Source organism: Trichosurus vulpecula, chromosome 9 (genome assembly GCF_011100635.1).
Source record: "Trichosurus vulpecula isolate mTriVul1 chromosome 9, mTriVul1.pri, whole genome shotgun sequence".
Lineage (NCBI taxonomy): Eukaryota > Metazoa > Chordata > Mammalia > Diprotodontia > Phalangeridae > Trichosurus > Trichosurus vulpecula.
In genome coordinates this window covers 115,855,147-115,922,639 of record NC_050581.1, presented here as the reverse complement: position 1 = coordinate 115,922,639, position 67,493 = coordinate 115,855,147, and the positions used below count along the sequence as shown (strand labels likewise).

At 41.1% G+C, this 67,493-nt stretch overlaps 1 protein-coding gene across 1 annotated transcript; it reads right to left on the bottom strand.

Moving 5' to 3' along the window:
* Positions 1-17,015: 17,015 nt before the first annotated feature.
* On the bottom strand, positions 17,016-57,748 carry LOC118832219 (zinc finger protein 420-like). The gene is made up of 9 exons (XM_036739620.1): positions 57,663-57,748; positions 49,872-50,381; positions 44,103-44,226; positions 43,416-43,526; positions 39,116-39,982; positions 23,733-24,050; positions 23,326-23,455; positions 19,168-19,262; positions 17,016-17,848 (listed from the first exon to the last, which is right to left on the bottom strand). The coding sequence occupies exons 2-9, from the start codon at positions 50,265-50,267 to the stop codon at positions 17,016-17,018; spliced, it is 2,874 nt and encodes a 957-aa protein (XP_036595515.1). The 5' UTR covers positions 50,268-50,381; positions 57,663-57,748.
* Positions 57,749-67,493: the final 9,745 nt, after the last annotated feature.

Sequence of the window (67,493 nt, the reverse complement as noted above, 5' to 3'; positions counted from 1 at the left end):
GAATTGAAGGTGTAACTTTCCCCCTCCCCCACCCCAGCTTTAGCAGAAACCAGGCCTCAGGTTGTCAGGTGAAGGGTCAGAAGCTTGTAGGCATGATCAAATGAGCCATTTGAGGAGGGCATGATGTAGGCAGTCAGGGGGTTGTATCTGGCCAATGAAGAGCCTGGTGGGAGATTTGAGGTGAGGGTCTATTAAAGGACTGGCGTCCATCTGAGTCCTTTGTACTTTCTCCTGTACTCCTGTTCAGGGGAGGTACCCATTTATTCAGGGGCAATAAATGTAAATTATAATTAAAACGTTCCTGGCTTAGCAACAAGTCTTGTTTATTCCTACACAATGTGAGTATGTTTCTAACAGTTGGGGGCTTGTTGTGGGATCAATATAGCATCAGAAGAAAGAGGTATTTCATGCAGAGAATGGGTGGTGCCCCCACTCTTTTGCAGTGGGCCCTAGTATCTGCAGGTGAATATTTCCTTCTTCAGACTGCTAATTTTCTGGGAGTATTTTGCTGGAATCCTTGGGAACCTAGGAACATGAGTGAAGGGGGAAAATGGAAAGGAAAATGGCCATAGACAGTGAAAGTCAGGTGCCTGAGCAAAGTGGGGGGGTCCTGCTTTGTCATGTCTGGATTCGCTCCAAGTTGAGAAATAAGATTTGCTTGGAATGGGAAAAGAGCTCTTAAAATAGTTGATCTATGTCTGGAGAATGGACTTCTCCTAGTGCCTTTGTAGAAGGAGAAATGAACCCAGGGATGCTGAAATCCCAAACCAAAGGAGAAATGAACCCAGGGATGCAGAAATCCCAAACCAAAATTCCCAAGGCAAGGCCACCTGGAATGAATTCGTGGACCCAAGCATTCTCTAAGTCAAGGAGGCAAAGATTTATTACGCTTTAAGTAAATAAAGGGGGCAAGAGTTCTTAGGGAACCTGCAACCATACAGGGCTACAGGGAAAGTTGAAGTACAAGATTTAGGGATGAAACCTGTCAATTAGGTTTGTTGGGGTGGGATCAGGGAGCGGTCAGGGTGTGATTAAGGGTTGGTCAATTCTTAAAGGAACATGCACTTTTTTTTATCTATTGTGCAAGTATCTTATCCAGTGTTCACTGGGAAATAGCCCAAAGTGGGGCTACCTGGGGGTGTGGTTTTGCCTGTGAAACGTGGCTAAGTCACCAAAAGTTCACGGCTGACTGGGAATATCCAGGTGGATTCCATCACATGTCTTGTTAGACAAGATTAATGTAAGGGAGTATACATTTGACTATGTCTAGGATACATGTTAGACTTATATATAGTCAGTTATCAACATCCTGAATCAATCTACAGTTGGGCATAGTTGCTTACTGAGGAAGAAGCAGAGATAATTTGGGGGCACACTGCCCTTTAACTAGAGAGGCTGCCTGGGAAAGAATATGTTTGAGAACTAGATGTGTTCTGAAATTGGAATTCTGCCACAGGCACAGACACCCAGGCAGAGGCTAAGGGGAAATGTGATGTTAGAATTGGGGTCCAAGCACAAGCACCCCACTATTTTGAAGAAAAGCACTGGTGGCTTGACCCAGGGAAAAGGGTTTGGGAAGTTTGGTGGATGGTAAAAATTCTTTCTCTCGGGGTGGGGTCAGTTGAGTCTGGCTAGATATTGGGTGGACCGGGAGGCTTGAGTTTTGGGGGGACCCTGACAGGGGGTCTTGAATAAGACTTCTCAGACTCTAAGCCTTGGCACCCCGATTTCTGGACCAAGAGACCGGCACAGTTTGGCCAGACCTTAATCTGCGGGGAGGAAGGCAGGCAGAGGAGCCTCCTTCCCAGTCTCCAATATAAGGGAAATTCTGCTCTACACCCTGGAGCAAGCTCTCAAGAAATCCCAAACAAGAAACAGGGAGTCCTTGTGAGGATTGGTTCTGTTGAGTTTGTGGAGTTGAGGGAGGACAAGAAAACATGAAGGAAGAGAGCTCTTGGAAATTGTGACTGAATTCGAATCAGGTTTTGGAACTGATAGGGAATCAGAACCAAGGCCACCAGCACAGGGGAGTAGAGGAAAGCTGGGAGCTCTGAATTGGGGTTTGATTGGATCCTAATGGTTTAAAATCTACATATTTTAATTGAGCTCAGTGTATCTAACATCAAGCAAGGTGTTTTGAAGCTGTGGAGGTGGAGGGGTCTTCTGTATGATAATTGGGTGATCACTTTAAAAGGTTTAGTGGTCTGTTTAGAATTTGATTAAATTGTTAGTCACTTAACTCTTGAGTTTTAAGGTAAAAAAGCAGCTGGAGAAGAAGCCTGGTGACTATAATTTTTATTTATTTGAAATGTTTGAGGCAGTTTGGTTCAAGATTAGGAGAGAAAGGTTGAGGTTGGAGATAGGGAGAGTAGGGTGTTTTGGTAAAGTTGGGAAAGAGAGATAGAAGCTGGAGATGGCGGATTTGGGTGGGGGTAGAACAGCAGCTAAGTCCAGCGGCTCTGGGTCCATGTGCTATTAGCCAGCACCTCCCCTCCTCCCACTCCACCTTAGAAGACTGTGTGTCAATCAGGAGCTGAAGCTAAAAGAAACTTGTAGCCTGATAGGAAAATAAGGCTGATTAGTAAAACCTTAGTAATCCAAGGTTTTATATAAAATTATACCAGTAGCTAGGGATAGGAAATTAAGTTATCCCCCTGAAAATTATCATATCTAAAAGGCAGGCTCCTTTGTTCTCAAAAGGGCTGCCAGGCCCAAATGTAATCCGCCTAGGGGTGAGATCTGTACTGTTGATAATCCTGTGCTCCTCTTCAACTCACCATTGTCAGTTGTCTTTAGCAGCTGAAAGGGATTTTCCCCTCCATGTTATCTGAGGCAGCAGGATGAAGGGGAAACTAGAGATATTTTAGCTTGGTATAGAAAATTGGTGTGTATGAAGATGAGTGGGGGAGCAGCAAACCCAAGTGCTGTTAAGAACCACTCCCTCCTCATCTTTCTTTAGAGGACTAGAGGACTTAGAGTCCAAAGGTCTTTATGCTTGAAAGGGAAGTGGCCCACCTCCTTCAAATTCTTTAGGCCTTTTGTTAATTCAAACCTTTTTGGAAAAACTCTGAAGAATTGGAGTCAGGGATTGGAATGCATAAGATGAGGCTTGGAGAAGGCAGGGTGCCAAATTCAAATCTGGATGGTTTATAAAAGCAAGTAATAATATGAAATAAAAATTTTTTTTTCTCTAAGTTCATTCACGGCCAGGCAAATATTCCTAATATCTGGGCCAGAGGCAACAGTTGGCTAGGAGGAGCTATACAGTGCTAAATAAATAAATAATATGTATTTAAGGTGTTGGTGTATTAATATATATTATATATTTATGTATATTAATGTATTACTATATAAATACCAGAAGTAATAGGATCAATTATTTCTATATGTGATAATCTGAAAATGTAATTGAAGTCATCTTATTTCTAAATTGTATTTTTAGAGTACTCTTAGGCTATAAAATTTGAGAGACCCTTGTGAGGTCTGAATTTTGTTATATGTGAATTGATCTTTTAAAAAGGGTGTGATAAAAATGTGATAGTTTGAAACCATTATATTTTGTTATGAACAAGTAATATTACTTTTAAAATTGTTTTTGCTATAAATCAAGTATTTATACAAAGGCCTTGTTGGGTCCTTTTGTAATTTCTATCAATTCAGGGTATATAGTAAATTGTTAAAAATGTGATTTTGTAAATAATCTTTTCTTTTACAGTGCTAAGAGTATTGGGCCTTAGAAATTAAAATGTTACCACTAATGATTATGAATCCAGATTTGATTTGCTCATCCACCTAAATTATGGTCACCTGATTGGTAATTAATTAGTTCTGTGTCAAGTTTTAAATACATGATAATTGCTTGTGATGTGCTTATATTTCTAAATTTTCTTGTATTGTGCAACTTGGTTAACATTTCATTACCTATGTCAGAAGAACCATTCCTCTTATAATCTAGATGTTGTTAGATTAAGAATTGTACTTAATCAAGAAATTGAGGCTGTTAACTAAAACAAGGATTTTGGACTTAAATTCTTGAATTTTATGAGTCCCTAGATGGGACCAGGGATAGAAGATAAGGCAGAGACAGGAAATTCTAAAAGAGTTAAAATTTAAAAAGTGGGGACTGTGTTGAAAAGCCAGTTTCTTCCCCCACTTCCTCTCTTCTCCTTTGGTCTAGATGAGAAGGAGAGCTTGATCTATCCCCACCTATAGAAGGGAAGGAAGGGGGAGGGGCAGCAGTTACTAGGATTTAAATTGTACTGAAAGAGGGACAACAGCAGGAGTTAGAAGCCAGCCCCTGCCCCCCTTCCAAACCTGGCTTTTTAAAGTCAGCAGAATTGATTTAGGATAATATTAGGTTTTGAGATGTGGGTCTTAAGGGTAAAATTTTTATTAGTGAAACTTGCCATCTGATGTAAAAGAACCAACCCTCTGGGGGAGATGATATGACGCTGCCCTTTTTTATGGCAGGTCTCTGTAATCAGAAATAAGTAGTTAGTGATGAAAGGAAAGGTGTCTGCCAGAATCTGTTACTATTATGAAGTTGTGATACCTACAGACCTAGGAGGTTTTATGGGGAGAAATGGAAAATTTGAGTAATGTGAATATGTGAAATCTTGCTGCTTTTAGTCAAATGATTGGGTTAATTGGTACTCTTGTATAGTCATATGAAGGATAATATTCCTTCTAAATATTACTGGGAATAATTTGGACAAAGGGAAAAAGAAGTTTGTGAAATAAAGATAAAAATGTAAGGTTGAATCATTATCTCAAAGATTAAGGCTGGGATTTAAGGTTCCTTTGTATCTATGTAGAATAAGGTGCTTAAATGTCTCAAAGTAATATAAGAGCAATTGGGTATTAATACAAATGGTGTAATTAATTGCTGGGATTAAATCAGAGACATTTTCAGTTTCGGGAAGATAATTTCAGTGTTCCTTAGAGAAAGTTGTAGAATATCCTGGCATTAATGGAAAAAGTTAAGTGTGGATTTGAATTCATTCCATTGTCTAAAACATAAAGATAAAGTTGTATGGTTCAGTTCTTTCAGATCAGGCATAATTAGAGAAGAATAGAAAATAGAGGAGAAACTGATGCAAATGTGTTAGAGCAATAACTTATGATCCTAATGGGAAGATTTATGAATAAGGGAGGAAATGCATGCAAGCTATGTAGAGCTAACTTTAAGGATGTTCCTTAAGCAATGCGAGATTGTAGTCATATCTTAAACTGATTATTGGGACTTGCTATTCAAAGACTTAATGGGACTGTTAATTGGCTGTTTTTCTGAGTCTAACTCCAGGTGTGAATATCAAGGAAGGCTGACCCATGATTCCAGCAGCCCTGTGGGGGGGGGTCAGGCGTGAAGAGCAGGTATGATTTCTTGGCCAAGTTGAGAGACCAACTTCTGCATATGCTGAGGTGGGACTCTCTTGACTTCTTTAATCATAGGATTTAGACTCAGGGAACTTTAAGATGATCTAGCACAACACCCATTTTACAAATGAAACTTGGCAGACTAAGTCTGGCTCAATGCAGCTTGCGCTTTGACATAACTTCTGCCTGGAGTTGACAGGAAGCTGGGGAAAATATGATCCCCTTACTCTAAGTTCTTAATCTCTTAATGGCAAATTTCTATAATCAGAATGTTTTATAAGTACAGTAACAAATTTATTAAAATAATTGATTATGGAACATCTTGGGTTTCTGTAGGACTGGAACTAGTGTTCCTGTATAAGTCAGAGTAGTTTATAATCTTCATAATGGTATGGAGACAATTAGGTCAAGGGCTTGTGAGAATGTTATTTGGTTAATATCAAGCTTGTCTAAGGTTTTGTTACAATTAGTAAAGTAAAAGAAGAATGGCCTGTGGTTTATTTTGTAAATGCCATCAAAGAAACATGGCATGACTAAAAGTTTATGATGTTATATGTGCTCTGTCAAAAATTGATTATTTAATGTATTTATGTAGGTACTGGAGCCTGTTGTTAATTCCTTAGTGAAATATCATCCTCCTGGTGAGGAAATTAATAATGAGTTAATATGAAGTATGAGAAACTGGGTTCTGATGTGAATTTCTTAAACAGGACACTTGGCCAAGGTTCCAATTTTGAATCTGTAAAAATGATCAGGGTTATAAGGATTAGAAATGGCAACTTAAAATTGTGCTAAGGTCACTTTTGTAGGAGAATGGAAAGAAAACTGATTCCTACAAGAAGACTAGAAGAAGAAGATGCTGAGATGCTGTGCTGTGGAGATGGCTGGAACAAATACCAAGGACCAGAATACTTCACTGATGTTGTTCTCTGCCAGACAGCCTTATGGGAAGGGACTTTTGAATCTTAAAGGGACAATTGCATTATTGTTTTCTTTTGGGTCTCTGTATCTGTATTTACAAAGGGGACTGTCCCCTTTGATTTTTCAATGCAGAGATCAACCTTTACCCCTTCCCATATTTACTTAAAGGGGTGATGGTTCAGGGGAAAAAAATTCAGATGAGAAAGAGAGTAAGGGAGTATTAAAGATATGGAAACAAAAAATTTGAATAAAAGAAGGGGGGGAAATTTAAAAAGGGGGGGCAAGAGTTTTGTTTCCACATAATTGAAAGTGTAACTTTCCCCTCCCCCATCCCAGCTTTAGCAGAAACCAGGTCTCAGGTCGTCAGGTGAAAGGTCAGAAGCTTGTACACATGATTAAATGAGCCATTTGAGGAGGGCATGATGTAGGCAGTCAGGGGGTTGTATCTGGCCAGTGAAGAGCCTGGTGGGAGATTTGAGGTGAGGGTCTATTAAAGGACTGGCATCCATCTGAGTCCTTTGTACTTTCTCCTGTACTCTGTTCAGGGGAGGTACCCATTTATTCAGGGGAATAAATGTAAATTATAATTAAAACGTTCCTAGCTTCACAACAAGTCTTGTTTATTTCTAGACAATGTGAGTATGTTTCTACAGTAACTATTGACAAAAAACAAACATATGTACAAGCAAGAATTAAAATTGTACATGGACTCATTAATTTCCTGTAAGTAAGGTGGATTTCAGTGTGTGTAAAGTGGATTTTTGTTATTATTTCTTAGAGTTTAGTTTCCCAGGATCTGTGGCCATAACAACCTCAGTTTCCCAGGATCTGTGGCCATAACTATCTGTTTCCCAGGTATTATATATGAGTTCGCAGGCTTATGGTTCAAAACATCTCCACCACACTTGCGCAGCATTATGTAAGGATAAATAACATAAATATATGTGCTGAAATTGTAAACATCCACTGTGACTGCGCAGTGAGATATAGGGTTGAAGTGATGTAAACTTGTGAGGCTATTGCTGGCAACATGCCTTCTTTGTCTGATGCCCTATAAAACAAGTGGTCAGTCGTCAGTGAGTTGGCGAACCTTTGTGGTTGAATGCGCAAGCTCGAATGCTGTGTGCCTTGATTGGCCCCCATCAAGGTTTGGGACTGGGGAATCTGTGTTTGCCTCAACCAGCCCCCATTGAAGCTTGAGGGGATTTAGGGGAACCCTTTAGGGTTGAATGCACAAGTTGTGTCCGTCTCAACTAGCCCCATCGAGAGGTAGGGGTAGTTGCCCCCCTTCTCACTGGCCCCTGCGAGAAGGGTGATTAGGGAATGCTGTAGGAGTTTGTGGTGCTTCCGTTATCAGCAATACTGTGTTAGAGAAGACTAGACTAGAATAAAGTTTATTATTAACCCCTTTGAAGCTCTCTTTCCTGTCTGACCTAATCAAGAGTGAACCTGTTAGAGATTGGAGTCTGAAGCCTCCAGTGCCTCCTGTGTATTATCTAACACTTCCACTATTTTTAGTTTGTTTTAAAAAGTGTGTATATAATTTTCAAGTGTAATTGAGGAAAACAAAATACTAAATATTAAAAAATACTTGAACATTTCTATAGCCCTTTGGGCATAGTTCCACACCGCCGTCCAAAATGGCTGGATCAGCTCACAACTCCACCAGCAATGCAACAATGTTCCAATTTCCCCACATCCTTTCCAGCATTTATCATTCTCCTGATTTGTTATTTTAGCCAATCTGACAGGAGAGATGTGGTATCTAAGAGTTGTTTTGATTTGCATTTCTCTAATCAGCAGCGATCCAGAGCATTTTTTCATATGCCTGTAGATAGCTTTAATTTCTTCCTCTGAAAACTGCCTGTTCATACCCTTTGACCCAGTAATACCACTTCTAGGGTTGTATCCCAAAGAAATCATGCAAGCGGGAAAAGGACCCATATGTACAAGAATATTTATAGCAGCTCTCTTTGTGGTAGCCAAGAACTGGAAAGCAAAGGGATGCCCATCAATTGGGGAATGGCTGAACAAGCTGTGGTATATGAAGGTGATGGAATACTATTGTGCCATAAGAAATGGGGATGATGCAGACTTCATAACAACCTGGAAAAACCTACACGACATAATGCTGAGTGAGCGGAGCAGAGCCAGGAGAACGTTGTGCACAGCCACAGATATGTGGATTCCGTGAGGACGAACCCTGACATACTGCGCTTCTTTCAGCAACCTAAAGGGGCAAGGACAATTCCAGGGGACTCACGATGGAGAATGCTATCTTCATTCAGAGAAAGAACTGCGAAGTTTGAATACAGACTGAGGCACACTACATGCTCGCCTTTTCTGCTTCTCTTTTGTTTTTGTTTTTGGGGTTTTTTTTTTTCTTGTTTGTTTTGTTTTGTTTTTTTTTGGTTCTGTTTCTTCTTTCTCATGATTCATTCCATTGGTCAAAATTCTTCTCCACGACTTGACTAGAGCATAAATTAATTCAATGCGAAGTTATACATGACAGTTATATGAGACTTCATGCCGTCTTGGGGAGGGAGGGGGGAGGGAGGGGAGAAAAACTGGAACTCAAAACTATGTAGAACCGTGTGTGGTAAACTAAAAATAAATAAAACACCTTTAAAAAAAATACTTGAGAAAAAATGTGTCTATAGTGAGGGATCAGGGTGTAGGGTCTAGATTGCTAAACTGGAAGTGGGAAAGACCTAGTTTTAAATCCTGCCTGGGACATTTACCAGCTGTGTGACCCTAGGCAAGTCCTTTAATCTTCCAGAGACTTGGGCAACTCTCTGAGATTTATCTTTAAGCTTAGATTGGTGGAACAGTTCCCAAATCAAAATCTCCCAGCTCTGAGGAATCATAGATTCTCTGAAAATTCACCTATTAATTTAGTAAGCTAACAGATGCAGCCTGTTAACTTCACTGCCCAGACTTTCCTTTTTCTACATTTTATTTCAAGTATTATGACTATTCAGTCAATTGTAGTCTTTATGCATACTGTCATTTTCCTTGACATCTCACTTCTTCTATGAGATTTGAATTTTTTCTGCAGACAATGGAGGGTCAGCAAAGATTCTTAATATAGCCCCACTTTGGGGACATTCAGATTCCCAGAATACATGGTGCCAGATGTTTTGGGGAAAACTCCAGAGGCTGAGCATGTGTACAAGATTGTGATTAGCAATGCAGGCACTGGGGAGGCATGTGGTGGGTTTTGACATGACCCGTATGTCTCTTTCTTAAGATGAAAGTCCATTCGCCACAAGTTTTACATTAAGGAAATCAGGTGATGCTGATGGAAGGGTAGGAGGAAAAGTCCTCTTCAGACTTTGCCCTTTTGAGACCTTGAATAGCCCCCATTGCACCTTCTAAGGTGAGAAATTTTGAGTGGCTACATTTATATTTGAAAAAGTCAGGAGTTGGATTGAACTACTAGTAGTAGCAGATTCAATGAATTTGCCCCTGAGCATAAATTGCCTCTGTACCTTTTCTCTACCAACTCATTTACATGGATAAATGGGAAAAATTGGAGTTTGAAAAACTGGGGAACCCTAACCCCAAGAGCTGTTGGTGACTACTGGGCAAATTGCCTACTTTATGGTCTACCCTACCAACATGCAAATTTAGGAAGCCTGTAAGGCAGTCATGGTAAGTTAGGGCAAGGTCTCTCACTGAGCTGACCTAACCCTTTACCAGAAAGAGTTATGGGAAAGAAAAGGCAAAGCCTAAAGCCATTAGTTTGCTGTGATCCTGATCATTGTTTCAGGGAGTTTGGCACCTGTAACAGCAACCACACTGGTACACCCAGGATGGCTGCTAGCACAGAGAAATAAAGACCAACAGACAGGGCTCTCTACTGACTGAATCAAAACACTACTGCTATGTGTACTTTACGTTCACCACTGGATCGAGAGAGCCTTTACCTCTGAGCAGTTGGGGAGCTCTGAACACACAACTACTCAGAGTCTCGACCAGGGAATCAGAAGATCCTTCTTGTAAGCGAGCCCCCAAAGCAAAAACCTCGCCTCTCAGAATATATACCCTTTCAGCTAATAAGTTCAGAGCCAGAACCCTCCTGACTCAGTGCCTCAGTAGAAATTAACAAAAAGTGTGTAAGCCTTCCTACAAGCAAGAAAGCTTCCCTTAATGGACTCCACATGAGGCCTGTTGATGGGTGAGGGAGATCTTATTCCCCATTGCCTTTACAGCACCTCATTTTTAGAATCTGTTTAGGAGGCAACAGGCATAGAACCCAAACTGAGGGAATAGAACTAGGAGGTTTCTATTGATTCTAAAATAAAGGTTTTTGCTTTTTGTGAAAAAGCAGATTTGTACCCTAGTTAATGATTTCAGTTGGGCCAGAGCTGGAGGTAGTGCAAGCTATGAGAACAAGGTTAGTAGGAGAAGCAGGAAGCATCTACAGCCCTGGCAGCATGAGATACCCTTCTCTGAACATGCCTTAACCGAGTGTTCCCTACACATGGGCCTCTCTACTTGTGACCTGTGTATCCTCTTCCCCCACTGATGGCAGATGTTCTTGTGGGTGGGGGCACCCCATGTTTATAGGGTTGTTGCAACTTTTCTTACTATGGCATTTCATTAAATGACATATCCTGTACCTCGGACTACTGAAATAGAAATGTTGGTGGAGGTTTGCAAGCTAGTTTTAGCAATGCAAACCCAAAGAATACCCAGAATCTAAGGTAGTTATCCTTCAGGGGATCTGATCTACATGACTTTAGAGCGAATCCCCCACAAGGGTGCTATATGGACCAAGGAGCATTTTGTGAAGATTAATTTGGCAACATAAGCAGAATTGAAGCCAGAACAATTATGGAAAGGAGACAAGTTAAAAGGCAGTTGTAACTCTAAGCATGAGGTATGAAGCTTCATAGGATTTAGACTCAGGGAACCTTAAGATGATCTAGCACAACACCCATTTTACAAATGAAGAAACTAACTCCCTGGAAGAAGAAACTGAATTGTTCTAGGACACAGTGGTCATAAATAATAGAGCTGGGATTTTTACTCAGGTCCTCTTACTCCAAATCCATTGTTTATTTTATTATAACATGGGCTGCTCTATGGCCTGTAGGCGATAGAAATAGAAAAAAGGAAGTATAGAGGTGAGGAAGACTGCAAACAAAAAAAATCCATAGACCATAATGACAATTTGGGATAGAGGAGGCCAAGGAAGAGTTAAGATTACTAAAGTTTTGAGGCTGGGTGACCTAAGAGAATAACTGCATCATTAATAGAGGCAGGGAGGTATTTGAAGGAGTTGTAAGACATCATAGTAGAAAAGTTCCAAAGGCCACAGAAGTTGTAGAGCTGATTGACGCTTGTGAAAATGTCACAGAAATGTGGCCCTGTAATGAGGACATATAATCCCTTTGGTAAGGTAATATTTACATGTAGCACAATACTTAACGCACAGTTGGACATGGCCATGGAAAAAAAATCTATAGGACTTCATTTACCATGATGGCCAGAGGACGTTGATGAGAGACATTCCCTGCATTCTATAAGGTTAGGATTCCAAGTGCTGGAGAGTTGACAGGAATGTGAAAGGTTTTTAAAAGGTCAGAGGTAGTCATAAGCAGGATAAAGCAAGACAAGAAACTGACCGCAGTTGAAAGTGCACATGGAATAGTACTGCCATGGGATCCCTGAAGAATCCTAATGACCCTGAAAGCCAAGGCAAAAGAGTTACCAATTCTCTGTCTTTCCCCAAAAAAGCCTTCTGCAAAATTCCATGAAGCTTACTGTATTGAACCCTATTTTTTTTTACTGGGTTGAGATTTCAGAAGTAACTATTTCCCTCTTTCGTATGCTGGGAGGATTAGCGAAAATAAATACAATCTTCTATAGTCTACAACCAAGAAGTTATGTTCCATGAATTAGAAACTTTTTTATTGGTAAGGGCTTGAGCCATGATATGTTTAGCTGATTACCCAAAATATCCCATACAATGCATTAGAAAAGTCAAAAGGGGGGCCAGAAACACATTAGCAGTGAAGCCCAGTGCTATGGTTGTATAGGCTTATGTGTTCAAATGCTTCTTTACAACCTGAGACAATCCAGGGCCTCTACCCCTTAACAGCTATATTTCATAGTATTCCCCTTTGGCAACTCCAGGCAAGTTGAATTAGTTTCCTAATCTCACTCTGCCTTCCCTTCTCCATCACTGTCTCTATAATTCTCTATCTCCCTGTGGAGATGACAAATGTGGAATGAGCTTTCCCCTTATCTCCTTTATCCCATGTCTACCAGGACACAACCTGTACCTGCTTCAAGGTCCAGCTCTACTGCCATTTCCTCCACAACTGGTTCCTCCAGTTATAAATGATCCCCTTCTCTTTGGTTCAATTCAACAAACATTTCAATTTCATTGAATTTCATTTGAATTTCAAACAATTAAACAAACAAAATATAAAGTCACTACTTTGAAAAAGGCACTGTGCTAAAGAAGGGATAAAGGAATGAATATGACAGTTTATGTTCACAGCTGAAGGAATCATGAATATACATTATTAATCAGTAAGTATTTAATAAGTGCCTATGGTGTACCAGGCACTATACATAAAGACACAAGAGACTGTAGTCTCTGCCTTCAGGGAGTTCACATTCAACTACCATACAAGTTAGAAAACATTTATTCTTTGAGAATGCCTACTTCTGTCAGCGTGGATACTCCCTAAAACTCAGACTACATACCTTTTACGACTTAGTAGATGGTCTTTGAGAGCTGAACATATTATTGCTCTGTGGGAAACTTTTTGTGATGAGATTCTCTGAACTTAGACTAGTTTTCTAACAAGAAACCTAGAGTTCATCACTGGACCCTTGTTTAAAGTCCTTCCAATTTGATAGGACCACACAGAATTTTTAAATGTGCTGGGAGAGACTTCAAGAAGCTAGTCCTAGGGCCATAAAAGAAATTTGAACATCTTCTTTCTCTATTGTTGAGAAAAATTGATGGGGCAGATATTTATTGCTCTTTTAAAGCTTGATTGCTCTTATAAATACATCTGGACCAGTGTGTGTGTGTGTGTGTGTGTGTGTGTGTGTCCAGTACTTCATTATGGATTGCTTGATTTTTCTGAGATGGAGGTAATAGTTCTGTTGCTTGTTTTTACTAATTTGGTATTTTATATTTTAGCAAGTAGGTACCCATTTCCTTTAAATTTTTGGTTTGGCTGACACATAATTCTGTATAGTAATTTCTGAATTCACCTTGTTAATTTTTTATTTTGGCAACTTAATTTTCTTCTTTTAAAAAAATCATGAGCTAATGATTTCTCTCTCATTATTTTAAAGAAAAAACCACTGATTTGTCAATTAAACTTTTTGTTGATTTTCTAATTTCAAAATGCATGCTTAGTTCATTGATCCACTTTTTCCTTTTAATTATTATGAACATTAGCAATCAACATGAACTTTTCAGTACACAAAGAAGGATTTGCATATGAAACTATGAAATTGCTTTTTTTTAATTAAAAAAATTGAAATTCAAAACAACGGTAACAAAACTGCTCTGTTTGTGTCCCCTTCTAAATTAGTCTTTATTTTCTTCTGCGTATTTTTAAATGTTTTACTGGGTTTTCTTTTCTTGCATCCCTATTACTACCCACAAACTCACACCCTTCATAGAAATTCTCCTTTGTAACAAATGATAGTGAAGCAAAAAAAAAAAAAATCAACACACTGACCATGTGAAAATGTACATCCCAATGTGCACTTCTAGTCCATACCTCGGCAAATGAAAACAAACAGCACCTATGCTAAGAAGATAATAACAGTCATCTCAAATTAAGACTGGTCATTGCCTAGATCAGAATTCTAGAATCTTTCAAAGTTGTTTCTCCTTACATTATTGTGGTAACTGTATAAATTCCTCTTGGTTCTTCCATATTGTGCTCTAAGAAATAACAAATATAGGAGAACAATTTACTACACAATGATCACAATTATGTGAAAGAAATAAACAATGAAAGACTTCAGAATTCTGAGAAATGCAATGACCAATCATTACTTCAGAGGAAGTGATGGTGAACTATGCCTCTTGCCCTTCAACACAATGGTAGACAGTAAGAGCAGGAATGAGGCACATATTTTCAGACATATATTTCCCTTGACTCTATGTGTTACAAAAGAAGGTTCTATGGAGGGGGGTAGAGAAGTCATTGGGAAGTGACAGTGATATGAAAAAATTTAAGAGAACATCATTTTAAAAAACATTTTTTAAAGAAATCAGTGGTAGACTAAGCAACTGAAAACTAAAAAAACCCCTAATAAAATAGCTGTTTTTAAAAGACCAATCAAATTGATAAACCATTATATAATTTTCGAAAGAAACCAAACCATGTATATGTATGTATACATATACGTATATTTGTACATATGTTAATACAAAAGCATAAAATAGAACATCATGTACAATGTATAGAAAATGAAAAGAACCCAACAGTCACCTCCAGAAAGAAACTCCAAAATAAAAATTCCTTGGAACATCATAGCCAAAATCTAAAGCCTCCAAGTGAAAGAAAAAAAAAACACTGCCAGTAGTCAGAAAGAAAGAATTCAAGTACCAACGAGCCATAATCAGGATTACACAACTTAGCAGCCAAAGAAAAGGTGGGATTTTCCAGAAAGCGAAAGATATAGGCTTTTACTTACCCAGAAAAAAATCTGATCCTACGGAAAAAAATGGACATTAAAAAAAAGATTTCCGAATATTCCTGATAAAAACACCAAAGCTGTGAAGCTCTTAAATACAAACCCAGGCAATCAAGGGAAACAAAAAAGGGTAAACATGAACAAGCAATCATAAGGGACTATACAAGGATGGAGAGATGATCTCTTTGTCTCCACAGGGGTCATAGAGAGAGTCTAATAAGACAGAGAACCTGGGAATGGTTTTGTTATGTTTTGATATTTACAAAAGAGAGGGAGGGATAAAATACTGTGGTTGGAGAGGCCCAAGGGAGAGGGAGAGCAGGAAAAATTAGCTCATACTTTGGATGCACAAGTAGAAGCCTAAGGAAAGGGTAAGGGGAGCAGGTGACACAAATTTTATTTCCATCGTAACTGGTCAAAGTAGAAAAGAACACACACAGAGACATGTACAAAAGTATATTTCCCTAAATATATTTAAGGAAATAGGGGGAAAAGGGGGAACAAAAGAGAATAGATTAAGGAAGGGATTACTCTGAAGCAAGGCAAATTCTAACCATAGAGGTTAGATCATGAAAAGGGTTTTAAAAGGAAAGAAAAAAAGAAGATAAAAATCTGTCATTGGGCTCTGGGTGAGGCAAAGAAGGGTCTAGAAGAAACCAAATGCCTTAAACCTAGGGCACTGGTACTGAGTGCCTTCCATTTCTTTCATCATCCTCTTATTAATAATAATTTTAAAAATAATGGTTAAGAATTGATGTAGCATATTGGGCTTTGCAAATAATTTTACAAATGTTGTTTCATTTTATCTTCACAATGGCCCTGTGACATAGATGCTATTGTCCCCATTTTGCATATAGGGAAACTGAGGCAGACAGTGTTTGTACAACTTGCCCAGGGTCACACAGCTGGTGGGTGTCTAAGGTCACATTTGAACTCAGGTCTTACTGTCTCCAGGCCCAGCACTATCCACTGTGCCAACTAGCTACCTAAAGACAGTGCAGGAAACTTTTATCAACACAATGACCAACAAAGATTCCAGATTGCTCATGATGAAACATGCTACCTACCTCCCAAGAGGTGATGGAATCAGGGTGTATGTAGTATGAGGCTATATATTTGCTACAAGGTTTTTGTTTTTCTTTCTCTTTCAACTCGGGGCAGGCAGAAGCAGAAGATTGTAGGAAGAGATGGATTTCATCAATTAAGTTTAAATAAGGGAAGAATGGAGCTAGTTAACTGGAAATAGTCTTTGCAGCATGCTTATCTGATAAAGGTCTCATTTCCAAGATATATAAGGAATTGATTACAACTTAGAAGAATAAAAGTCATTCTCTCAATTGATAAATGGGGAAGAGGCATCATTTGGGCTAAGGTTAAACAAACTTTGTTATACAAATGTAATGAAACATCATAGTGCCATAAGAAATGACAAAAGGGTAAGTTTCAGAGTAACTTGGGAACTTATATGAACTGATGCAAAGTAACAAGCAGAATGAGAACAAGTTATACAACATTGTAAAGACAAGTAACTGAAAGAGTTAAGAAATCTGTTCGATGCAACAACCAACCACAATTCCAGAACACTGATATAGAGGTGACACTTCAGATGCAGAATGAGGCATTTAATACACCATCAATGTGAAAATGTGTTTTGCTTGCATACATATATTTCTTAGAAGGTTTTTTTCTTTGCTTTTTGCAAAGGGAAAGGGAAGCAGAAAAAGAAAATAAATGCTTGTTAATTGAAAAAAAATTTAAATCTAACTAGTAGTGATGGAAACGAGCAGGATGATATTACAACTTTGTTAAGTCATCATACTCACTTTTCTCTAAGAATAGACAAATAACTGATAGTTATATTTGTACTTATGATCACTTTTTTCTGTTTTGGGTCACATGTTTGAATGTTCTCAGTGATGAAAGTTAAATTTAAAAAAATTGGGGGGGGCATAGAGAGAGGAGAGGGGAGAGACCAGAGAACTGAATGTAATGCATTCTTTATTCATGATATTTTAAAGATTTTTCCCTTGTGTCTATTTTCTGATGTGCAGTTGGCTATGTCTAGAGGCTTTTTCACACTTAATACATTCATATGGTTTTGTTGCAGTATGAATTCTCTGATGACCGATAAGATTTGGTTTAGTAGCAAAGGCTTTTCCACACTCATTACGCATATAAGGTTTCTCTCCAGTGTGGATCCTCTGACGGCAAGTAGAAATTGAACTACACTTGAAAGTCTTCCCACACTCGTTACATTTAAAGGGTTTCTCCCCAGTGTGGAGTCTCTGATGATCAATGAGATTGTTCTTATGAGTAAAGGCTTTGTCACAATCATTACATTTGAAAGCTTTCTCTCGTGTGTGAATTCTCTGATGTACAAGAAGCTTGGATCTGTAACTAAGTATTTTCTCACATTTATTACATTTATAAGATTTCTCTGTATTGTGTAGTCTCAGATGTCTAATGAAACTTTTCCTCAAAATATACAGTACCCCACAGCCACTACATTTGTAGGGATTTCCCCCAGTGTGGATTCTTTGATGATCAACAAAGTTGCTCTTATTAGCAAAGATTTTATCACATTCATTACATTCATAAGGCTTCTCCCCAGTGTGGATTCGCTGATGTATCAAAAGACTAGATTTGTAACTGAATGCCTTTTCACACTCATTACATTTATAAGATTTCTCCCTATTATGGAGTCTCTTGTAGCCAATGAAACTCTTCTTCAAAATGAAAGATTTCCCACAATCACTGCATTCATAGGGTTCTCCCCCAGTGTGGATTCTCTGATGATCTGTCGGGAGTCCGGCCGGCAGACCCCAACCAGAGTCACCAGGAAATGAAGACATGGGTCGGGTGGGTACTGGAACACAGCACATTTATTGAAAGCTAGGCAAGTTCTTATATAGTGTTTCTACTGCTTTGAAGCCTTTGTGTGAGTCATATGCCAAGAATGTTGCCTGTGTTTCTACAATATTATCATTTGGTTTTTACATACCACATTTTCTTTTTCCCGTACTGTATCTCTGTGTTCCATCTCGGTCCGGGTTCCTGGAAGCCCTGTTTGAAGCATTCCTTGGAGCCTTTTCTCAAAACATGAAGAGTTCATGTCAAGGTCAGATTCAGCTCAGAGCCTCTACACCTCCCCCTTTCTTTTGATGTAACTAGAGATACTGGATGTTTTTAGAATGAGTGAATAAAACTCTCAAGATAATTTTGAACAAGCTCCATGCCAGGCACAGGAGTATTAACACACTTACAGCATTTGTTAATAATGATAACAACCAGTGCCATACGGAAGAGAAGGTGTGTTTGTTCTTGAACCAATCCCAGATCTCTTCAGCTGTCTTATCGGGGTTAAGGTCCCTTTTGCTAGCTTCATCTATAGCATTAGCTAACTGCTGTAAATCATCCATATTGAGGGACACTGTACTATTGCCCCATAATCCATTTAAGTGATTAAGTATATATGTCCAGTTATACATGGTTTCATTATAATCTACAGGAGTAACACACATGGGTATATACGTCTGTAGTCACATCTCATTTGTAATCGTGCTTCTAAGACATCCAATTCATCTCCTACAGCAACAATAGCTTCCTTAACCGCATTTAACTGGTGATAAAATTGATCATTAATTCTGTTCTGTATTCTAAAACCCATGGACACATTTTTCGAGAGTTCTTTTGTGAATTCAGCTGTGACCACCTCATTCTGCATAGTGCTTACAGACATGACCACTGAAACAGCAGATGCAATGATGGATACCAACATAACTACTCCTAAAATCACACAGCTAATGCATCTCTTTCTTCGGGATTTGCCTTGTCCCTTCTCGATCAGCTTTTCAAATACCCTATCAGAGGGGCTTTGATACCACCCGCTGGTTTCCATTGGTATCATAGCAAAAGAAGGCCGCGTTAACACAAAAACCGTGACATTCTTCCCAGATTGCTGACCAATACGATCACTTACTACACAATTTCTACATGTGACATTATACCCAATCTCTATTCTACTGATATTCACATTGTCCTTTTTTCCCACATAAAAGCATAATATCCACCCAGACATGCCCTTATTCGGGGAACGTTCTGAACCTCCACCCTCAGGGTGCCATGTTTCACTAATGCTAAGGTTCCCTGTGGCAGCCATAGCTTTCCACAATTCAGTCTACTCACGACTGGAGAGATTCATGCCTGCTGCACCCATTCCTGACCAGGACACAAGGCGCAAAAAGGTATTATTGTATTGTGTGAGAGTCCTGGTATGACACCTGAGGAGTGGAGGAAGCAGTTTCTCAGAGTTCCACAGTCTGGGATTACAGGCTGGCAGCAAGCTTTTATGAGTACTGTCATTAGAAGGCACGTCGGCCATTCCCAGCGTGGTACAAGTAAAGTTTTGTCTGGAAGCCCCCATGAAATTGATATAGTCCTCTTTTCCGATGTAAATCCCCAAGTAATGTTCTAACTGAATACAGGGGTCTTGGACAACATCCCTCCCAAAACATACCAGGGCATCCTAAGTCCCGTGAAATTAAACGGTATGTTGGGAACGGATTGCCACGAACACCAAACTCAACACTCAGTAGCTTAGAAGCGTTCCCCTGTATGATAATTTTGGTGAATCGATCCTCCCAAGTTGCTACTCTGACCCATGGAGGGTTAGGGTAGAATGTCCACTTTCTGGTGACTATAGCTCCTTTGAACACCTGCATCGTGTCCAGGAGAAGCAGCAGCTCTGTCAATTTCTTGTTCTGCTGTCTCCTTGCCCTTGTCTATCTCCTCCTTCGCCTCCTCCTTTTCTTCAGTTTCAGCCTCCACACTTTGGTGCATAACTCGAACATTTCTTTCTGTAACCCAGATCTCCTCATTTCCTGTGGAAACACAAGTATAACCTTGCCCCCATGCGAGGAAGTTACCGGGCCCCTCCCATATCCCATACTTGACGTCCTTCCATAACACATTCTACTTTCAGTTTCCCACAAATGAAATTTAAAGGAGCCAAACTGTTTCACGGATGGCGTTTTATTGTCTTTGTCTAAGGTTAGGTAGTTGAGTGTGTATATCATTATATCTAAGCGTCCCTGTGGACACTGACCAAACCCGTCTCCCCCTTTCTTTTGTTTTTGTAAGTAGCTTTTATGTCCCTGGGCTTCTGTTCCACAATAGCTTGGCCGGTAGGACTGAATGGGATGCCGATAATATGGTGAATGTGATGTTGTAAGCAAAAGTGTTTAAACTGTTGACTAGTGTATGCTGGTCCATTATCTGTCTTAATTTGTCGTGGAATGCCTAAAACAGAAAAACACCAAAATAGGTGAGCAATGACATGGTGTGTCTTTTCTCCGGTGAGTGCAGTGGCCATGGTAAACGAAGAAAAGGTATCCACTACAACATGAACATATTACATCTTTCCAAATTCTTTTATGTGAGTGACATCCATCTGCCATAGCTGCCCTGGTGCAAGACCCTGCCGGTTGACTGAATTCCTAGAGAGTGCCTGATACGGGAGACAGGTGGTGCAGGCTTTAACAATTTTCCTGGCTTGCTCTTTGGTAATGTTAAATTGTTTGGCCAACATTCTGGTTGATTGATGATACTGATTGTGACTCTTTTGAGCTTGTAACTCTGTTAGGGTAAGTAAAGAATCTGCTATGTCATTGCCTTTACAAATGGGCCCTGGTATGTCTGTATGAGATGGGACATGAAGGATATATAAAGCATGTTCTCTGTCTCGGATACAGATCTGAAGTTCCTGGAACAGTCCATATATGGGTGTGTTAACATGCTTAATCTGAGCAGTCTCTATATCCTTAGCTACTCCCATGGCATAATGACTATCTGTGACAATATTAAGTGGTTGGCCAACTGATTTGATAATGTAAATTATGGCAAACAATTCATTCTGTTGAGTAGAGTCATAAGGAGTTGTGATCACTTTACGGGAGTGTCTTTGAGGGATATATGCAGATGCTGGACCGTTTTTGGTAGCATTAGTAAATGCTATAAACCCTCCCTGTAACTGTCGGTTAACCACCACTCTTGGAAAGACCCATTCTTGTGTGGCAATCTCAGTCCTGGAAAGCTATATCCATGATTAATAGGTCCCTGATATGTGCCTAATGAGATCTGCCATTCTGTATTAAGCATAAACAAATCTTGTATTTGTTGTTGTGTATATGGGATAGCCAGCCACTTGATCAGGCATTGTCCCCAAGAGTGACAAGGTGCGCTTTATGAGCTTAAATGCCAATTGAGCTACTAAACTGGGATAAGGACTAATGGATCGTTTGGGTTGTGACAGGAGGTAAGCCCATTCAATAACTCCATGTTTTTGACAAATGCATCCTAATGGGGAAATTTCAGTAAATGCTATGGCGACCTCTACTAGCTTAGTTAAATCATGCCTTACTACAAACTGTTTTTGAATCCCCGCTTCTACCTTTTTCAAACTTTTTTCTGCTGCGGGACTCAATTTTCTGGGCGAATTTAAATCTGTATCTCCTTTTAGGATGTCATATAAAGAAGAGAGCAATTGTAATGGTCATTGAATCATGGGCCTGACCCAACTAATGTCGCTTAACAACTTCTGAAAGTCGTTAAGAGTGTGTAATCTATCCTTTCTTACTTACGTTTTTTGAGGTTGGACTTTCCTTTCACTTACTAAGGTACCTACATAAGAAAACGGTGGACTTCGTTGCACCTTTTCTGGGGCAATGGAAACTCCCCATTGTGTCCGTGCAGTCAGACCACTGGGGGTGAGGAAAGTATTGCTCCAATTAAAGTGTGTCGGGGCCTCGGAGCAGAGCCCCTGCACCCGTTTCCCGGATCCCTTCCCTCTAATTTCCCAGATCGGCACTCATTTGCCCAATGAAAGCCTCTCCCACATCGGGGACACTTTAGGAGGCATTCTTTTCTCTGATCCCTCTTTTCTCTTATTCCTACACTCAGCTTTAAAATGTCCTGATTTTCCACAATTGTAGCATACCCCCCTTTTTTTAGGTAATTGCCGCTCCGGAAAATTTTTCAGCTAACATAAAAAGTTTGCGAGCCCACCCGGGCACATTTCTGAATCATTTCTTCAATAGGGGCATTAGGATTCATGGTCATTAAGACCTTGCAATCAGGGTTGCTATTTTCCACTGCCAATTTGGAGGTTAAAATATCAGCGGCTTGCCCATTGCCTACCGTTCTTACTACTGCTGTTTGTAACCTTGCCAAATAATCAGCAAAACTTTCCTGTAAACTCTGCTGTATTTTTGTGAAAGATTGTCCTTTATCTTGTTTGCCGGGTAATTTATTCCAGGCCCTCCGGGCACAATTGGCTAATTGATTATGAACTTCTAATGTATAGCCCATTTGTCAGTCCGGGGTAGAATTATGACCGACCCCCGCTAATTGATCAAAGACCGCGCCCGCTGCCCCCTGATTTTCGAGGTTCCACAGAGCTTGTTCTTGGCATTGAAAATGAAACTCCGTTTGCCAGAGTAAAAACTGACCCGGCTCCAAGCATAATTTTGCCATTTGTTGCCCAGTCAAGAGGAGTAAGGGCCGTGACTTGCAAAGAATCAAGGAGGCTTGTTAACATGGTGAGGTTGGGCCGTATGCACTAGCGGCTTTCCTTAGCTCGTTTAAGTACCTTAGGCTGAGCTGCTGAAAGGTTCGCGGTCTCCCCCCCCCCCCCTTTGTTGTTCAATTACTGCACAATAAAGCTGTGCCTCTTTCAAAAATTCCGCGAAATCTTCTCCCCGCTCTTTGGCTTGTAAAATTGCTTTTTGTATCGCTGTGTTCAGAGGCGCCAGCTGCTTATACAAGGGACGGGAGGGTAAACATGGCTCTGGCGGTGGAGGGAATTTGTAGTCAGGCTCGGGGTCCTCACACTCCCTCTTCTCCTCAGTCTGGCTTTCCTGGGAAATTTTCTAACCCCTCTGTGCTCCTCTGGTTTAGACAGGCAAATCTTAATAATGTTGTATAAAGAAAAAGTTCTATCGGAAAATTGTCTGGTCCCACTGTAGAATACTATTCATTCATCTGCTCTCCAACTATTTTCCATTTCTGTGGATCTATAGTCTCTTCACTGGGCACCCAGGGGGAACAAGTATACACCACATCTAGGAACGTAGGGAGCTGTTTGGGAGTGCAGTACAAGCCCTTCTCCTTCATTAAATTTTTTAACAATTTGGTGTAGTAGCTTTACCGATCATTTTCCCCTGCGTGCTTCGGTAACTCATGACCCATTTTTTCTGTCTCTCCGGTATAAACAGCCGGTGTACCGAGACCGCCCACTAACTTAGTTTCTGTGAGCTATCACGAATTATAGCCCTGCATCCCCGGTACCTGATTCGGAGCTCCTTCCCGGGGTTTTGTGGCACGTGTTCCTGCCCCACGTGTGGGCGCCACTTGTCGCGGTCCGGCTGGCTGACCCCAACCAGAGTCACCAGGAAATGAAAACACGGTCGGGTGGGTACTGGAACACAGCACATTTATTGAAAGCTAGTCAAGTTCTTATATAGTGTTTCTACTGCTTTGAAGCCTTTGTGTGAGTCATATGCCAAGAATGTTGCCTGTGTTTCTACAATATTATCACTTGGTTTTTACGTACCACATTTTCTTTTTCCCATACTGTATCTCCGTGTTCCATCTCGGTCCGGGTTCCCGGAAGCCCTGTTTGAAGCATTCCATGGAGCCTTTTCTCAAAACATGAAGTGTTCATGTCGAGGTCAGACTCAGCTCCGAGCCTCTACAATGATCAATAAGGTTGCTCTTAGTAGCAAAGGCTTTGTTACACTCCTTACATTCAAAAGGCTTTTCCCCTGTATGGATCCTCTGATGGCAAATAAGAACTGAGCAACGTTTGAGAAATTTTCCACACTCATTACGCTGATACGGTTTTTCCCCAGTATGGACTGTTCGATGATCAAGAAGGTTTCTCTTACTAGTGAAGGCTTTATCACAATCATCACTTCCAAACACAGTCCCAATCCCAGCTCCAGAGCCTGCCACCCCCACAGTGGCCCCAATGAACTTGGCTGCTGTGTCAACGTCCCTTGATACGGCGCTAGCTTGGAATCCACATCCGGGGACAAGTGACGTCAAGGGACCTGAAGCTGCCCAAATGCTGAGGTTCTCATCTGTCCGAATCTCTGGCCGTTTCAGTACCACTGCAGTTAATGGTCTACTCAGCATCTGAGAGCTGCTCCTCACAAGAGCAGGGGTAGAGATGAAATTGGCGCAGGCTTACATTCTCAGGGGGTGAGGGGCAAAGCTGAATAGCTGCCGGCAGAGCAGAGGAGACAGAGAGAGGGAGGGGAAAGAGCCCTTACCTTCTTTCCTACATGTTTACATATATTTTTTATTATTATACATTATACATATTTATATATACCACCTCTGTATCCCCAACACCCCCCAGGAAAATGTCAGCTCCTGCAGGACAAAGGATTATTTCATTTTGTTCCTTTGCATTCCAAGCATTAATCCCAGTGCCCTCTACATAGTATGTACCTATAAAATGTTTGCTGAATAAATAGAATTACAAGGGGCCAAAGATCAAAGGGATATATGAAGTTAAGTACTCTTTGGCCTCTTAAATTTTTGCCTTCTTTGGTAAGTTCTGCCACTAAAGTTTTTCTGGCTCTCAAGGGAGCCTGAAGGTAACCCTGGATGGTCAAAGGTTCTGCCAGCAAAGCAAAAATTCAAACAGGTTTTACCAAAAAGCACAAACTTCAAGACCAGGACTATTTAAGGGTGTTGTTTTTTGACCAGTAATTGGGATGTCTTTCCTCCCCCTTGCCATTTGTTTAATCCCTAACCAGCCTCTAATATCCCCCTCAAATGCCATCTACTCTAGCTAGGAAGCCTTTTCTGACACTTTGTCAGCAGCAGCCTTTCCCTTACCCAGACCTCAATAAACACTACTGTGTTGATATAAAAGGAGATATCACAAGAAAATTAGAAGAACATGGAACATATTGCCTCTCAGACTTACAGATAATCTAACAATTTATGAACAACAGACAGCAAAGTTAGATATAAAATTAATAATTTCAATTACACTAAATTAAAAAGGGTTTGTACAAATAAAACCAGTGTTTCCAAGAGCAGAAGGAAAGCAGAAAATTAGGGGTAAGTTTATAGACAGTTTCTCAGATAAGGTCTCATATCTTATATATTTAAAGAACTTTGTCAAATCTATAAAAAATATGAGTCATTCCCCAAATGACAAAATGGTCAAAGGATATGAAGAGGCAGTTTTCCAATGAAGAAATAAAAAGAATTTATAGTCATATAAAATGCTCTAAATCATAATTGATTAGACAAATGCAAATTTGTCTAAACCTTCAGATATCATTTTATACTTGTCAGATTGGCTAAAGTGATAGAAAGGATAAGCAACCATTGTTGGAGGGGTTGTGGAATAATTGGGCCACTAATTCACTGTTGGTGGAACTGTGAACTAATCCAACCATTTTGGAGAGCAATCTAGAATTATGCCCAAAGAGTCATTAAACTGTCTATAACCTCTGACCCAGCAATACAAATAGTAGGTTTCTTTCCCAAGATGAGTAGGGAAAAAGGAAAATAATCTATATGTTCTTTATTTAAAAATAATTTATTTTTAGTTTTCAACATTCACTTCCATAATTTTTAAAAATTTTCTCCACCTCCCTCCCCTCTCCCTTCCCCAAAATGGCATTCAATCCAATATAGGCTCTACATATACATTCTTATTAGACATATTTTCATATTAGTCATGTTGTATAGAAGAATTAGAACAAATGGGAGGAAGCATGAGAAAGAAAAAAGAAAACAAAAAAAGAGAGCAAATAGTATGCTTCGATCTGCATTCAGACTCCATAGTTCTTTCTCTGGATGCGGATGGCAAGGAACCTATATGTTCTAAAGTATTTATAGCACCTCTCTTCGTAGTTGCAAAGAACAGAAAATTGCAGGGATGCCTGTCAATTGGGGAATGGCTAAATAAGTTGTGGTATATGATCATGATGGAATACTATTGTGCTGTAAGAAATGATAAGATTGTTGACTTTAGAATATGGAAAGACTTGCATGAAATAATGAAGAGTGAAATGAGCAGAACCAAGAGAACATTGTGTACAGTAAGAGCAACATTATTTTAAGAACTGTGAGTGGCTAAATCAGTTTGAGTATTATAAATACTGAAATCAACTACAAAGGGCATATGAAGGAAGATGCTATCTGCCTCCAGAGGAAGAAATGATAAATAGATGTATAGTATGGTTTTATATATGTGTGATATATATATATATATATATATATATATAAAACACACACACAAATACATTTTTATGTCTAATGGTAGCCATATCTAGGGTGGGTTGGGGAAGTAGGGAAAAAAATATAAAAAGTACAGAGCAGAGAATAAAAGAAATTTTGGAAAGAAACACAGAAAGCAGTATAGCTTTGAAAACAATTTGTTGTATTTATTATATAGTTTTTTTAAAAAAGGTAGTCTGAAACATAAATTCATGCTTTTATAGTGAATCCTCTTTTTATGTTGTGCTGTGTACATGGAATGGTTCTTTTTTTGTCTTTATGTATTAAGTTCAAATGAATTTTTAAAACATATTACTGTGAACCTCTTGGATACATGTCATGGGCTATTTTGTTTTAGAGTTGTGCACCACACTGTGTGAGATCTATAGGGTCTGGGTCTACCCTAGATTCTATTTCCCTCAGTATCTGGCACAACTACCTGTCAAACAGTGGGCACTTCATTTAAAAACCTGGCAAATGGCTGGGTTGTTCAAGATCATATAGCTTAGGAATGCTTTACGAGAAATGATCAGAACACTACAAGATGCCACCAACCAAGTTGGGAAGACTGAGATCTTTACCAGCAGAGGGAGCACCAACACTGAAGGAATCATGCAGCCCTGGAGTTTTAAGTTTGAAAAGGAAGGAAGGTTGCTTCACATTCAAAGTCATCATCTATTTGGCTGAATGGGGTAATCAGCAGGTGACTAGTACTTCCCAAAGTAATTAATAGTTTTCTTTTCCAATCTCACTTTCTGTCCTGATCCATCAAGTTGTCTCTGGAAATCATCTAACAAGCCAGTTTCCTCTCTATCTTGTGGACAATAACACTTGCACCCAGGTCCAAATCTCTCCTGGCAGGATGGTCAGGAACTGTTCTAGCATCAGTCAACACAGGACTTTCTTTGTGCTTGCCACATTTCAGCCATCTTTGACAGAGTTTCTCAGAAGTGTCTCCAGGCCTTATGTGTCCCATACTACGTCTCCTGATATTGAAACCCGAAGTCGTCGATGGAAGATCTCACTAATAGTAGTGATATCCCCTCAAAGGTTGGATCTTTGTCTCCAGGACTGATTCGTCTCCAGCTCTCAGACACCCAAGACTTGAGAAACCAGGGCTACAACTTCAGTAGTTACCACCCTTACGTAGGAGCTAATGTCCTCACTTCAGCTGGCTTCTCCCCAGCAAAGATGTAAGCTTTAAATTCCAAGAACTACCCTTGGGAAGAGTGTGTCATCTACTGAGACACCAAAGAATACTGTTAACATAGCAGTCCTCTGTGAAAACAAATATCCATGGTAATAAAAGTCTGGGCCATTCTCTGATAGGAAAGCTTCTGGAACAATTAACTCCCATTTCTAAAGCACTTTATGGTTTACAAAACACCTTCCTTACAACCTTCTGAGGCAGACAGTGAAAACAGTATTACTCCTTTATAGTTGAGGAAAGTGGGACTTGAAGAAGTTAAGTAACTTGCCCAGGGTCACAGAACTAGTTATTTTCAGAGTTAGCATTCTAACCCAGTTTTCACCATCTTTATCCAGTACTACCAGATTACCTCTTAGGAACACTGTAGACATGTGTGCTTTTGGCAGGGTCAGGACTAGCTTTTCCAGCTGTGAGATTCTTCATTTTTACAAGAAATTTAATTTCCTCCCCAGAAGCTATACAGGGTGTGTGCTCTGCTACTGGAAAAGCCTGATTGCCAGGCATCCAGGCTCTTAAGATCTAATTCCTAGATTACTCTGTATTGTTAGATCCTCAACTTGTGGGACCCCTACCATCTTACATTTGCACTAACAGGACACATTTGGGTTACTGCAAAAACCTACCATTTGGCTTCCTTGTCTCTAGTGTCTCATGACTCCTTTTTACCCAGTATAAAGCAATTTTGTAATTCCCCTCCCTTTGTGGGGGAAGTGCCAATGAGTCTTCTTGCCCACAGTATCAAATCCAAACTCCCATATTTCAAAGGCTGTAACAAGTTGGATCCATGCTACTACTTATTTGGATCATTATTTTCCTCTCCCCCTTGATACTTACTCTAATTGGGAGCATTTTTTTTTTTACTGTGTTCCACACAGTATGTAATGTAATGTCCTGGGGCATTAGGGCTACCAGGGATTTTGGACATCATCTAGTCCAGTGCATCATTTTATAGATGAGGAAATTAAAACTGGGAGAAATGAAGTTACTCGCTAATCAGAAAGTCAACATCGGAACAGAAAGTCAATCTGAGGTTTCCTAATTCCATGTCGTGTTCTTCCATGACACGTGTGTTTCTGTATTGTTTCTATGTCACTTTCCCCTTCCCTGGAATAAATCCCACGTTATACTTCATCCTGTTCCAGCCCACCCTCATCCCCATTACTCCAGCTCATGTCTCCATTATCCAAATGGTTCTTGCTGTTCCATTTGTTGTACCAGAAGCGAGCGAGACATGCCACAGAATATAAGTTTAAATGGAGAATTTATTAGCCGGCAGCCATTGGGGTAACAACCACAAATCAATGGCCCCGTGTTGGGGTGACAGCTTGACTTATATAGGATATGTGGGGGTACAGGGTGGGGGGAACAGGAACAAAGGTCCTGGCTGATCAAAAGATTCAGTCAGGTTATCGTACTAGTGGGATAATCTCATTTACATTCCTTGTTGGAGTCACAGAGCCCCAGGGATATCTGCTAGAAAGGATCTGCCAGGTTATCCTTCAGTGGGATGGTCCTATCTACTGACATTCCTTGGTGGAGTCATGGAGTCCCAGGGGGTTTGCTAAATGCCAAAGATATCTGAGTCCATTCTTCCTGGGGGTGCTTGTCAGTAGCTAGGGGTTTCTCAAGGGTTCCTAATTTTCCCTGTATTACAATTCATCACCATGACCTTGATCAGTTCCTCATCTTCTGGTTTCTTCAAAGGTAGTTTGGCCATAAACCAGAGACAGGGTGAGTCTTCTGGCCGTGCTTCTTCCTTGGCCGCCTCCCTCACTGGTCACTTCCCCTTCACCCCTCCAGGCCCACCCCGACCCTAATCCACCCCTTGATCCATAGGGTAACCCCTTGTGGGCTACCTCGTGGGTTCCGAATAAAGTACGTACTCCCGATCCCGGCATTCAAGGACCCGCTTTTCCCTTCATTACCTCTCCCCGACCCCAAACCCGACAGGCCCTCACTGGCTCTGACTCCCAAGCCCGGGAACGGCGTCCCCTTCCCGCCATGGGCCTCCGCCCTCTCTGGGCCTGCCCAAGCGGTCTTTAACTCCTATCCAACCTTGAAGGCCCAGCTCAGCACCACCTCGCACTCCAAACTGCCAAGGACTCGGTTTACAGGATTCGTGGAGGAGTGTTCAGAGGCGACGGAAGGAGGGGGTGGGGAGGGGCAGGGGGGCAGGGGGCGTGGGGAGAGGTGGCTCCTCCCAGCAGCCCCGGGACACCCTCCCCTCCTCTCCCAGTCCTCGGGAGCCCATCCCGAGACTCAACAAGAGAGAAGGCGGGGGGGGGGGGGGGGGGGGGGGCCCCCCGCGGGGCGGCGAGGAGCTCCGGGAGCCTGGGTGCCTTCCCTACTCCAGGAAGCACCATGGCTGCACCGGAAGCACGTGAACATGGACTTCCGGTTGCTGATTTCCCTGCAGAGTTCTCTCTAGGAAGTCGGCGGGCGCTGGTAAAGAAGAGTGCGACTCGACGGTGCGTTCTGAGGACAGGGGCTAGAGGAAGCTTCCAGCAAGCTGGGCTCCCAATTCTCAAAGTGGGGGCTGGGGGCAGGGATGAGGCATGGGATCCTGCTTCAGTTTCATGTACCATCCTGCCAGCCAGCCCGGCCCTATTATCTACCAACGACTCCTTTACAGCCTCCTCCCCCTCCACCCTCCTCTGTCTGTGTTGTCTTTCCTTATTAGACTCTCTCTATCTCTGTCTCTTCCCGCCCCGCCCCTTCCTCTCCCTCCCCCCCCCCACCCGTGTCTGACACATAATAAATGGCACTAAATAAATGCCTTTTCATTTATACATTCTCTTCTCCCACTCTGTTCTGGCTTCTGATGGAGACAAGTTAATAGGGATGACGTGAGCTGCCTTTCCTGGAAAATATAACCATAACAGCAGAGTCTCCCTAGCCACTGTACCCTTTCGAACCTCTAATGATCCACAATCCTCTGTACAACTCATACGTTGCACTTTGGGACAACACTTATTTTCAGAAAGTTTTTGTAAAGGCATCAAAATGAGCCTTTACAATTTCCACTCGTTACCTACCTCTGTTCATAAAGACATGGAGAAATTCATTGCACGTAGAGTCAGGAGACCTGGATTCACATCAAATACTAGCTATAGGACCCTAGACAAGTACCTTTCCCTCTTGATCATAGGATTATAGATTTAAACCTGGAAGGGGCAGTCAACTCTGGTAACAAATGACCAAAAGGTCACAAATGTTTTGTAACCACTGTTAATGCCAAAAATACAAAAAAGCTCACACAGATTATATGCAAAAAGTTTTCTTTATTCCATTGGGGGAGAGAAATTAGACACATGTATCAGGATCTCCTATAGGAGGAGATCCAAGGCAGTGGGGCTAAACCTTGATTTATGTATTTGTGTCTAGACAAAGAATGAAACAGCATAGTGCAGCAACAGTGTGGCAAGTTTGCTTAGTGACAAAAAATCCATTCATAGTAGGACTTCGTGTCTGGGCCTGTTGCTGCTTGCCCAAGCTCAGGGACCGTAGGTTCTGTGATTTAGTTACAGCAGTGTTCATCCAAAGGGTGAGTGCAAAGGATATGTCAAGTTCAGGGTACAGTTTGTTTGCTGGGCCTTAGCTGTGGAAAACAGGGTGCCTCCTAATAATAAAAAAAGAGTAGTTTTGGACCCTGACATCTAGTAATTTAACCCTCTTATTTAATAGATGAAGAAACAGAACCAAGATGGTGATGGGACATGACCAAGGTCATACAAGTATGTAGTACTGTAACAGAGCCGGGACATGAGCTCATTTCCTAGTTCAGCATTCCAAGCTAAATGCCCTTTCCATTGCACTATGCTCTTCCTTGAGCCTCTGTTTTGTTATGGTAATTAAGTTGAGACTTTTTTTATGTAATCAAGTACCTTTGATGAATCTTGGCTTTCAAATGTAATGGCAAGAAAAGTAGGACTTTTCGTTGTCTTTGTTTTGGAGTGCTTCTTGGCACTAAAGAATCTTTGATTGAATCAGGAGTCTTTGATGACCTGCTCACAGCAGGGGAAGGCTAAGTCCAGTGGGTTTGAGTCCCATGGTTGTGATGCCCTTCAACTCTGAAGAAGTGTATATAAACTCAGAGGTTATCACACTCATTGAAAGAGTATTCGTGACAAGACTTTGGGTAAGCCCTTGAAGCAGCCTCACCCTGGCTTTCAAAACCCAGATATTGGTGCCTCTCTCTGTTAACTATGTAATTCTTTGGTCAGACAGGTAGAGGCCTCTGTTGATCTCGGTGTGTTATTTGTTTTGTTTATATAAATGTATGCTTGTAATTTCTGTTCATATTTGCTCTGAAGTTGAGTGTTCTGACTTTTCCCCCTGAACTGAGTAAATGATATATGTATGTTTAATTAAACTGAGATTGTTAACCCCTCAAAGTTGCTTAACTTAGAAAAGCAGATTGAAGAACCTGTGCTAGCAGCCCTTCTGTGTGCTCTTGTTGTTGGTCTTTCACCCCCACAACAGCTGCTAGCAACATTGTTGTTACAAGTGTTCCCATGTATAAAAAGAAGATACATATGTTCCAACCACTTATCTACGGAACAGGGTTGTTGTGAGGAAATGCCTGGCAAACAATAACATGCTAGAGAAATGTGATATATTAGTAGCAGTAGTTATAACGTAAAGAAAGGTCAGATGGTGAATACCCAGAGTGTCTCAGATGGCATCTACACATAGGAGTTTTTAGAGAACAGATGGTGTCTCTCCACATGGAAGATGCTGGGGAGCTGCTTCCAGGAGAAACACAATGGCAAGAGAATTATGATAGAATATTATAATAATAATAGCTAATATTTACATAATACTTAATATGTTCCAGGCAGTGTGCTAAGCCCTTCACAATTATTACTTCATTCAATTCTCACATCCTCCTTGGCTATTATTAGCCCCATTTTACAGATGAGGAAATGAAGGCAAACAGAAGTTAAATGATTTGCCCAGGGTCACACAGCCAGTATCTGAGACCAGATTTTGAACTCAGGTCTTATCTGACTCCAGGCCCAGTACTATATCTACTACCTTACCTAGCTGATAATTCACAATCATTCTACTCCTATTTTCACTAAAGTACAACTTCATGGTCTCTTTGAAGCATGGAGATGACTCTAGGTTTTCAAAGACTCTGGTAGTAGATTATGAATTCAAAGTGGACCAGTGATGGACTAGGTCTTCAAGGACCAGTCTAGTTGAGTGTCGAGAGGGTCAGGTACTGCATAGTCCTTTGGGTTCAGTTTCTGTTTCCCAGGGAGGGGCCATTTCACAGAGATCATGATATGGCTCACAGATACATATGTAGTAAATGCTGTACTAGGATTTAGGGATACAAAGACAAAAACCAAAGTCCCTGTTCACAAAGAGTTTATATTTTATCAGGGGGAAACCATATACATACATATAAGTATATATGAAATATACACACAGGAGTTATTTCAGATCAGACCTTTGTTTTTAAAAAAAGATTAGTCTGGAAGTGTGTAGATAAAGTGGAAAATTGGTAGGAGATTATTACAATAATCCAGGTAATAGGTATAAGAACTAGGACTAAGATCGTGGCAGAAAGAATATAAAGAAGAAATGGGATGTGAGAAATGCTCTATAGGAAGAACTACAAGGTCTCAGGTCAACCCCTCTGTCATCTGTCTTCAGTCTCTCCCTTTTCCACTGGCTCCTTCTCATCTGGCATCATCATCACCATCATCACCATCATCATCATCACCATCATCATCATCACACTCTCTCTGTCTCTCTCTGTCTTTGAATCCCCAGTTTCTAGTACATAGATTGCCATTGAGTGCTTGTTGACTAACTGATTTGCCTAAAAACACAGTTAAGTCTCCTTATCATAAAAAAAAGTCTTGACTTTGCCTTTATATCCCATCCAGCCATAACATCACTACTGAATGTTCCATAGTACTAGTTGACTGATGGATATTTCCATCTGATTTCCCTGTAGGTATTTCAAACTTGATATATCCCAAAATGGAATTTGGCTATGTATTTATCCTGCTGAGAAACCTTCAGTGACTCCCTAATCACTATGGAACAACTTTTAAAATCCTCAGCCTGCCATTTAAAGTCATCCACAATTTGGCTCCCATCTACATTTCCACAACTACCTAAGGAAGAACCTTAGGGTCCTTGAGGACAGCTGTAGTCATTTTTCTTTTCATATTCCCAGAGCTCAGCACAGTGATGGGCACACAGTAGGCACTTAATAAATGCTCACTGAAGGCTGATAGCAGACAAAAGGAAAAAATAGCTTTGTTTTCCTCAATGCAGTGGCACGTCTGTCATCAGGTAACACTGCCGTTTACTTGGACCACTCTAGCTCTCAGGCAGATGGGCTTTCAACAAACAGTAAAATCGCCCAGCGCCCATAACCCGGAGCTCAGGACAGGACTTGGAAGCCAACGGCAGAATCTGTCCCTGCCCTCTCGGCCAAGATGTGCATCTGCGCAGAAGACATTCCCAAGGTTCGTTCCCCTTCCCCGCCCTACCCCCTGTAAATACGCATGTTTAGGCTACTAGTACTCTGTTCTCCACTAAGTTAGCCTAGCCCTGGAGCTATACTGCAGTCAAGGCTGAAGAACCACTTTGGCCTTGGGCCTCGCCTCCCTTCCCCAAGGGTACTTCCGCACCCTTGTTTCCCGTCTCCCGTCCATCCTCCTTATCTTTTTCATCCTTCCCTCGGAACATGCTTTAAGGTAACACCATTGCACGAGCGCATGCGCAGGACCCCGGTGGAGCGATCTGGTTCCCCAGCCTTGGACTATCCCAAGCTGCCTCGTCCGGCCTCCGTGCACTCAGCCTCCCAGCAGAGGGCGCCAGCGCCCTTCGGTAACCTGACCCTGCAGCCCAGTCTGTTGACAAGCACTCAGTGTGCAGAGGGAAGGGCACAGAGCAGGGACAGAGGCAAGGAAACCGACTGCCGTGCAGGGGCTTCCTTCACGGTTCACAACTAGTTCCGGGTAGAAGGCTCAGAGCTGGAGGGGGAAGGGAAGGCGGAGGACAACTGACCGGTGTTTCTGAAGCTCTTGCTGCGGCCCGGCCCCGCGCCAAGCGCTTCATAACCGCACCTCCTGTGATCACGTGGAAGGACTCTAAGCTGTGTGACACAAGGGAGTGTAGGGTTCCGCCCTATACGTAGAATTCTAGTCTATGATCTTGGAAGATGGGCAGTCAGCAGTCAATACGATGACTGCGGATAAAACCAAGTGGAAAACAACTAATTTGAAGTCAATGGCTTAGCCACTCTCGTATAGTAAAAGGGAGCAAGATATACTGAACCATAGGCTTTTTTTTTTAGGGGAATTTTTTTTCATCTGTTGAATTTTGCCACAAGTTACTGTTAACTGCAATGTTTCACTGGTGGTACATTGTTTCCTAAACCAGATCTTATTCCCTCAGAATGGATTTTACAGCGATAATAGTAGTTGAGGGAGTTCCACTTGTCCCAAGAAAACAATTTTAACCAGTTTGATAACTTGTCAAATGTGGGGGAAAAGAGAGAACCAGTACAAATAATGTAAAATCTACAATTAGCCAAAACCCAGCTAGGGGTTAAAATCTGTACAAGCCTTGCATTACAGCAATAACCTATTACATTATTGAATTATAAAATAGCCATACTTTTGAGGGGAATGCAACATGTATTAGAGATGATTGAGCTTTTCTGTTGGTGTTCCTGATTAGTGCCTGGCACATCTTGGGAACTTAATGCACAGAACTGACCCAGAAGCTTTAGATTATAACTTTACAGAGCATATTTTAAACTGGCACTTCTTAAAAGTAAAAGGTCCAAAACAGAAGATCAAAAATTTATTTTAGAATATAAAGGGTCATACCTTGGACTTACAGATATAACAGAAATGGAGTATTAGGATAGCTATCACGCATTTGGCCTGAGAGTTTAAAAATTTTCTGTTCCTTGAATGTTACTCAAAATAAAAGAATTGATTTTAAAAATGGTATGACTTTATCATTATACTTTGAAGAAGTCCTTACTAAAGACTTAGAATTGAACTTGTTCATTTAATTGACAGAACATTTTATCTCACAAGGATGAAAGTGCAGAGCTGAGACTTGAGCCTGATTGCTTTTGATCCTGTGGAATACACCATACTACCTCAAGTTGACTGGATACTTGATTAATTCTGATTCAGTTTTATATATGCAGAGTGGGGAAAGAAATCAAGTTCTTTAAATACTGAAATTCCCTTGTAAACACCCAGATTAACCTGAATTCATACAGTCAGATAAATGTGTTTCTGGGACCCAAATATGTTCTGGAATTAGGTTTGTTCCAATTCAGTGTTAATGATGATGTCATTCAGTGAGAAGCAAGACAAACTGTTAAAAATAAAAGAGGCCAGGGGGTGGAGAGTGGGAGTGAGTGGACGGTGGGGAGTGCTCAAAATGTACAAGCCTTTGTTTGACACTAGCAGCCTTCAAGCAGTTAGTGGAGCTACCATGTAGAGAATGTTCTCCAGAAAGGCAGAATCAGAACAATGGGTGAAAAAGCAGCAACACTAAAGAATCTGTTTTATGACCTTCTGCTCCCTTTTGGGGCACTTAACTACTGCTGCAGAAGGACTGGGGGCCATTTTGTATTCTTGTCAAAGTGAGCCTGTACCATTCTACAAATGAAATGCCTCAAAGAAGTAAATGGACCTAGAAGACATTGATACTGATTTTTTTTCTGAGTTCTGAGTCAAGTCAGACATTAAGATAGTCACAAAGTAAGTAGAGTCAGACTGGATAACAAATTCCCCACAAAAATGTGGGTGTACTAGTCTCTACATCTAAAAATATGTATATTAATGCTTGGAGGTGGCAATGATTACAAAAATACAGAGCTAATATGACTCCCACATTTATTGCACAGACAGCTGGTGGACCTGATTTTAGGTCCAGAAAATATGGGTCACCAACCATAATAATGTAACTTACATAAGGCCTTGCAGGCAGGGAGGATAGAGAGAGGAAGGCAGGACAAAAACACCCTTTTGATTTAGTTGCAAATAGAAAACTACTACAACATACTCAACAAATGGATTTCCAGGCTCCAGCTGAATCTCTCTAAAAGGGGAGAACCTCCTCCTAATTACACTTTAGGGTAACTTTGTTAGGAAGCTTTTCCTGATATCAATTCTGATGCAAAATCTGATGCTTTTTGATATTTACCCACTACTTTCTTTTGCTTTCTAGGGTAAAATGAAATAAACCTTAAAAAGGAAAAGGCTTTAGTTTATATTCTGTTTTGGCAACAAATGCCATGGATCAAAAGTGGCATGACTGTCAATCAAGGGGTATCATCATGTGCTGAAGGCCTCACTCTTCTGTTCTACTGAGTCCAGACCTATTGGATATCTGTTCATCAATATTCTCAGCCATAACAATGCAACAGAAGGTAGAGCCTCAGCAGTGGTTAGGAAACAATATATTCTCTGCTCACCTTCCCCCTCTCCCTACACCAAGAAAGCAAGAAAAATAAATCCGACTACAAATAGGTATTATCAAGAATAACAAGTTCCCACACTGGCAATATAAATACAGTCTGAATATGCAAAATAACTGTTCTCTTTCAGCCTTTCAGACTGGGGGAAAAGGCACAAAAATGATGAACACAAAGGATTTCGCTTGTGCTTTAACTTGGTGTGTTCATAAATTTGTTATTTGTATCCAACTAGGCAGACATACCCACAGCACCACATGAGTAGAAAATATTGCCATGGAAACAGCAGAAAAAATAACACTTATTCCCCTGAGGAAGATAAATCTAAGTGAAGAAATATGGAATAATGAAAAGAGAAGAAAGTAAAACCAGGATCAGCATCTACTTAGCTTGTAACAGGAGTCATAGACAAAAACAGAGGACAGAATATCAGAAAAATAACAGTTATCCACAAGATAAAGATGTTTAAGCTTAATTACTTGTAAATGTAAATTTAATTGACTTTGCTACTATCTAAAGCAGCCATGTCAAACACAAGTAGAATTGGATGCGTCTGTGGGCCATATATTGACTTAGAAAGTCACTCGTTACCACTGTGGTGTATTGTTATCTTGTTAAACTTTCCCAAATATATTTTAATTTGGTTTTGAGGCACTTGGAAATTTCACATGCCTGCTGGCCAGTTGCCTCTGGCTAAAACAATTCTGTCCCCTTCTCTAGAGCACTCACTATTCATGGAGTGTTGGTTATTGCAGTTCTGTATGTGTCTTATCCCTCCACAAATCTATAAGCTCTATAAGCTCCATCAAAGTAGGGCCCATATTTTATCTAGACAATTCACCTATCATTATTAAGTGCCTGGGGTTATAACGATGGACAATGACACAGAACATCCAAAGTGCTCTATAAAATAAGGTAAAGACAACAAGGCAATAAAAAATAAGGTAAATAGATTTTGAAAAGTAATAACAACAATAAAAATAAGGTAAGGTTCTTTACCATAAAGGCCAGTCTATCCCTTGTGACCACTCCACACGTAAACACATCTTAGGAGACAGGGGAGGAAACATCATTCACTCTCGGAAAGGCCCCAGTCTAATGTAGATGTGGAGCCCATCTTTGGATAATCACACTATTAGCTCTATCATATATTGATATTAAAATGTTTATTGAAGATCTTTGTTGTCAATTGTTGCTTAAGTATTATGGGAAAGGGGTAGTCAATGCCATTAAAAAACATACACTCCATCTGGGGTAAAAAATATAATTACACAGCAAATTATCAACATTGGATGGGTCAAATGAAAAGCATGGTAGTGGATAAGGCTGGACTTGGGGTCAGGAGAATCTGGTTCAAATCCTGCCTCTTGACATTGTATATTCTTGTGCAAATCACTTAATCTCTGATCGCTACAAGATTCTCTAAGATATCTATTAATTTTAGGTAAGCTGCAATCTGTAGGCATCACAGATCTTTGATATAGACACACAAAAATAAAGCATAGACTCACCGGTGTGAGAAAGGAAATGGGAGAGTATTTGTATCAGAATGTAGATTTGGGGCTCTATTTTACAGAACCTGAAGAGCAGGGAATGAAAAGAGGAAAAGGAAGTACTTCGGGGAGGAAGAAAAGGAGGTGCCATCCCAAATCTTGTACAGCTCCCTGTCTCATACAGGAGACCACCTTCAGGGATCAAACATTCTAATAAACTTTTAATTAAATATGCTAAGTGTTTGGCCTAGAATAATGGAGAACTGGAAACAAAGAAAAACATAGCCAAAAGACAAGGCAAAATAAATCAAACAATAGCTTGATGTAGGTAGTAAAGGAAAGCAGTCCGAATAAAGGGAGAATTGCCTCGCAGAGCTTAAAATGTGCTTGGGGAGATAAAACAGAAACAAAGATGACTCTGAGTTATTTACAAAGCAATCCCATCCATGAGTGACAAAGTTAATGTGTTGTCCATTTTCCACTAGTTTGACCAAGACATCCATATTCTGACACCTGATCTCCCTGTGAAACAAAAGCAAATTTTGTTAAGATTTTGGATCAATTAGAATGAAGGTTTTCATCTGAAGACAAGAGTGAGGTTTTTTCTATACAAATGAAATTTTCTGTTCTTCTCCATTATGAGCACCACAATCTAACAGACTGAGCGGACCAAAGTTGAGTGTTTCTCTCCAGAGTGAATTCTCTGATGATAGTTAAAAGTTGAACGCTGACTGAAGGCTTTCCCACATTCCTTACATTCATAGGGTTTCTCCCCAGTGTGGATTCTCTGATGTACAATTAGTTTTGAGCTTTTACTGAAAGCTTTTCCACAATCATGACATTCATAAGGCTTCTCCCCAGTGTGGGTTCTCTTATGTACCAAAAGGCTTGAGCTATAACTGAAGACCTTTCCACATTCATTACATTCATAGGGTTTCTCCCCAGTATGAACTCTCTGATGTATAATAAGGTGCGAGTTCTGATTGAAGGATTTTCCACAATCATTGCATTTATAAGGTCTCTCTCCAGTATGAAGTCTCTGATGCCGAATAAGGCTCTTGCTCAGGCTAAATGCCTTGCCACACTCACTACACGCAAAAGGTTTCTCTCCAGTGTGAATTCTCTCATGGTCAATAAGGTGTGAGCTCCTATTGAAGTATTTGCCACATTCATTACACTGATAAGATTTCTGTCCTCTTGGAATTTTCTCATGTGTAACAGGTTTTGATACAAGACTAAAACTTTTCCAGAAGTCTTTACATTTTTCACCCCTCTCTTCAATAAGGACTTTCTTATTCTGCACTATCACTTCCATAAAATCACTATCAAGTCTCCGATTATCTTCTTCTGGGAGTGTTTCTTGTTGCGGCTCTAACACGCTTTCCCTTTCACAGGCTACCTCAGCTTTAGGTGTCTGGAAAACATCTTTCTGTATACCTTCTGATGGACTATTACATGATTCAGATTCACTTAAAATTTCTTGCTTTAACATGGACTTGTCATTCTCAGTAACATTATCACCTTCTGAAAAATAGAACATACAACTGTCACAATTTCCAGTATGGGAAAAGGAACAGAATTACATCACATAATGTTAAACTACTCTAGGAACTCATGAATTCCATGGGTCTGAAGAGAGGATCTATTTATTTATTTGTTTTTGTTTTATTTGAAGAGAGGATTTATAATCAAGGGTGTGCGCAGGGAAAGAGATGACCCAGCAGAAACAATGCAAAAAAGGTCTGCAATTTATTCACAAATGGATAGAAATGACAGCAATAGGTGGAGACAGCCAACAACAGTGGGACAGAGGAAACTGCAGGGATTAGAGAGAGAGCATGATGAAAGGGAAAAGCACTGGGATCAAAAACTTTGTCCACAAACAAAATCAATGCAACTAGACTAAGATGATAAGAAAAGATGGTCAATGGGGGGTAGCAGGTGTAGGAGGTATGTGAGTATTTCCATCAAATTTCTTGTTCACATAATGATGGTGAAGATAGTAAGAAAAGTAATAATAATAGTATGAGCTAGCACTCGTGTGCCATAGTGCCTACTATGTGCCAGGCACAACAATGAGCATTTCACAAACATTATCTCATTTGGCTCTCACACCTACCTCTCACCTGGGAGACAGGTGCTATTTTTATCCCCATTTCTACAGTTGAGGAAACTGAGACAAAGGGAGGTGAAGGGAGTTACCGAAAGTGACTCCCCTAGCAGGTGCCTGAGTCTAGATTTGAATTCAGGTCATCCTGACTGCAGGCTACGAGGACTAGCCACTATGCTCAAGAAGTGTTGGAGTCAATTTATTGATGGCCTACTACATGCTCATCCCTGGGCTCAGGGCACAGTTCTATCCTATAGAAAAAAGGACACAGAATGGTCATCTGCTGACTGAAGAGTGCTGCCTGATCCCAGTGCTGCTGATGTGCTATGAGTCAGAGATCCTGGGTTGAAACCTCAGCTCTGCTGTGTATTACATGAAGCATCAAAATTGCTAGATGAGCAATCAGTGCACAAGGATTTCAATTTTGGCTCTATCCCTATCTGAAAGCCTTTGGGCAAATCACTTAATCCCTCAGTTTTCTCATCTGCAAAATGAGGAGGATTACTGCCCTCTAAGAAACCTTCTGCTATAGATCTATGATCCTAACATCTCAAACAAAAGTCTGATATCCAAGATATTGGAAATTGATGCAAATATATGACTAAGAGCCACTACCCCCAAAAAAGTGGTTAAGGGATACGAACAAATCATTTTCAAAGGAAAACTGTAAACTATCACAATTATATTTTTAAAGTGCTATAAATCACTATTAGAAACATGCAAATGAAAACAACTCTGGGGCTTCACTCTATACCCATTAAATAGCAAAAAGAATTTTTAAAAATCCAGATATACTTCAACTGTTTCATAAAACAATATGGAAATACATTCTAAAAGTTACCAAACCAGTCATAACCCTCTGAACCAGCATTCCCACTACCCTACGGATACTACCAAAGAGATCAAAGACAAAAGGAAAGATCCCATATTTTCACAATATTAGGGTTGCATTTTCTGTGAAAGCACAAAATTTTGGGGTGGAAGGACAAGTTGTGGTACAGGCATATTATGTCACATTATTGACAGTAGAGGGGAAAAAAAGAAATACAAGGAATTTTTGAAAATGTGGAAAGACATTCTAACAAATGAAGACAATAGTCATTAGAGGAGAAAACAGAAAAAAATCATAAAATTCCCTGGGGTGCAGGATAGGGGAAGAGGCCCCAATAATACAAAGGATCACAGCTTGAGGACTTGGGAGGGACCCCAAGAGTCATCTATGGCAGTCCCTTCCTTTTACAGAGAAAGAGCCTTGCACTCAGAGACATGAGGTGAGTGGCCCAAGAGGCCACAGGGCTGAGTCCTGAACCTAGGATCTCTAACTCAAATCAGTGGTCTCTGCCCATCCCCAAGCTGCCTCTAACCATGTTATGAGTGGAACCACACGGTGGAGAGCTGTGTGGCCATACACATCACCCTAAATCAATACTCTCCACAGCTGCATGTAGGCCGTACTTCAGATATTTGCAAAACGCTTTACAGGTGTCAACTCAATCGATCCTCAAATACTCCTGATGAGTTTGGGCTATTATTACTTATGAGAAAACTGAGGCTCAGAGGCAAAGTGACCAGCCCACGGCCCTGGAGATAGGCCCAACTACAGCTCCCTCCTGACTCCAAATCCTGGGACACCAAACCTGCTGCATTCTGTTTCTACTTCCTACTTAGGTGTCTGTGGGCCAATCACTGGCTCCTGAGCTTCAGTCTCCTAAATGAGGGGCTAGATTAGACAGCCTCAAAGGTCCCTTCTAGTACTACTAAAACTAGGTTAATCTGATCTTTTGATCCAATAAATTAAAAACTGAACTTCATCCTAAACAATACCATGGAAATGACCTATCTGTACAGAAATATTTACAACTTCTCTATTTGTAATACTAAAAACTTAGAAACAACTTAAATGTACTAAGCAGGTAGTGGCAGAATAAGTTATCATAGTGCATTATGGAATAGAATATTAAAGTGTAATAAAATGATACATATGAAGCAGACAAGGAAACATAGATCTATATTAAGGGATGCAAAGCAAAAACGGCAAAATCATTAGAGTAGTTCTGAATTCACACATCTCTCTCTATAGAGATATTTATTTACTGGCATATACTGTATATTTATACCTACACCTGTGATTTCATTGAGATAGGAAGCTCCTTGGTGAAGAAGCTTTCTCTACCAGTGCAGATCAGCAATTATTCTACAACTTCTTTGGTGTGAGAGAGCTGTGCAGGGCACTGAAGAGTTAAAAGTCTTGACAAGGCCACAGTCAGTATGTGTCAGGCTCTACATCCCTGATGGCCTTACACTCAACCCTAACCCTGGACACCACCTGAGTCAAGGCTTTTTTCCTAACTCCAATGTCAGCTCCATTAGGCTTATATTTGTGTGTCTCTCATGGGCAAATAGAGAGGACCAAAAATATCTGAATTTGACATGGATTTTCAAAAAGACACCCGACACATTTTTGGATTGTTAATGAAATCAATTCTACTTTGTTAAATGCAAAGGGTTGCATGAACAGTTTTATGCCTAATTTTACACCCACATTTATTTATTTGTCTTTCTTGCTGGTTAAGTTTATGAGGGGCAGCAAGGCATTGTGGATGTACACAGCTGGTTTTTGAGTCCACCTACTGAATGGGGCAGCATGGACAAACCACAATCTCTCAGTGCCACAGGAAACTCTCTAACACTCTGAACAAAGGTATTAATTTGTATTAAAACAGTTTCCTAATTGGGAGTTCTTTATGTGAATAAAATCGCATCTGATACAGAAAAATAAAAAATTCACTAACTGAATAAATGTGAAGACATAAAAGAATAAGAAAAGAAGAGTCCTCTCTCACTTACCTGTACAGGTGCTTTTCCCATCTTCTATGTTCAGAGGTTTCTGATGACTCAGACTCCACGGTTTTTCCTCTCTCTGGGCGATCACGGTAGGTTTTGAAAATGGAAATCCTGCTTGTGGAGAAGAAAATGGGGCTGAATAATGAGTTGAGTCATAGATATCCATTTAAGCCTTAAATCTGGAAAGAACATAGAGAGAAGGCAAATAAATGCCCAGAGAAAGCAAGGGGGAGGTATACAACCCATAGGCAGGGCACTTGAAAACCAAGAAAACTGAGGCAGAATCCAATGATTTAGAACCAGATTCAAAATTAGCTTTTTAAATTCTCTCCTTCCTAGTTAGGTAAGAAAAATCAATAGTAAAGTATTTGAGGAGTCTAGGGCTTAGAAAAGCTGACAAAGGGTACCCTAATGAGGCCTTTAGGAAGGAAGCAGGCTAGAGAATATTAGGCCATCTATGTATAAAGCAAAGCTTGCAAAGGATCAATATACTTTTACCTTCAGAAAGCTTTAATAATTTCCTGGGACATTACTTCTCTATGGACCTGAAAAGCTTTGAAAATACAGTTTTAGAACTTTCTGATTCCTATTAACTCTTGAAATGATTAACAGAAACTCTATTTAGCAAGAGGCATGAAGCAACAAAACCCCCCAAGTAAAGATTTTAAAGTGAGCCAACAGAATCATTACCCAGTGATACTACATCCCGGTAATTCTCCAGCATCAAATCTCGAAAGAATCTCTGAGCAGCTGCGGAACTCTTCCATTCCTTCTTGGCGAAGTCCACTGACACATCCTCAAATGTCACCAAATCCTGAAACAATAAGTTCTTCATGTTCTAAGTATGATTTCAGGGCCCAACTACTTGCTAATGGCCTACATCACCAGGGAAGAGGGAGAGGGTATGTAGCACAACTGCTGGTGGACATTCTAAGTGGGTATAGAAGAGATAATACATAGAAGATCGGGCTCATGTAGAGTTATTCAGCAAGAGGGGTCTGGGCACTTACAGAAGGCAACTGGACTCCTGACAGACACCTGAATGGGCCATTTGTGAGCAGGCCAAGTCAAAGAATGATAGAAGCTAAAAGGAACAAATATACTTCATTATGTGTCAAATAAATGAGCTCTTATTATTCTACTAGCCTGTAGCTGACAGAAAGGTAAGGACTCGGTCTCATGTCAACTTTGTATCTCCTTGAATACCTAAGACAGTGCCTTGTAGACAGCTGGCAATTAATAAATGCTGGTTAAACTGAATTTCATTTTTTGAAGACTGGGTCTCCCTATCTCACCCACACCTGGAAGTATATCAACCATTCATGGGTCCTTTCCTAATACTGATCAGGGCACAAGCTGAAACCTGCTGTTTTTCTGCCCTGAACAAATTTACCCGCCTCAGACACTCTGGTGGTCCTGTTTCTGGTGGCTCTCCATATTGGTGACAGACAGTGAACACACTTGCTCTGCCTTAGCCCTACTGCAACTCAAGACTCCCAAACTCAACAGATCCATCAGCCTTGGCCTCCCCAGAAGCAAGGACTAGAGGGGTGCAACACCTCACCAGGCTTAAACTGAATATCATAAAGTGAATGGTTCACCCAGGTAACGGGCTTATCAGGACTCCTCTTTAATTCCTTCCTACCAATCCCCATGGCAAACTGCCATGAAAACTTCATTTTCTGGAGGCAGATGCAAATTTTTATTCTTAAATTCATAGAATTCTAGTTTTTTTTAAAAACATTTTCACATCAATTATGTCATTCTGCCCTCACAGCAATCCTGTGAGTGGAGGTAAGGCATATGAAAAGGTTGTAAATTTTGCTGTGAGAATCAATTAATGCTTCTACATCTGAAGACTGCAAAGTGGAACATGCCCTTGTGGCAGGAGAAGACTTACTGACTAGCCAAGTCACCAGGAGCAATTCTGACCCTCAGTTACCTCATCCACAAAATGCAAGAAGTCAACACTCACAACTACCTTGCTTACACTTACAAGTTTGTCATGAGGAAAGCACTTTGCAAACCTTAAAATGCTGGAGAGTGTGACATTATTAAACCTCTACATAAATGTCAACTCTCCTGACCATTCCCTAGCCCTGTGGGCCATGGGGCACCTGAGGAAGCCGAGGCCCAGGGAAATGATGGGACTTACCGAGGGCCCAAGTATAGGAGCAATGTCAGGAGAGACACTCTATCTCCACATTCTCCAGGTTTCTGGCCCAGTGACCTTCCCACTCTGGGTCAAACAGTTCCCTTGGAACCTGGTTAGGTAGATCTGACTGTGACCCTTCCTCTCTGCTAGGCCTACACGCTGGACTTCTGGTGTCACACAACAACAATCTGGTCTCAGCCCTACACTGTAATTTAATTCAAAGTATATCAACGAGCAATTTTTTCAGTGCCTGCCTTATGGAAGAAACCAGCTCTGCTCCAACCATTGTACAACCTAGCTGCCTTTTATGATCTCGGGCCATGATGACACCAAACTATAACCAAGTACTCTAAGGTCAGCCATCAAACAAGCTCTGAATTGATCATATTTCGTTGTTACAAGTATATGTGTGTGTGCTTGTTTATCTCATCTCTTCTCTACCACATATTTACTATATAATCAAATATAAACAAACTAACACCTTGTTCTTACCCTGTTCTCTGGATCTAGTTGCTCCCTGGAACCTTGCTCCAATCACATTACTGTGTATGTCTGGTGGTGCAGTGTGGATTGAGCGCCAGGCCTGGAGTCAGAAAGACTTCAGTTCAAATATTGCCTCAGACACTTACTAGCTGCGTGAACCCGGGCAAGCCACATAATCTTATTTGCCTAGGTTTCCTCATCTGTAAAATGAACTGGAGAAGGAAATGACAAACCACTCTAGTATCTCTGCCAAGAAAAGCCCAAATGGGGTCACAAAGAGTCAGAACGACTGAAAACGACTGAACAAGATATATGTTTGGGAAAAACTTTTGCAAATAAAAAATGAGTGCGCATGTTTCTGACAAAAAAGGGGGACAAAGGAAGGGACATTTCCCTGGCTCTGAAATAAACTAACTCTAATTGGACAACTGGGCAATATTAAAAAACTGTTTTTAATGTTTTAACAAATCTTTGCATTGGCAAGTTAAGAATGTATTACATATTGCTTTTCTAGAATAAAAAGAAATCTTGAGGAGTCAAGAGAATCTGGTTTTCAGCAATAATGTGGCCCAGTGAACATTGTTCTTTAACGAGGAAGACCTACTTTCACATTTCCCTTCTGACATTCACTTCATCTCTTTGAACATCAGTTTCTTGGTCAGCAAAATAGGGACAATTCCTCAGTAACTATCTTCACTGAATCACTAACATCACACAATCTAAGAACTGCAAGGGACCTTGGCAGTAATCAAGCTTGACACATATAAGAAAGGAAACCCAACAACAACATACCCAACAAGGGGTCATCCAGCCTCTGCCTCTGTTCCCCTTTGGGACAGCCAATTGTTAGGAGATTTTTCCTAACACCGAGCTTCCCCACCACCGTCCATGGTTCTACCCTCGGGGTCTGGACAGGAAAAGTCTGATGCCTTCTCTACTATAACTCTTCAAATACCTGAAGATGGCTATAGAGTCCTAAGATCACAGCTCTGGGGATGGGAGAGACACTCTTCAATGATGATAATAATGATGGCTAATAATGGTCTGCCCTGGACCAATTCACCCCTCCTGGGGAGGCCCTCCTACTGACCCTCTGCTGCTCTGGGCTCACTGCCCTTCTCTGGAAACTACCCAGATTATCAACAGCCTTCTTAAACTGTAGCACCCAAACCTGAACCCAAGAGTGGAGATGAAGTCTGATGGAGGCCAGAATCCAGGGGACTGTCAGCTCTCTATTGCTGAAGGCTAGGCCTCTTCTAACCAAGCCCACATTTCTGGCTGTCACGTCACACTGCTGACTTCTATAGAGCATCAAGTCTACTCAAATCCATATCTCTTCTTCAGAACAACTTCTATGTCTCCCTGACCTTGTATTTTTGAAATCTGACATCTGTATTCAAGTGCAAGACTTTCCATGGATCCCTACTGAGTTACTGATTCAGCCCAATGTTCCAGCCTGTCATGATCTTTCTGGATCCTAACTCTGCCATTCAGTGTCACCCTATCCTTCTTAGCTTTTCTACCATCAGCAAACATGATAAGTCTCCCAAAGCTGTATCTAAGTCATTAATTAAAATGTCAAAGGGCACTGGGTCACTTGCTGGGGTATTCACTGGAGACCTCCTGCCACAAAGACAATCGAACTACGACCAACTAGTCTGAGGCCAGTCATTTCACCAGCTCTCAAATGATCAAATTGTATTATCATCTACCACTGCTAGGTGCTGTATTCAGCAGGAAGAAGAAGCCCCTTAAGTGCTGGCATTATTCAAATCACACTGCATATTTCCACTGGGCTAGAAATAATTACCATATTTTACATAATCATAATATCTAATAGTGCATATTAAATCCATGAGAACACTTCAGGGGATTTATTATTCTTGCTGACCCAGGCCTAGCCACAAACATCAGTCCTCTCCACAAGAATAGGATGAGGTAGTCATCAAAAGCTTTAGGTAAAATGGAGCTCAGATATGCACAGCACATCCTTATCTAATAGTTTTTGTAATCTGATCAAAAAAGGAAAAGAGCTTAGTCTAGCATGATTCTGTGCTGGATAAAGCCATGCTAGCTAGCTCTCCTGACATGACTACTTTTCTTTGTAGATGTCTGCCAATGATCAGGATTTAAGGATTCATTCTAGAATTTTCCCAGGAATCAAAGTCAAGCTCATTGACCTATAGTTTGCAGTCTGTTGTCTTCCCTTTTGAAAGATGAGGACATTTGCCCCTCTCCAAACTTGTGGTATGGCTCCCATTGTCCCATGATCTTTCAAATATTACTGATAGTGGCTCAGCAATCACACCTGCCAGTTCTTTCAGTGTCCAAGGACATAGTTCATCTCATCAAAGGCAACTGGGCATTTTCTTACTGCCTCCTCACTTATCTTGGGCATCAACTCTTTGTCAACCATTTTTGTTTCCTTGTGTCTAGTGCAAAGGTCATTCTTCTTGACGGAGAAAACAAGAGAAATAAGAATGAAGCAGCGATATGTCTCCCTGTTATCAGCCCAACCCAAACAAATGTCCTGTCCCTTCTCTGATCCTTTCCCCCCATATAAACTGAAACTGAGGCTCAAATGAGCCAAGGTTCATAAACCACTTTCCAAACCTTAAAGTGCTACGTAATGGTCAGATGTTATCATTAGTCCTAGTTTTAGTCACTAATGAGTTAGTGACCCACCTCTCAGTTACTTCTAGAAAGTAGAGGTAATACACTACTCCTGTCCACCTCACAGTATTTTGGTGAGAAGAATATTAGAGTCTAAATAGGTAACATGTTTATAGTACATCAAGCCTTACCATTCACTATGCTCATGAGTCATAATCTTTCTGAGCCTTGGTTTCCTTGTCTGTGGCATGAAAGGCTTGCAATAGAGAATCCTTAAAATTCCTCCTAGCTACAAGTCCTGAGAGGTGGGGAGAACAAGATTATTGCCATTTTACAGATCAAAAACCGGAGGCTCAGAGACATTAAGGGACTTATTAAGGATTAACAGCTAGTAACTGTTGATAGCACAGAGAAGGACCCAAATGTTTTTAATTGATATCACAATTCTTTTCAAAATACCACATTGTCTTCTATGAAAATAAATTCCTAGGCAAATGTAAGGTGGCAATACCATCTATTGTCTTCAAGACTTGTCATGAACACAGAGGCAAAGACATCCATTTTCAGACAGATTGTGAAATCTCCTACTTTGGAAGTTCCCACATCTAAGCTAAACTGGCTCTATGATGCTTCTGTAGCTAGGAGTCTAGAAATGTCAGCTACTACAACAATCATTTCCTACACATAATAACTATTGCTTATATTATAATGAGTTTTAGACACTTACTATTTTGATCCTTACATCAAGAGCACAAAGTACTGTAAAAAAAAGTATTACTCTCATTTTAAAATGAGAGGAAATGACTAATGTTTCTTACCTTGTCAATGGGGGTGGGGGGTAAGGATGAAGGGAGGGACAAAACTGGGAACAGAAAATAAAGTTTTAAAAAATTAACAATAACTAAATGTTTACAAATGTAATTATAAAATATTTAACAAAATATATAAAAATACAATACCACACAAATAGATGGGTAAATGAAAGGAAAATCAGCTGTATCTTGCTCAAGGATACACAGCTAAGTGACACAGCTGGGTCTCAACGTTAAGTTTTATGAGTAACCCATGCAGCTGGTCCAGGAAACCTGAAGGCAAAATGTCTCCAAGCCATGGTTACTGAGGGCTCCTGTTTCTAAGTTAGTTCCACCTGCTGAGAAATTCGATCTGGACTACCCCCTAACTCTGCCATGAATGGTTCTACTTCTCACCTTCTGTGCTGGTCCATTAAAATGTCTCTGGAAGTCCTCCACCATGGCCACTGCCTCCTCTCCACTTTCTGGACGATGCAACTGCACCCAGGTGCGCATCTCCCCAGGCAGGATGGTGATGAACTGCTCCAGCACCAGCAGCTCCATGATCTGCATCTTTGTGTTCATGTCTGGCCTCAACCACCTTCCACAAAGGTCACGCAGTTGACTCAGGGCCTCCTGTGGCCCAGAGGTATCATGGTAACACAGCTGCCGAAAGTGTTGCCTAAAGATATCACAGCTCATCTGGCTGTCCTGCTGCAGGCTTGATCCTGGTCCCCGGGATTTGTCCCTCTTCTTCTGGACACCCAAGAGCTTAGGGGCCAGACACCTGGCTTTCCTCACCTCTGCAGTCATCACAGCCTCTTACCAGAACCTGGCTGCAGCTGAAACTCAATCAGCCAAAGTCCCTGACTATACTTCTAGTCTCAGAACTTTGCCTTGTATATCTCAGGCCTGGGATGACGTCACCTACAGAGATATGAGAAATCACTGTTAACACAGAGGAATAACCAAGTGACAGAGAGTTCAGGTCCAGACCAAAAAAGTCATCTTCACTGGAAGGAAAATAATATTTCCCATAAGATCATAGATTTAGTTCTTGCAACACTATTTAATCTAACTCCCCTGTTTTACAGATAAGAAAACTGAGGTGCAGAGATTATGTGACCAGCCCTTATAATGAATGGCAGGAAGGGTCTGAGACAGGATATGATCCCAATCTTCTTAGCTCCAAGACCAGTTAGTTCTCTCTCCACTCAGCCATGCTGACTCTCACAATGCTCATTCCTTACAAAAGGACAGTGCTGCTACCTAGCCTCTGCCAATGGGTAATCCACTTGCCTTGCAAAAGCAAATCTTTCTTTCAACATTATTCAGTGTCTCAACTGTATTCACTTAATTACCAGAGAACCATGTAACAGATTCTTACAAAATATACTATATATGGGGTAGGGGAATTAATCAAGGGAGTTCAATTTGATAAGTTTATCTCTTCCCTTAGAGTGCAGGCATGCCCATTGGTAACTTGATAAGAGGACAGAGAACAGTTCGTGATTGAGTTTGACTACCTCAGTGTTTATGATAGAAGAAAGAAATGCTAGGCACAGCATGACCTGAAAACCTGGGGACCTGAAATATCTGGGGAAAAGATATTTCAAAGGGTTTAGAAGCTAGGTAACATTTCATGGACTAAAACTCTATATGAGAAGTCTTCTTGAGAATACAAATTTGAAGACATAAGAAGCAATTTGAAGGAAGAAAAACAGGAGTTACCTACAGAGATTGATGTGGCTATAAGGTAAACTCACCAACCACCTTAGATTTTTATTCACTTATTTTTTAATTTTTCCCCACTAATAGTATTTCATTTTTTTTCCAATAACATGTAAAGATATTTTTCAACATTCATTTTTATAAGGTTTTGAGTTTAAATTTTTTCTTCCTCCCTTCTCCCCTCTGTCTCTCTCTTCCCCGCTGTCCAAGATGGCAAGCAATATGATATAGGTTATACATGTACAATCATATTAAGGTTGGTCTTTAAGAGAAAAAAAAAGAAAGAAAACCAAAATGTCTCTGGCTGTCACTGATTGGCCAATAATAGGTCCCCAGCCAAGCCCTACTTGGTCAGTGTTTCTGTTTTGGCCGGAAACCCCTCAGGGTCTTCCCCTCCCAGATCAATTTTTTTTTAAGAGGCCATTCTTTGCCTCATTTTTTATCATGCCTTAATCACTGAATAAGCCAGGCCTCAGTGAAACTAAGACCAGCTAAAGACCTCAGCTTAAAAAGGCCATGGTCTCCCAGGGCATCTTCAGCCTTCTCCACTTGTCCTGATTGATATATGGCCACTGGACTCAGATGGGTCTGGAGGAGAAACTGAGTCTGGTGACTTTGCACAGCCCTCCCTCACTTAAATCCAATTCACTTGCATGTTATGGCATCACCTCCCTGATTTCATGATCCTCCTGAAGGACAAACAGCAGCAACAATCATATTAAAACACATTTCCACACTAGGCATGTTATGAAAGAAGAATCAGAACAAAATAGAAAAACAAGAAAGAAAAAAAAAACTACAGGCCAGTAATTCTTGGAAACAATTCTAGAACACTTCATTGAAGACCTGGTTGGCTTCATCAAGGACAGACCATCCCAGACTAACTTCACTATCTTTTTTGACAGGGCGACTGAACTAGTAGATTGGGGGAACATCGAAGGGTATGTATAGTTTACGTAGATGCTAACAAAGCTTTTGGGAGTGTCTCATACTGTGCTTAACCAAAAGACTGAGAGATGTAGGCTAGATGTCAGTACAATCAGATTAATACAGGGCTGAAAGGTTGGTGGTTCCCCAATGTCAACTTGGTAGGTCTACAGAGAACTGCCCCAAGGACTCATGCCTAGTTCTGTGCAGTATGACATTTTAAGCCATCCATGACTTGGATAAAGGCATGGGTGGCATGTTCCTCTGCTTTGCAAATCAAAGTTGGTTATCTCAACATTGGGAGAGATCCCTAGCACCCTGGATGACTGTACATGTCACACTTGTGTTTTGGGGGAGGCTGGAGGTGTGGAGGACTGTATCTACTCTCCTCCTCTCCCTTCCCCTACTCCCAGGAACTCACAAGGGCTGACTTGGGGCAGAAGTACAAAGGCAATGCATGTGTTTCCCCCACTATTCACCTGGCTCAACAGAAGAATTTTTGAGTGCGGACTTTCCCTGCCTAAACTGTGGAGCAGCAGAAATAATATTTCCCATAGAAGAATTGTGCTTGCCCACTCTGCTCAAGAGATTTCATGAGCAATGTTCTCTGAACCCACCATTTAGCATAAGGCAGAAAGGATTTCAGTTTCCTGGGCAGCATTACAAAAGAATCCGGCCTTTTAGACAGAGAAGAGAGATTCTTTGGGCAATAGCAGTCTTGCAGGTTGCCTAGTTCAAGAGTTCAGAAGGCTAGCCTTCCAGAGAAGGGCAGGAAGCTTCTGAGCAATATACCCCTTGGAAAAAAACGAAAGAATTGTTCACATGGCCCCTGAAGTCAGAGGTACAAGAAGAGAAAAGGACATGTAGCTGTAACAGGGGAAAGGGAAAGGTAAAAAAGATCCAGATGTCTGTGTGTGTGTGTGTGTGTGTGTGTGTGTGTGTGTATGTATGTATGTATGTATGTGTGTGTGTGTGTGTATAGACAGAGGGCACAGGGTGAGTTGAATATGAAGCGATGATATCTAAAAAAATAAAATCAAATTAAGGGATAAGAGAGGAATACAGTGAGAGAGAAAGGGAGAGATAGAAAAAGCGGTTCTGTAGGAAGGGAAGGGGGCCAGGTGAGCAGGAATGAGTAAATCTTGCTCTCATCAGATTTGACCTGAGGAGGGAATACCATACACACTCAATTGGGTATCTTACCCCACAGGAAAGAAGGAGGAAAAAGATAAAAAAGGGGGGACGATAGAAGGGAGGGCAGACGGGGGGAGGAGGTAATAAAAAACAAACATTTTCGAAAAGGGACAGGGTCAAAGGAGAAAATTCAATAAAGGAGGATAGGTTAGGAAGGAGCAAAACATAGTTAATCTTTCACAACATGAGTTTTGCGGAAGGGTTTTACATAATGATACTCATGTGGCCTATGTTGCTTTCCTTCTTAGGGAGGGTGGGCGGGGAGGGGAGAGGGGAGAGAATTTGAAACTCAAAGTTTTAAAAACAGACAGTCAAAAAAAAGTTTTTGCATGCAACTAGGAAATAAGATACACAGGCAGTGGGGCGTAGAAATTTATCTTGTCCTACAAGAGGAGGGAAAGGGGGGTGGGAGGGGAGTGGGGTGACAGATGGGAGGGCTGACTGGGGAACGGGGCAACCAGAATATACACCATCTTGGAGTGGGCGGGAGGGTAGAAATGGGGAGAAAATTCATAATTCAAACTCTTGTGAAACTCAATGCTGAAAACTAAATATATTAAATAAATAAATAAATAAATGAAGAAGATCCAGATCTTGTCACCTCCACTATTACAATGAGCTGACAGTAGCAGGGGATGCTAACAGCCCCATGTGTTTCCCTTCGCTAAGAGTCCAAGGTCTCAGAATAGTACCACAAAGGTGGATGTATGGGTTCCTGGGATGTTAAAGAGGAACTCCTGAGAATGCCTGTTCAGCAGCCCCAACTATTTGTCTTTTGGAGGGAAATCTAAACTAGTAGTGTCAGCCTACAACAGAAATGGATCCCTGCAGCCACACATTGACTTAGAAAACAACAAACTAACATTATCTATATTGACACCACTGGCTAAACCACACATCTGCACTACAAATCTAGGAACCACTAGGTAGATCTCCATGGGAGAAAGGGATTTCAGTCTAATGTCAAGGATGACCTGATGGCAGCCCCAAGTTCAGTTCCTTTGCAAGAGCTTAGCCTCTGAGCTTCTGTGAAGTGCCTCATGGTTTTCTGTCCCCGTCTAAGGCCTCCTGAGTCCTTTACAGCTTTTGCATTTTCAGTGGAACGTGAACTTGTACCTAGAATGCTTATACAGGAAATGGCAATAACTTCCAGTCTATACATGGATTGCTGCCTCTAAACCTGGAACAAGAATTTTCCCACTGTCCTTTTTTTTTTTTTTTTTTTTACCCCTAGGCTCACCTCTTGCTTCTTATATTTTGAAATCAAATAGTAAAAAGTAAAAAATACATTCTTTCTCATAAGTATTCCAAGCTCGATGGGAATGATTTTATTTTTCCCCAGACTAGGCTTTATTCTGCTCAGGTAGTTATCCAACACACTTTTTATATCATACTTTAATTGGCCACTTTTAAAGACAGATGGGTTACCAGACATGATGAGAACCTTGGACTAAGATTCAGAAGACCTAGGTTCCAATTCTCAACTTATCGAATAGGATTTTGAATAAATTACATCACTTTTCTGACTCTGTTTCCCTATTTGTAAAAGGGAGATAGTAACTAAGAGAAGTCCTCTCATACCAGAAATCATGTGTCACATTTACGTGGTGATTAACAGCTCATCAAATGCTTTCCTTATGGCTCTGTAGAGTAGATCCCCACTTTAAATACGAGAAAATGGACTCAGAGAGGTTAAGCAGTGTTTGTCCACGGACACACAGCTAAGTATTAAACCTGGACTCAAACCCACTTCTGACTCTAAGTCCCATGCTCCTTCCACAACAAGATGTTGCTGATCCAAAGTGCTACATTTCTAAAAATCATGTGTAGTAGATATTCACCAATGTAAATTACACACCAAGGTTCCAGAAGAGGCTGCTCCTCACATCCTACAGTTACCTGCTTCCTTGGCCTGGGAAATTCTCTGGCCAATACATCCAAAACAAAAACCTTGCCCATCCTTTAAAGATCAGCTCCTCCTGCTCTTCACTTCTCTGTTTCAGTTACTGGTATCTCTATCTTCCCAATCACTGCAAACTTTAGACATCTTCAACCAATCACTCTCACCTTCCATATCCAATCAGTTAACAATTCCTGTTGAATTTACCTCTGCAAAGACTCTAGCATTCTAACATCCAACCTGTCAGTCTCAACATTCTCCCCCAAAGTCTGATCTGCTCTGATTATTTTGATCCCTTGCTCAAAAACCTTCCCTGACTCCATACCACCTGCAATATAAAAGATCAAATTCCTTCTCTGGCAGCCAAGGTCCTTCATAATTTGACATTAACCTGAGTGTACCATGTGTATTCTCACCTCCCTGCCTTTGCTCAAAGGTCTATCTTCTTGAAATGTCCTTTACCACTTATTCCCCACTCTCTTCCCCAGTTACTGCCTTGATCCTTTATCTCAGAACCTAAGTACTATCTATCTGGCTGTGCCATGTGCCATGAACTGAACAGGAACACTGGCTGCTGTCCCCTCATGTCAGAATGTGAGCTCCTTGAGAGTAAGGACTGTCTCAATTTTCTATTTGTATTCCTAGTGCTTAGGATAGAATAAGAGTTAATTAAATGCTTTTCCATTCCATTCCCAGGCCACCACAACCCAAGTCCACCACTATGCTTCAAAATGAATTTCAAATGCTACTTCTTCCCTGAGGGTTTCCCAGTTCACTCCAGGAGGAAATTATCTCTACCACTTCTAGATTCTCATCATACCCCACAGTCTCCTCTGGCTATGACATTCTGCCCTTTTACATTTATGTGTGTACAAAGCTTAAGTCCCCCGGAAAATTTAAGTTCTCTGAAGCAGAAACCTGTCATCTCCTCTTCCTCTTCTTCATCACAGCCTACCAGTTACTTGCAATGAGTTCCCCTAGGTAGTCTAAATATTTGGGGGATCCAGGTTCAGGGAACTCAACAACACCCACAACTAAGAATTCAAAACTAGGACCTTTCTCTCTCCATGTATCTTCCTTGTCACTTCGATCTTTGAAGAAAATGTTATTTATCTGCATTTGTCTTTCCTTTCTTGTTTTTAATTATTTAAAAATTTCTTTACCTAGGACACTGCCACAGAGGCTTAAAGCTTGGTGATCTCAGAAACACATCTTTCTGGCTCTACAGCCCAAGAAATCCATTAAATGGTCCCCTCCAGTACAGACTTTATAAAATTGTTCAAGTCTCTCCCCACTTCAACCCTTCCTTCATTCAGCTGTCAAATTCATCTTCCCAAAGTGCAGGGAGGCTGGAGATATCCGTAAAGGAAACAGAGAAGTCAAGAAAAGGAGGGGCTGACTTTACAGGGATGATGACCTAACCACATCACCCCTGCACTCAATAAACTCCAGTGGCTTCCTATCAACTGGTCTGACATTCATTCAAAGTCCTTCACAACCTGGCCCCCCCCTACCTTTCCAGTCTTCTTCTACTCTACCCCCTTCCAGGTCTCCTTGCTGTTCCTCTCCTTGAACAAGTCAACCCCGGATTCCAGGCATTTTCTTTTCAAAATACATTCATGATTTATTTTTAACATTCACTCTGCGAGCAATTTTGAGTTCTGAATTCTCTTCCTCTCTCCTGCCCCTCCCTCACCCACTGAGAAATTCCAGGCATTTCCGATGGCTGTTCCCCTAGTCTATTCCTCCTGCTCATCTCCACTTCCTGGTGGTTTCCTGAAAGTCCCAGCTAAAATCCCATCTTGGAGAAGCCTTTCCTAATCTCCTTCCACGAGGGTGACTTCCCCCTCAATGCATCCTGTGTATCATACTTGTTGATACTGAGTTGTCTCTCCCATTAGACCGTGAGCTCCTGGAACGCAGCTTTTTGCCTTTCTTTGAATCCCACAGTGCGTGGCGCACAGTTAGCGTTTAATAAATGCCGACTTATGTAAAGGTACTTTTGACCAGTAAAAATTCTAAGCGCTGACGTCACGTGAAATCGAGTTCAAGGTTTAGAAAGCACATTACAGAGACTTCCTCTGACACGCACAAAGGGCGGGAGGCAGCGTGAAGGACAACGTCGGTTTCTGGGGCCCCGGGTGGAACGAGTGACAACGGGGTAAAGGGGGGGAAGTCGAGCCCTCGGCACCCTGCCCAAGCCCGCCTATACCCAAAGTCCTCAAGGACGTAGATGGTGTGGGGGTGGAGTGGAGCTAGAGTGGCTCCTCCCGGCAGCCCCTGCGGTGGCTCCTCCCCCGCCCTCCTTTGGTTCCTCCCCACCCAACTCCATAGGGAGGAGGGGGGGAGGGAATGATTCGACCCGACCTTTGAAGGCCAGGACGGAAGCCAGCCAGGCGCCGCGGACGCCCCCTCACCGGAGCCTGCCCCCTTCCCTGAACCCGGGCCCAACTCACAAGGAACAGCGATTGAGCGACCTCCAGGGTTCCGACGGGGAGAGAGAGGAAAGGGCAGGGCACAAGACAGAAGACCTCTGCCATTCACGGAAGGATAAAAAGAACAATGGCTGACCGGAAGTGGGTGCGGTCATCGCCTGGCTCTACAGCAGCTTCCGGTTGCGCTCTAGGAGCCCCGGAGGTGTCGCGTCTCGTTTGCATTTTGACTGGGAAAGGGGAAGGAAGGAAGGAAGGGGGAAGCAGCCTAGGGGTGGACTCAGGGTCAGAATACCGGGTTTGGACTCACCGAACCTCTTTCTAATCTACGGCGCTCTCCCCTGAGCCTCAGTTTCCTCGTCCTTGACTTGGGAGGGGGTAGGACCAGATGTTCAACCAGATCCTTTAAAGCAGCCAGCGTCCTATTTAACATCGGAAATCTGGAAACAAATGCTAGGTGCAGGGTCAGGGGCAGGATGACTACGTAAAGGTGTTCAAAGTCAGGGGAACCTGCAGTTACGTAATGTGACATTGCCAGGAAGGGGGAGGCAAAAGCTCCCAGCAGGTTTTTGCATGGAAGTTTCTGTCACCAGTCTCGGTCCCAGAGTCCTAGGAGAAAAAGGAGATTATTTCACTTCCAGCTTCTCCTGCACACATGCAGCTTCCTTTTGCAGCTCTCCTAAAGGCGGGGTTGTTAATCTTTTAGTGTCGTAGAACCCTTTGGCATCCTGATGGCACCTAGGGCCCCTTTCCCAGAGTCATGTTTTAAAATGTGTAAAATTAAATACACGGGACTACAAAAGAAGGCAGTTATGTTGAAATATAGCTATCGAAATATTTAAAAAGAAAATAAGCAAATTCACAGATTTCAGATTAAAAACCCTTTATATTAGAATGTTTCAGAGGCAGCTGTAGGAAGCCTAGGATAGAAGTTAGCCTCTCGGTATTTCCATGTGTTGGCACTGCATTTTCCCCAACCTCGGGCAAGTGATGAAGTCAGATGCCAGTTATTTTCTCCCTCCCCTTGTTAGGTATCAGCACAGTCTTTTAGAACCTTGAATGACTGAGAAATGTTCTGCCACTGATCCAAAAAGATCAAGACCCTCACTCCTGTCTCTCATGGGAGCCCCAATCCTCTTCTCATTCTGCACTAAAGAGATGCCTCTTTAGAATCTAAACATTTACCAAAATGCAAAGTAAAACAGGTGCCTATTGTGTGTGTATCAAGAAGCCATGGCAGTATGGAGAAAGGTAATCATACACAGATAGGCACAGAGTGACTAAAGTGCTTGCCTTCTCTGTCTAAAGAGGCCCTCAGGCCTGTATCCATGCATGCACAGACCTGGGTCAGTACTACCCTCTAAAGAGAGAAGCAATCAGCCTCTTTCTGGAGCTCTCTGGCTCTTTACATTCCCACCCCGGAACCCTAGAGAAAATCACTTAAAATTAGCTTTTGCTGATGTCCAAGGTCTCCCCAAAAAGTAGAAAGGTTCTCAGTGTACAGTGTAGATCAGGTGTAAGACATTTATTTCCTCCACACAAAAGAAATGCTTGACACAGACTCATAAGGGCCCGCTGACAAAAATTACAAAGTTATAGTAGTAACATAACAGCTCTCACCAAACCTCATCTGAGTACTGTGTTCAGTCATGGGTGCCATGATTTAAGATTGTTGATAAGTTAGAAAGTGTACAGAGGAGGGCTATCAGGATTTTGAAGGGCCTTGAGTCTGTGTTATATGAAGATTAGTTGAAGGAACTAGGTAATGTGTAGCATGGAGAAGATGTGACTCAGAGGGAACATGATAGCTGTCTTCAAGTATTTGAAGGGCTGTCATATGGAGGAACTAGTCTTACTTTTTGGCTCTAGAGGGCAGAACCAAAAGCAACAGGTAGAAGTTGCAAAGAAGTAAATTTAGGTTTGATGTCAAGAAAAACTTTCTCCCAGTTAGAGCTGTCCAAAAGTGGAATGGGCTGTCTGGAAAGGTTTTGGGTTCCCTCTCCCTCCTCTTGGAAGCCTTAAAGTAAAGGCTGAATGACTACTTGTTGGGGATATCATAACAGAAGTTCTTTTTGTATATGGGTTGGATCAGATGGCCACTGAAGTGCTTTATAACTCTCAGATTCTACGATCACCACCATTATACTCTCTTAGGAGGGTGATGCTTAAAACATCAAAACATGAAGTATTTTGTTGAATAGGCATTACATAACACTCTTCACTCTGTACTATTTCCTTCAGCTAGGCTAGGACTTGGAGTTCTCCTCCTGACAGTCATCTTTCCTCCAGGAATCACTCTATTAGTGATTAGTGAGTGGCTGGAAACCCACCACCCAACCCCCAATGACCAGTGCAAATGGCACCAACAGAGGGATCAAAGAGCTCCATACCTCTTGAATTTACAAAGCTGTCTCTAAGGTTGGAAATGATCATCTCAGAATCACCTAAGCATAAGAAGGAAACATGAAGAAGAGGTAGCTAGCTAAGGCTCTGCAATCTAGCCTTAAGCTCACCTAGGCCAGCATATGTTCTCTCTTTTATGACCAAGCATTACAAAAATTAGAGTTTGACAGTAGAGGCTAGGGTCATTCACTTTAAGGTTTACTGAGTAGGCCTTAAAGTTCTTGGCTTAGTGGCAGGCCCTCTCTGATACAACTTTGACACAGCCAGCCCCTTGTGCCCAAAGGAACACTCAAGGTGTTGTATCATCTCAAAGTGCCATGCCTTTCTACTGAGCCAGAACATCTATGGCCCAATGGAGGGGGCCCAGTTCCAAATATGCCCCATGGTCTAGCCAGAACCTTTGAGGTTAGGGATTTCCTTTGATTACACCCATTGTTTAGTTGTTTTTGGTTGTTTTCCACTGTGACCCTATTTGGGTTTGTTTGTTTTTTTTAGCTAGCTGTGTAACCTTGGGCAGAGAGGTTGGGGATTGGGCTCTCAGTGCTATTTTGCCCCTTCCTCCAGCCCCACCAGGGCAGCATCCTAGATTCCTATAGATACTAGTCTATAATCCCCTTCCTGTATTCTTCCCTCCACCACCTACCTCAAACCCACCTCTGACTCATGTTCCCTGACCACAAGTGTTGCTCGTACCTGTTTGCCTCCATGTCCTCCATATATGTACGACTGGGGAATATTTTTATCAGTTATTTTGCTATGCTGTTTAATCAAATGTCTTTTGCTTTGAACTAACAAGTCTTTTCAATAGCTTACTAAAGGAAGACAAGGAAAGTAGAAGAGTAGCTGTGTGGCACATTGGACCTGTTGAAATCCAGCCTTAGATTATTACTGGTTGTGTGAACCTGGGTAAGTCACTTAACTTCAATTTCCCCATCTCTAAAATGAAAAGAATACTATCAGTAACCTCCCAGGGTTGTTATAAGAATCAAATGAGATAATATTTGTAAAGCACTTGGTGCTACATAAATGTCAGTAATTATTATTATTATTTTGTTTGTTTTTGGCAGGGTATTTGGGATTAAGTGACTTGCCCAAGGTCACACAGCTAGTACATGTGTCAAGTGTGGGAGGCTGGATTTGAACTCAGGTCCTCCTGACTCCAGGGCTGGCACTCTACTCACTGCACCACCTAGCTGCCCCAAATGTCAGTTATAATTAATATTATTAAAGCTGTACTAAGACTTTTGGGACACCCTGTATTATCTTCACAGCTGAAAGAAAAATGATGAATATAATTTTTAGTATAATGAATATGTTAATTCATAATGGTTAATATAAAATGGTGAAAATGAGTATATTATTTACAGCAAAAAAGGATGAACATGATACACATAAAATTATGAGAATGATTACTATATTATTTGTAGCCAAAAGAAAATGGTGAATATAATCATATTAATACGATATAATCAGATATAATGAACAAATAGGATGATTTGTAATGAATATAAAATAATGGTTAAAATAATAATATCTTATTTATAGCTGACACAAAAATTTTAACTATTATAATTGAATGCAGCAGCTAAGGTGGCACAGTGGATAGAGCACCCCTGCTTGGGAGTCTAGAAGACTCATCTTCCTGAGTTCAAATTTGGTCTCAGACACTAGTTGTGTGACTCCTGGAACAACCCTGTTTGCCTCGGTTTCTTCATCTGTAAAATATGCTGGAAAAGGAAATGGCAAACCACTCCAGTATCTTTGCCAAGAAAATCCAAAATGGGGTCAGGAAGAGTCACACACAACTTAAAACGACTTAACAATAACAATTGAATATAATGAATAGATGAATAGAATGTATAATGAGGAATATAAAAAGAAATGAAAATGATAATGAATATATTATTTGTGACTTTAAAAAAATGACGAATAATTGAATATAATGAATGGATTTCATTCATAATGCTGAATATAAAATGATGAAAATAATGAACATTATAGCTAAAAGAAAAATGATGGATATAATTGAATACGATATAATGAATGGATATAATTCATAATGATGAACATAAAATGGTGAAATAATGAATATATTATTTATAGCTGAAAGAAAAATAATTAATAGAATGAAACATAATAAATGTAATAATGAATATAAAATGATGAAAATAATAACGAATATATTGTACTGACAGATGTGAATGAGTATAATAAAACGAATATATTAATTCATAATGATCACTATTAAAATGATGAAAATAACGATATAGCTGAAAAACAATGAATAATTGACTATGATGAATGAAAGTAATAGTTCACAATGATGAACATAAAAATGGCTGATTTCTAGCTGAATGAACCCTGATGAGCATAATTGCACATTATGTGTTACCAGAAGCTGAATAATTAACAAGGCTGGCAGCGCCGACACCCTGTGGCTCCGCCCCCTAGAGTGGGCACCCCACCGGCAAGGCCTGCTTGGGTTGCCCCTCCCCCTCCGTTCGCCCCAGGGGATCGCGGGGAATCCCCGCCAGCTGGGCGGCTAGGGGAGAAGAGGTCCTCGGGCGTTCCTAGGGTGCAGCCGGAAGAGGCCTGCGCGCCCCCGGCTGCGCTTCCGGCCTGCCCGTTGTACACAGAGGGCGGGCGGGCGGGGGGCTCCCTGCCTCTGCTCCACGGGAGCTCGCAGCTGGTGAGTATCCAGGTATCAGGCCCTGGGCACGACGGGGGCGGGACGGCCCGCGTGGGGTGTCCTAACCCGAAGGCGAGGTCAGGCGGCTCCCTCCTTCAACCCTGGGGCGACAGCTGGGCCGTGGCGGAGGGGCGCTGGGGAGCCTAGGTGACCGGAGGGGAGGGGTTCTGGGAGGAGCTATTCCCCCCTCCCTCCCTCATCCGCGAGGTCCTGAATCACTGCCTCACCTCCCCCAATCCTATTTGTTCGGGGTCACTTCCCCCACCCCGCCAAATTGTGCATAAGAATAATAACTATAATTCTCTTTTCTCTCGGATTCTAAAGTTTCCCCCAGCGACCCTCGGCTTGGTGATGCAAGAATCTAAATTTTTCATTTGAGGCAACTGAGGCTGGAGGGTGAATTGACCGGCCGACCCCTGGTCTCTTTTAACTCTCCGGCCGGAGCTCTGTCCTCTGCCACAACTGACCACCTTTCCTCCCTGGGCACTTCCAAGCGTCGTAGTCCCACCCCGACGCCCCTTCCAAGCAGTGGCCCGGACGCCAAAGGCCACCCCTGTTCTCCCCTGCCATCCCAGAGCCAGTTCAGGGTTCTTACAGCGCGCCGTAAGGGTTTTTTATTTCGTTGTCCAGAGCGTTGCTTCAGCCAGCTGTTTTCTCATCCAGCTCCTCCATTGGGACAAAAAAAGGAAAAACAAAAGCATTTGAACAAATAAGCATGATCAAGCAAAACAAATACCCACCTTGGTTGCCTTTTGATATCAGTTATTTATGGATAGTTCCCCCTCTCCCAACACACAGAGATAAGTTACAAAAGTCACTTTGTAACAAAGAAAAACCTAGTAACACAATGACTGTATTTGACAGGACATAATAATACAAATACTAATGATAAAATCATGTTTCTGTTGCCTTGAAGTTTGAAAGCATTTTACAATTATGATCTGAATTGATCCTCACAACAACCCTGAGAAGTAGGTGCTATTATTATTCCATTTTACAAATGAGGAAACTGAGGCAGACTGGGGTTAAGTGACTTTCCCAGGGTTACTCAGCCACTAAATGTCTGAGGCAGCATTTGCACTAAGTTCTTCCTGACTCCAAATCTATGCACTGGGCCACCTAGCCTCTAAAACAGCATTCAGAACTGTGCTTTCAATTATGTAGTCATCCTAAATGTTAATAAATTTTCTTTGACTGGCTATTTTTACAGATAGTTTCTATCCTGCTTATTCTCCTAGAGAAAATATCAGCTCCTTAAGAGTAGGAGTTGTTTCCTTTATTTTTTTTTTTTTGTATTTCTGTCCCTAGCACCTAGGCACTGCCTGGCACATATAGTAGAAGCTTAATAAATGCTTATTCATTGACTGCTGGTAACCCTAAGTTTTTAAAGGTGCATAAGGACTTCATGCAGATCCCATATTTACTACCTGTTAAGTAAAGTAATACTTTAATCATCCTGAAAATAATTCATTCAAGCATGAAATGGTTTTTACTAGTGGTAAATTTGGAATTTGAGAAACAAATCTATATTCCTTTGTGAACATGGCAGCTTGATGAAATGGAAGAAACACTGACCTTTGAATCAGAAAACTTGGGCTCAAATTTTAGTTCTGACATTTAGTTCTGACATCATGTATGTGTAGTATGTCTGTACATGTATGAACTAGAGGGGACTGGGCAAGTAGCTTAATTTCAAGTCTGTTTCTTCCTCTGAAAAATGGGGTTAATTATACTTTTAATAATATTCACAGGGCTCTTGTAAAGAAAATACTTTGTTAACGCTAGAGTACAGCACAGACATATAAGCTATGATTATTATTTTACAGTTTCTATTTATAACCCTTTGATACCTGAAGAATTTAAGCATTTCCACTAATCTTTCGGGGATTTCTTTGTCAGATTCATAATTTTAGTTACTCTTCTTAATTTTTTCTATTCCCTAAATTTTATTGATACCTTTTGTTTTTTATATTACAGGCATATCCGGATACAAGCCCACTTCCATTGAACCCTCCTTTGAAGCAAAGAAAAACAGTTAAGTGAAATTGACTCTGACTGGCTGTGTATACCTTATTCTGCACCCTTCTCCCCACTGCCAAGAGAAGAAAACTATGTTTAATGATTTGTTCTCTTGTCCGACATCGGTCTCTGCAGTATATCAACATTCAACTTCCTTCTCATAGTCTTTTCATTTATATTACTGCAGTTATTGTATATGTTGTTTGCTTGGTTCTGCTGATTGTGCTCTGCATCATTCCTTTCCAGTATTGTCACAGTTTTTCTGATTTCTTTATACCTATTTTTTCTACACATTACTATTCCATTACATTCATATATCCACAGTTTTTTCATCTGTTTCCCAAGTGTTTCTTTTTTTTTTTTCCTGCTATCCCAAGGAGTGATGCTCTGTATATTTTGGTCTATATGGGACCCTTCTATATTTGAGCTTCTTTGAGTATATGCCCAAAACTGGGATTCCAGGGCCAAAGAGTATGACTAAGTTTGTAAATTTTCTCAGTGTTTCAAATAATTTTCTAGTTGAATTTATTGCTCCATCAAGAGTGTATTAGTGTGCCTTTGTTCCTATAGACCTTTCAGTGTTGATTCTCTGTTGTCTTTACTGACTTATAGGGTGTAAGGTAAAATTTCAGAGTTGTTTTTAATTTCCATTTCTCTTTTAGTGATTTATAGCTTTTGAAAAAAAAACATGATTGTTGATGGATTGCACTTCTTTTTTTGAAAATATTCATGTCCTTTGACCAGTTCTTTTCTGGAGTCTTAGCCATGTTCTCATTGTATCTTGGACATCAAAGTAGTCAGTTATTTAATACATTTTTTCCCCATGTGACAATTTATCTTCTAATTCTAGCTATATTTCTTATTTTATTTGCATAAAACTTTTTAATTTGCTGAAATAAAAAATGTCTTCAGTGGTCTTTTTTTTTTAAGTATGATAACAAGAACTATATGCAGCATTCCAGATGTAGACATTCAGATGACTGGCCAGGAATATTTTCAGAATTGCTCATGTCTTTGAGTTATTTCCCTAGCATATTCACTCTAAAGTGACCCAGGATAAGACTGGGTATTTTTGTGGAAGTGGAGATTTCAGAGCCAGAGTGAGAGTTATCATCAGAGTTAAGGGGAGGAAGGTTGCTAAACTGAGGCTTCTGACCCTAAACATGGTGAATTGGAGAAGGTTCTGGTCCCTTCTTCTCCTGTCCCCCTGAACATTCCCTATAGTTTCTTCTCTGAGGTTCAAGTTCCACCTTGATTGTCACACGAGCTTAATTATATTTCATTGTGTAATATGAGGGAAAGAGCGCTGGACTTGGTGAGTTAGAAGACTTGGTTTTTAATTCCAGATATGCCAGACCAGCTTCATGACCTCAGGTAAGTCATTTCACCTCTCTGGGTCTCAGTTTCCACGTCTTAGAGTCAATATTAGTAGAATAGATGATCTCTGAATTCCCTTCCTCTTCTAACATTCTGTGTCACCAGGGCTCAGCTCCTGCGTAGACACAGGAATTGCTCTGGGAAGAAACAGCTTCACAAGTATTGCATGCTGTTCTGTCCTTTGGCACCTTCTCATCAAGGGGCCTTCTCATGGTGCTTTGTGGTTCAATGATGCTTCACTTTCATGATCCCCCATATGATACTCATCATTCCCAGCTCGGGACTCCTGTCTTTCTCTCACTTTTCCTTCATTCCTTTGGAGGCTCCTCATTTGTACCTTTTTCCTCATGGGATTCCTTCATCACCATGTAATGATTCTTCTGTATTGTTTCATCTGTTATCTGTCATCTCCTCTTCCTATTTTTCTATCTTGGAATCAGAGAGAGCAAAGAATTTGCTCTGAATCAGCAGACCCACTCTTTTGACTTCCTATGTCATCTTTTCCTTCATGTAAGTACAGTCCTAAGTATTTTAACCAGGTATTTTTATTGCTGACTCCTTTGTACCTTATAGGACAGGAGCTAAGATAGGTCTTCAGTCCCTCCGGTGCAGTGCTGCTCAATTAATTTGTCTTTAAACAAGGCTATGTTCAGAAACTTCCATTGCTCCTAGTTTCTCCTCAGTTGGAATGTACTTTCTCACTTTCCACTCTGCCTAGCCAAACTTACCCATTCTTCTGGGCCCTGCTTAAATTCTTTTTGCTCCACAGTATGTTCCATGATTGCTCCATCCCTCACCTTTATATTCCTAAAGCCCTCAGCACATATGCCACACAGTTTAACTTTTAATTATATACTGTCTTCACTATTGTTTTATGTGTCTTAATTCTTCTTCCTCAGTATACTGTAAAGCTATCTGAGATTAGGTAGTAGGTGTTAGATGCTTCTTTCTCTTACCCACTCTTACCCTTGGCCCCCAGCATAATACTGGGTTCAATAAATAGGTATATATTAAATACTATATGATTAGTCTCCAGAACAGCTCTATATTTCTGTTAACCTTTCTTTTCTCTCTCTTTTCTTCATAAGCAGGATTTCTGTTTCCTAAAACTGCCATGATCTCCCAGCCTGGGCAAGGACAGGAATTATGGGTCCTGGATCTTCATAGAGCTCTGGATAAAAAGGACCCAAAGAAAGCCTATCACAGTGAGTGATACAGACTCTGTTAGTGCTGCCACCAGCTATTCTTTCTCCTCCATCTTTGCTTTTAAAATGCTGTCTTGATAATACTGTTGAGAGTTCAAATGCATTTCCAAGCACTAGAACAGTTACCTGTACTGAACTTTAAAAAGAACTTGTTGAAAATTT

Coding starts and splice junctions, on each gene's coding strand:
- LOC118832219 (XM_036739620.1), bottom strand. CDS start 50,267: ATGACTGCAGAGGTGAGGAAAGCCAGGTGTCTGGCCCCTAAGCTCTTG. Junction 24,051..39,115: donor AACTTTGGTCCGCTCAGTCT/GTTAGATTGTGG, acceptor GTGGATTCCAAG/CTAGCGCCGTATCAAGGGAC. Junction 17,849..19,167: donor AGGCATGAATCTCTCCAGTC/GTGAGTAGACTG, acceptor GCTGTGTTCCAG/TACCCACCCGACCCATGTCT.